Source organism: Nicotiana tomentosiformis, chromosome 5 (assembly GCF_000390325.3).
Source record: "Nicotiana tomentosiformis chromosome 5, ASM39032v3, whole genome shotgun sequence".
Classification (NCBI taxonomy): domain Eukaryota; kingdom Viridiplantae; phylum Streptophyta; class Magnoliopsida; order Solanales; family Solanaceae; genus Nicotiana; species Nicotiana tomentosiformis.
The window spans coordinates 52071472-52143560 of record NC_090816.1 but is presented as its reverse complement, the minus strand read 5'-3'; the positions used below and the strand labels follow the sequence as shown (position 1 = coordinate 52143560).

The 72089-nt window shown below is 38.4% G+C and overlaps 2 protein-coding genes across 2 annotated transcripts; both read left to right on the top strand.

Annotated features, from left to right (window-relative positions):
- Positions 1-43855: 43855 nt before the first annotated feature.
- Positions 43856-44386, top strand: LOC138892352 (uncharacterized). The gene has a single exon (XM_070176059.1). The coding sequence runs from the start codon at positions 43856-43858 to the stop codon at positions 44384-44386; it is 531 nt and encodes a 176-aa protein (XP_070032160.1).
- A 135-nt stretch (positions 44387-44521) lies between these two features.
- On the top strand, positions 44522-47885 carry LOC138892351 (uncharacterized). Its single transcript, XM_070176058.1, has 4 exons — positions 44522-44941; positions 45698-45833; positions 46951-47419; positions 47516-47885. Exons 1-4 carry the CDS (start codon positions 44522-44524, stop codon positions 47883-47885), a joined length of 1395 nt encoding a protein of 464 aa, XP_070032159.1.
- Positions 47886-72089: the final 24204 nt, after the last annotated feature.

The following is a 72089-nucleotide window of genomic DNA, read 5'->3' as shown; positions in this document are numbered from 1 at the left end:
TAATTATTATCTCAAGTTACTCGGAAAGAGGTCAAGATCCAAATATATTATTTTTATTTATTTTTAATTAAAGGCATTTGATTTCTCCAGTAAATCAAAACGTTGTTGCTTGGATCTTGTCAAGGCTATAGACTTTGCATTTTTGAAAGTTCTTGGAATTCTTTTCTTGAATTTTTCCATATCCTTTATTTTTGGCACCTTCAATCTAGTTGTTCAATTCCTCATTGTTATTGCTTCCGCATTTACTTCTCAAATTCTTACTCTAGTTTGGATTCCCGACCTTGTTGTTATCAGATGTTGGTTGAATAAAATAGTGAATGCACTCAAGCCTGAGTGTGTGTTATATTTTTTTTGATGACTAGGCGACCTATCAATGTGGGTGAGATGATGCTAGGGGAGATGGCTCGCACATGCTTTGGGCAAAAAATCAAAAGATTCTTTTTTGGCAACCTGTTGACGCAGTACATGCTTTCACGGGAGGTGCAGGAGTACCCCGGCTATGATGAGATAGTGGAGGAAGCAAAAGGATTGCTCGACATTACATCCTTATTGGAGTCTACATCAAAGTTAAACCTGGCGGCGAGAAATGAGAGGGATGAAAACTTCAACATGTATCTCTATAGCTCTCTAAATGTAATCATGAGCAGGCTAGGGGAGTCAGATGAGGAGTGTATGCATCTACACAATAATCTCTCCAGTTCTTCCAAGGAGATGTTGGGAATTGCACTTGAGAGTCCCATTCACCCGTCTGAGGATGAGAACACCCACAAAGGATCCGATGATGAGGATGAGATTGATGATGAAGTCTCGGGGCCCATGGCTTTAGTGCCGCTATGAGCGGATGATGATGATGAGCTTGGAGCTGCTGCTGGTGGGCATTCTGAGAAGGAGGAATCCGAGTAGCAGGGAGTTCTTTCTTTTCACCTTACTTTGTTTTGAATTTGTTTATGCATCGGGGACTATGCATTATCTTAGTGTGGGGTGGGGGAAATACTTTCTGACTTTTAATTGTATAAAACAGTTTTAATTTTTTTTGCTTAGTTTAGAACTCACATAGTCTAATTAATTAGTAGTAAATGTAAAACAAAACACACAAAAAAAATCAGAAAAAGTTCGATCTTTTCCCGACGATGGATCTTTTGGATAGTTTTCTTGAGGGAATAAAGTCCGATTAAAAATACAAAAAAGATTTTCTTTCATTTTTGTTAGGATAGTTAGTTAGTATCCCTTGGTTTTTCTTAGGATGCCATTTCTTTTCCAAGGGTGTAGCTCGAACCTGATGTTTTATTTTTTTATTTTGTTTAGGAGTAGGATAGGAAGAAAACTAAGGTGCTCGGAGATACCCGTTGACATGTTTGGTGCCGGCACATTAAGATATGGCATGCGCTATGTCTTCCTTAATACTTGATTTAAATTGTAATGCCTACTCTATGATGCCTTTTTCTCAGTTGTTTGACTTGTATGTCACCTAGTGTAGTATTGCTTAAATTTTCTCATCTATCTGTGCTTGATTGACTTGAGAGTTGAGCATAACTGTCTTGATTGAGTCATGTGAAATATGTGAGTAAGGATTCGTGGTATTATGTGCTATCCTGTGTAGGCTAGAACTTGCCCCGTGTGTTAATCGAAGCGAAATCATTAAGTTATGCTAGTCTAGGAGATGACGTAGGCATTTCTTGCTTGATCATAGAGGTGCTTGTCACTCAAGAATAAAAAATTTCCATTTCTAGACCCTTTGAGCCTATAGACCTTTTCTTTGGTACCCACATTTCAAGTCATATCCCTATTTTGTTCTTAATTTGAGCTTGCTGAACCTTTACTTCCGAAGGTACTTAGGCGCTAAAAGAAGTAAGTTGAGAGATTTGGGAAGTAGCCTTCGAGTGAAACCATAGAAAGGCCCATAAGGTGCACTAAAATCATGAAAAATACTACTAGCCGATGAGCCTTAATGTATGGAGTGTGTGTAAAATAGAAGAAAGAGAGAAAAGAAAATTTAAAAAAAGTGACAAATAATGTTGATATCAGGAAAAAAAAAAAGAATAAAAAAACACTTCCTAATCTCAATAATGCATGCTAGTGGGGATGTAAAGTGCTTAATGGAAGAAAGGGCTAGATTGAGTATGGTTTGTGGGCAGTGAATTGGTTGAGAAGAAAAGTGCTCGATTCTTGAGTTTAGTATCTTAAAGTGCTTAGGAGGGTTAATCAATCTTCCTAAATTTATCCTACCCGTCCCTTATCCTACATTACAACCTTAAAGTCCTAATTTATCTTAGATTTGGCTAGCTTAGATTAGTAGAGATGTATACTATGAGCAAGCTTATGGTACGACCACGGGATGCACATGAACTTCTTTGTGAGATTGAGTGAATTTTGTTCTATTGTGTGATGTCCTTAATTTATGTTCAATGGCATATTTGAATGTGTGGACCATTTCTATATTCACTCTTTTGTTTGTGGTGAGGGCACTTGATCTCATGACGGATTGGTAATGTTGTAAATTTCTTTTGTTGGTGAGTGCACAAGTTGGGGGTGGTTAGTGGTAACAAGCCGACTCTTGAGGTAGGGTGGTTGTGGATAGGTTGTTTGAGTTGGTTGAATCGCATTGTGTATACTTGGGCATGTTTAAAAACAGGAAGAATGTGAAATTTGTATGTTCATGCTTGATTGCCGGTATTGACCATAGTCAAAAGGTAGAGTGTGTGATTCAATTAAATTTGAATTTCTCTTCCCTAGTGAGATGTAAATTTTGGGGTATAGTTAAATTTCAATTGCTCGAGGACAAGCAAGAGTCTAAGTGTGGGGAGTTGATATTCGGCTTAAAGTATGTATATTTTTATTCTTATTGCCTTGTATTTTACTCATGTCGCATAGATTTTGGATGTGTAATTTAATGATTTATACTAATTTGTGATATTACTATGTGTAGGAATCATCCGGAGGCAATTTGGGACGAAGGTGCGTGAATTGAAGCGAAAATGGGAAGAAAAGGAAAAATGCACAATGTAGCGCAACCGGCAGCATGGGGCGCTACCTGTTGGCGCTGGTGATATAAATTTATCCTAGTTTGCCCGGGACTCAGTTATTTTGACCCCAAGATGCACCAACTCATATAAAAGCAAACCTAAACCTATTTTGGCAGGGGGAGACGTGGAGGGGCTACGTTTGAGAGAGGAACACAAGTACGAAATGCTCGGGAGACAAAATTCATCAATTCTTCCATTCTTCTTCTAGTATTCATAGTTTTTATGTTTGAAAATATTATTTTTATGATTTTTATGAACATAAGTAGCTAGGAACCTTATTATTCTAGGGTCATAGGTGCTACATGAATGTGGACGTTTGATGTTTAAATTGACGGGTTTGATTTTATCATATTGGGTTGTTTATTTAATTTTGTTCTTAATTATTTTGCTGCGTAGCTAACAGTAAAATACTACCTACGAATCTAGAGTTGAACTCGTAAGTTAGAATTCTAGATTGCATATAGAATTAAATAGAGGAAGTTCTTGAACCCGGTCATCGGGAAATGGATTCGCAATTCAGATAGAAATATACCTAATTGTCTTGCTTGGTTGAAATACAGGAAGTGTAAATGCGTTTTTGTTAGTCTTAATTCCATAGACTTATAGGCATTAAGTTAGCTTGTATATGTATGTAAGAACTCAAAATTTCTTACTAGTAATATTAACCCTGTCAATCAACGAACCAGATAAATCAATTAGTCAGTTTAAGACAAGAACGCAACAAGATTGTTAGCTAGCCTATGACCCTGGAATATCATCTCCTATTGGTTTTTACCTGAAATTGCCTACGTGTCTTAGTAGATCTATAGTTTATTTAACTGCTTAATAGTTTCGTTGGTTGTTAATTAATTACCTACATATTTTGTAAAAAATCAAATCTCTTGAATAGATAAGTTGTTTGATCATGAATTAGTCAAAAGTTAATCATAAGTCTCTGTGTTAACGATACTCTACTCACTACTTTATTACTTGACGACCACGCATACTTTCGGGTGTGTTTGCTCATAACAACCACTCGATCAGAATCCACCATAGGTGGCAGCATATGATGAACTGATCATGGGACAACTAGCCGATGCATGGCGGTAGTTACGAGATAATGAGGCAAAATCTTGTGATAGATTTGTAAGGCTGCTATTGCATCTTCTAGCCAGGCCACTCCTTTTTTGCTTGGTCGGGCTAACTAATGCTCTTCATTGATGCAGACAAAGTATTATGGGTACACCATTAATTTGGACCCATCGGCATCATGATTATGTCACTACACTTGTCCTGAAGATTCCTCACCCTTTGGATCGAGATCTTCCCATTATACTTATCTTCAAACAGAGCCATTCTCGACCAGAGGGGTACATTCTGGATCATACCTAGCTGCCTAAGAACTCGTAGAAGTGCATATGGTTTAATTCCTTCGAGTCCTATAAACTCTATGAAATACTTCCTGGGGGTCCTCAGAATTTCCCTGCCGCTCAACCATGAAAGCTTCCAGTTTACCCACTCTCCACTCAAATTCGTTAGCATTTCTCTCCATTCTTCCTGCCCGTGCAGTGAGACCCGGTGCCTCATTCTCTCATTGTGACTCCTGATCATATTGTTGACACCCAAGAAAATAGTCGACATTGGCCTCTCTTGGAAAGAAGTGTTATGTGGCCCATATTTGGAGTAACAGATTGCAGCCTTTGAAGGAATCAGACCCTCGGGAACATACAGAATAGTGCTATGAGAGTTTTTTCCTATATCATAGGCACCAAACTGATTTGGAGATTTCCCTAAAATGTTGCCAAGACTAAGGGTAGTAAGTTGATGTTGATTCGCCCTCTTCTCTGTGGGAAAACGAGTAACCCTAGCAATGCCAAAGAGAATGTCAAAGGATGGAGACCTTCCCAGGTCGCCTGATCACATTGGGACTCCCCCGTGTACCACTTGTAGTTCTCTCAATGTCCAAATATATCAAACAATTGGTCTATGCTCACCCATCCATCTTCAATATTCCTCAGACTCCGGATACATGTCAAACCCAAAAAGTCGAGAAACTTATGGCCGGGCATAGTAACGGGCAGTACCGGCTTTCTCCCAGCAAACGACAGCTCTATCAAACTAGTGACCTATTCCAGCATTGGCACCAATTCATAGTCAACGAACTTGAAAACTACTTTGGTTGGATCCCAAAATTCTATCAGAAACCTGGTAAGAACCTTATCGGCCGGGATATTTAATAAGGCAGTCAATGCTCCTAGGTGCGTTCTGATCTCATCTCCATGGTCTCGGCGGATGTTCCTCCACCATTATTTCATCTTATGCGGTGCTCCGATGACCATATTGATTTTGGGGATGTTGTGGTTGATTCCATTCTGAAGAGGTGGGGAAAGAGGTTTGATAAGTGTTTTACTCCGGATATTTAGCGTCTTCTCGGGATTGGTTCATCGTTCCATAAAAGTCATATCATTAGATAAATATCCCGTTGGCATTAGGGTAGCTTTTCTATATGTGTGTCGGTGTCAAGGACCGACTCACCTAAGGTTTATGCAGTATGCTCATGTTTCCTAGAGTAGATTGTTTCCTAATTCTTGGAGTTGGAGTGATTATTGCGAGATGTTATGTAAGTTGACCTGACAAAGCCATTCTCTGAGAATAGAATAATTTTGGAAGAAGGTTAGGAGGGGTGGAAAAGACATCCCTCGCGTGCCATTGTCTGTGATAGTGTACAGACAAGACTCGATAGGAAAGAGTGTGAGAATAGTATGTATATAAAGTGGTAACATATAATGGGATAACAATATTAAAGCAGGTAGATAAGTACATTCTAAAGAAGTGAGACAAGTAAGCACATATTGGCAACATGAAGCACAGTTAAAGTAGCATATAAAAAAACATTCCTAAATTCTAGATCTAGTGTAAGTCTGCTAAGGTTAGAACCTAAGTGTTAATCTCCAGCAGAGTCACCATACTGTTGCACCCTATTTTGCACGAGTCAAAACAAGATTCAACTAGTGGTTTCCTTGTTGATGATGAAAGAGAGTCGCCACTTAATATTTAAAGGTATACTAGGGTACCTATTCAATTATTAAATTATTGACCTATTACTCTGCTAATAAGTGAGATTTGGGTAAGGGTTCTTGTTCTTCTAAGGGGAAGATATTATGCACCCCCTAGAATCTACCTAAGGTCGCTCCATAGGACATAGACTAGGTTTAGGGAATCAAAGGTCTATATTTTACTTAGTTAGTGCTTAAAAGTGTATAGCTTACCCCATGTCATATTTAAAACTTATAATTTTGAAAGAAATATATTATATGCATTTTGAATAGAGAGTATAGGTTTCACTTGTAAAAGCCTTGTAAATTGTTTATATTTATGTGATTGAAAGAACTTTTGAAAGTAAATTTATAATGTTTTATTTATAAATTTTGTTAGTATGGCTGGGTTTAAAATACTTCACTTTTAATAATAAAATGGCTATTTGTGTAACCTTAGTAAAATGGGGGCTTTTGGAGAAATGGGTTTAGATATACCTTGAAGACTGATTTTCGAATCGTGTATCAAATTAGAACAAAAAAATTATTGAAGTGCTCCTTGATTGCAACTGTGTCTATTTTGTTTGTAGAAACCATGACTTCGAAATCGTTTTCTGATTTTTGGCTTTTAAGAAAGAAAGTGCTTGCTGTCAAATCCGTCTTAATTTTCAAAAAGCTCCATGAAAATATTTAGTATGAGTAAAAAGTGAAAACTTTATAGTATAAGTAACTAAGTATGTTGAAGTTATTTAACTACTGAAGAGATAGTACCTCTTTTAATTTTACCTATGGTTTTTAGCTTGCCTAGGTTTCTAAAGAATCAATGAATAATAAAGGAGAAAACATTCACTCAATATCGTTAATGTTATATACACATAGATAAAATAGCATATGTATGTAAAGTAATGAAGGACATGGAATTGGACTCATGGTTTCAGCCTGAAGAATGTTAGGCCCAGCGGACACGAATATCAACAACAACTTCAATGACTTCAGACTCGAGGGTTGGAAGTTGGGCCCGAGTTCTTGAGAACTCAGCAGGCCTAATTTGATTACATGTATAAAAGAGAAAGGAAGACATTAGTGACAAGGCCCAGCATGACATTTAAATACAGATAAGATCAATGTAAGGCCCAAATAAAACCGTAACAAATGCTTGCGATCAAGAATACAATAGAATTAATATAATGTCAAAATAGAGTAAAGAAATTTATAGTGAAGCCTTTATTTCATTTAACACTAACTTTACAGAGATTAATAAATGTCAATGACTAAGAGCTTAAGGTAAAATTCTGTTCATGGCCAAGATACCCTTTGGATCCCTCGCACTTCAGAGTTCATCGGGGTCTCAGGGACCCCGAGCAGTGCTTGTGTCAGGGAAGCTATCTCAACCACAAACTAAATCTTACTCCTAAATACCCTTAACCACTCACACTTACTCTTCTCTATATGTTTAAATGCCAATGAGGCGTACACTATAATTTTCTATGTATCGGTAACCATAACACAGAGGTTCAAGCATGCACACTTCTCACCGAAACTATACTATTGTGAGATAACAAATTTCATCATTGATACCACAATCCAAACACAAGTATGTGGTTCCCTGCTAACACTTTCAACATGCACAAAAACACTCAGAGATACCAATTACAGGTACAAACAAAGGAAGAGAGCACCAACAGGTTATTTTAGAAGACCAAACAATTAAGTCTTGTAACTTAAGGAGTAGAGTAGATACATGTACATTAGCCTTACTGATCCTACTAATAGATTCAGACTTACAGAAGTTCTTATCTGCAGTCACAATACCTTAGCTATGTTTAAACTTAGTAAAGGTCCACACATAGATTGAACCTTCATTTATTACTAGGTATATGAATTAACAACTTTATTCGGAAGCCCTGAAGAGTATTGACAAGGAGTATCTATGCGAGTAGATTGAGTTTAACTTAAGCAGGTGATCACTTACTCCTTAAAGGGTTCATAATCTCGTGTTCAAACTAGGTTCATTAAGAGTTAAGGCACAATATTACACTCAAGGCAGGACAAGTAAATATCAGAGGTTTTTATTAAGTACAAAAATGAGTCACAGTTGACTTATGCAAGCTTAGCAAGGTGCAGTTCCCCTTACGTAACCATACAACATGAGAGCACAAGCATAAGCATGGAAGACAAGAAAAAGTTTGTTTCAAAACAAGAATAAGTGCAGAACCCTTAGAAGATATACAAACACACACATGAGACATTCCTAAAGAGTGCAAGACTACCACATGGTTGAGTATCAAATATCATAGGATCAGACCAATATGCTAATTACATGAGTTCAGAATAATGGATTGTTTCACATTAAGTATGCACATTTCTAGTAGCAGGATAGTGAGTCCACTTAAACAGGTTCAGTAGATCAGTCCAAACAAGATGAAGTTCTAGTTTCAGATGTGTTAGCAGTATGGCGCAAATAAAAGAGGATGCACAGATATAGCGGCTATCAATCTCTTAAAGACAATCGATGTCACAACTTAGGCTAGGCTGACATAACACAAAAGACCAATTTTAGAGATTCATTAGAGTTTAATTTAGTTATTTTCAAGATATATTTATATAGTGAAACTCACATATATGATCAAACAATCATGAAGTTGAGAGAAAACCTTTACTCTTATCTTTCAAGAGTTACAGAGCCATAGAAGCACATTAGAAGGAAGAAGCCAACTCAAATAACATAAGTTGATATGCTTCTATAATGACAGCCTTATACCTAACCTTAATTGTGCATATCTATTTTAGTTTTATTTTATCAGACAAATAATCTCAAGTGCATGATATAAATCAATAAGTAATACTAGGGTAAAAATCAGTAGAGCAAGTATGAGGGCCATAGCAAAATCATCAGGAAAGTTTAAGGTCAAAAAAAGGGTATAGAATCATTAAGGTTCTTTGTTAATCATAGAAGTTCATAAGCACATAGATTATTCAACTCAGAGACATATTCATTAGGATTACAAAAGTGATCGATTAGTATTGATTTAATTTAGATCATTAAAGAGAACAATTGGTTCTTACACGAAGCATGATTATCAACATACACCAATAAAAACACATCACAAACAGAAACAATCAACATAGAATAACTGAGTAGACATGATTTTAGATCAAACAAATAAAAGAGAGGAAGGGTCAAAGTACACTGACCTTCCTTTGAACACCAAACCAAACGAAAACACTTTTTTCAGCCGTTTATGAATCAAATACTTAAACAATGACCAGTGGATAGAACGTAGAAATGGAAAGAGGGAAAAGATGAGAATCAATTAGAACCTAGGTTTTTTTAATTGTGAATTGAATCTGTAAGCTATTGTGTACTCGTATTAGGTTATGTTAGGTCTGTTAAGTGAGAACTTTAAAGCTTCTATTTATAGTAGCATTCAATGCCTAAGGGTTTTCAGCAGATTTAAACTTGGTAGTGGAGAGTGACGACTACCAGATAATGCGAGAAAAATCGAGTGAAAATTAGAGAAATTGAGGGAAATTAGTGACAGTTTTTACCTGAGAGGAGAGAAGTTGACCGTTGAAGGAAAAACTTATCGGACAAAGCTTTTGTGTCCAGAGGTCATTTTATTTGACTTCTAGACCTCGAATGATCATAATGAGGCATTGATATTCGCTCACGCATGCTAAAATTTGATTGAGCATAAGGGAAATCTGGAGACTCGAAGTTTCATATTTGAGTCTAGGGTTTCAGATTAGGGATTTTTGAATTTGTGTGATAAAACGAGAAGAAACCGGTGAGATTCGTGGAGTTAGAGGACAAAAGATATGATTTCCTAGACGATTTGAGACCTTTCCCGAATTTGTGCAAGGTGTTTTTATTGATTAGGATGATGGGAATTGAGATAATAAAGAGGAAAGGGGAAAGGGGGAGGCTGGGTCAAGAGACAAATGATTTAGGATTTAGGATAGGTTAGGTCATCTCTAGGGTTAAGAGCGGTGGAAGAGATCTGGGCCGTTGGATCTTTTGATCAAAAACATTGATAATTCAAGGGTTAAGGTTTCAAAATGATGAAATATGCGGGCCGTTGGATAACCGTTTTTCAACGACGGAGATTAGACCTGGCTAGCATTAAAATTAAAGGAAAAAATAAGATAATGTGTGGGTCGTTTATCAAATGAATTAACGGCTCAGATATATGTGTGTTTTTTGTGTGAGTGGTGGAGACGGGTGGCGTAGCACGATTTGATTGGTTCAGGGAGGGTGGCACGGATTGCCATCGTGGATTAGGGAGTTGGACCTGGACTGGGTCTGATGTGGATTGGGTTATGTATTGGGATGGTTTTGATTTAAGAGATAGCCATTTTGTATTTAATTGTGCAATTGCAATTGTAGCCATTTAGTCTTGAACCTCTTTAAAATTAATTTAATTTAACCTAATTAATTTCAATAAAATGTAAATAATCAGCAAATACATTACTAGTTACTATAATTAATTATTAAAATATCTTATTTCCCAATTTATGACACTAATTTTGGATTATTTTGAAATAGTAGGCTAATTTACTAATATTAAGGAATAACATTTAAAATTAATTATAAGACCTATGTAATGAATATAAAGGTTATTTCAATAGCCTAACAATAGTAAAAATAATATATTTATAATAATGTAATACTAAATTATTGATTTTAACATTATTAATTTATATACGAATAGGTGTTATTCATTAGAAAATATTTTCAACATATTTATCAATAAGTATAAGTAAATTAATTTTTATAAAGGAGGGTCAAAATTAGTCGTCAATAGCAACCTTGCCCATGCAGATCTCAATGTCGCATGGCTCACTGCAACTATCAATACCAACTAATGGAAATACGAAAATCTCATAATCAACTCTGAACTACCAGTAGGATAGACACCCTATCGACTAGAAACTTCCTACTTAACCTAATCGGGGAGAACATCACAACACAACAGACCTCCTATACCCGCAGAAGACATAAAATCCTAAATCGCGTCCATAACCATCATGAATTATTCGAAACCCATTAACACAAAATCAAATCATCAGGACTGATTTCCTCTAACTCAACTGAATCACGCAGACTGCCAAACCCAAAAGTAACTCAACCCGAAATTCTTACTCTGAAGGGATCTTCTGTGAACACGAAGTCATTTCTTGCACCTCTCCACTACTTACATGTAGAGTCAATATTAATTCGGATGTCCGTAGGGCATTTTTTATATGAATGGGCGAAAGTTGGAAAGTTGAAGGTTTGAAAAGTTGAAAAGTTTGACTGAGAGTTGACTTTGCTGTTACCAGGCTCAAAATTTTGTTTTGAAAGTTGGAATATGTCTGTTGTGTCATTTATGACTTGTGTACAAAATTTGAGGTTAATCAAAGTTGATTTGGTGTGATTCGGCATTGGTTTTTGAAGTTGGAAGATCAATAGTTCATTAGGCTTGAATTAGGGTGCGATTTGTGTTTTTGATGTTATGTGATATGATTTGAGGCCTCGACTAAGTTTGTATGATATTTTAGGATGTGTTGGTATGTTAGGATGGGGTCTCGTCGACCTCGGGTGAGATTCGAATTGATTCAGATAAAGTTTTGGCCTTTTAGGACTGCTGATCTAGTGTCTGGTGCAGCCTTCATCGCGTTCGCGATGAAGGGATCACGTTCACGATGAAGGGATCACGTTCGCGTAGTGTTGCTTAGGGGAAGGAGGATTTTTTTCTTCGCTTTCGCGAATAAGGTCACGCGTTCGCAAAGGTCTAGTGAGTTTGTGCATCGTAATTGTGAGAGGGGACTCGCGTTCGCGAAGAAGGATGAGGTCGGTTGGGCACCAGGCATTTAAGCCTTCACGTTCACGGGAGAGGGGTCGCATTCGCATTTGCGTACGCATAGGTCTTGTCGTCTTCACGTTCGTAAGGGAGGTCTCACGTTCGTGTAAGAGGAAATTTCGCAACTGAGATTTTTGTGCTTCGCGAATGCGATGTAATTTCTGCTTTCGCGAAGAAGGGCAACTAGGCAGTAGTACATTATTTCCAAATCGAGGGTTTTGTTTCATTTTTCATCTTTTGAGCTAGAGACTTCGATTTAGGGCGATTATTGAAGAGATTTTCAAGGAATTGATTGGGGTAAGTGATTCTAACTCGGATTTGCTTACTATACATGAATCCATCATTGTATATACCATTTAATTAGTGTTTTGGGTTGGAAAAATTGGGGGAAATTTGTGAAAACTTCATAAGCTATATTTTGAGGATTTGAAAGGCAATTTGAGGTCAGAATTGTATAATTTTAGTATTGTTTGGACTCATTATTGAATGGGTGTTCGGATTTTGTAAGTTTGGTCGTGTTCCGAGATGCGAGCCTGGGGTTGACTTTGAATTTGTTTAAAAAAACTTAGCTTTATCGTATGGAAATGATTCCTATAGCTAGTATTGATTGTATTAAGTTGTTTGTGGTTAGATTCGATTTGTTTGGAGGCCGATTAATGAGGCAAGGGCTTGTTGGAGTTGTGATTTGCACGGTTTGAGGTAAGCAACAATTTTAAACTCGTTACTGAGGGTATGAATTCCTGAAATATGTGTTATGTGGTTGGTGTTGAGGTGGTACACATGCTAGGTGACGGGCATGTGTGCGTGCACCGTGATAATTATGACTCGGTTGATTCCGCGGAACTATGTAGTTATTAAATCTTGTAGCTATTCATTTAATCCCTACGTGTTAGAGTAATTGAGTTGTGATCCATGTTAGAAATCATGCTTAGGCTATATTCTTATTCTTTTGGGACCCACTGAGGCCATTTCTGCTATTGAGTTATTTGCTTAAATTACAATTATGTACTCAGTCACATTCATTATTTGCATATCATATCTCAGTTTGTTATCATTTATTATTACATCATGTTATCATTGTTTGGGCTGATTGGCATGAGATTTGTGAGCCTGAGAGACTGGAGAGATTGATGATTGAGTTGAGGTCTGATGGCCGGATTATGAGTGATATTTAAGGGATCAGGCTGCATGCCGCAGCATGCCATTTTGGCTTATGTTAGTGCTTGGGGAGGATCTACCCCTCCAGAGTCAGACATACCAGTAGTGAGCGCAAGTACCGTTGAGTGCTGAGTGAGAGTGCTGAGTGATTGAGTGTGCTGAGCGATTGAGTGTGCTGAGTGATTGAGCATGCTCAACAAGACTGAGTACTCTGAGGGTGTGAGTACATGAGTCTATTACTGTGATGCATTACATGTGACATGCATATTTGACATGTAGACATAGAGACGTGACATTTCTCATGTATACTTGGCATATTTTATCCGTATTGAGCTTAAATTGTTGAACTTGAAAGTACGTCTACATTTCTATACTGTGTACGAATTTATTATATGATTTTTCCGAGTTATTACTGTTATTTCCCCGTTATATCGATACTGTTATTATCGAGATTTGGACTATACCTTTCTGAGCTCGTCACTACTTTCAGCCCAAAGTTATTCCTGTTACTTATTGAGTACATTGGGTCGGTTGTACTCATACTACACTCTGTACTTCGTGTGCAGATCTAGGTACATTTGGACCCGGTGGTTGCTAGACTTGGATGAATAGCTGCTATGATACCCGCAAACCTCGACTCTCTTTCCTTTCAGTTTTATTATGTACTGTTCTATTTTTTTAGATAGTTGTATTTGAAATTTAGACTGTGTTGACACTAAGTAGCTCATGTACTCGGTGGAACCCGAATTTTGTAGTTAAGTTGCATTTATTCTTATCTGTTATTTATGAGATTTTTCATTGCTAAACTTATTACATCATGTTTTTAATTTAAAATGCGTAGTTATTTTGTGATTGGCAGCTTGCCTAGTACTGTGATAGACGCCATCACAACATGTTGATATTTGGGTCATGACAAGTTGGTATCAGAGCCTAGGTTTCTTAGGTTTCACGAGTCATGAGCAGGTTTAGTAGAGTCATGCAGATCGGTACAGAGACGTCTGTACTTATATTCGAGAGGCTATTGAGCCATTAGAAAAGTTCACTTTCTTATATTCTTGTCATGGCAAATTTTTTGATTCCGAAAACTAAACTTCTATTATTCTATTCTCTCACAGATGGTGAGGACATGCCTAACCGGATCGGGCAGACGGCCACCAGTACAACCAGCTAGGGTCGCGAGAGGCCGGGGTCATGGTAGAGGCCAAGGTGCAGCTTGTACAGCAGCTAGTGCAGCACATGTGAAGCCACCAGTTGCTCCAGCTCAGGAGCAGATATTGGATGTGGCTGAGCCGGTGGGATCAGCTCAAGCACCAGTTATGCCTATTGTGATTTCAGGCCTTCGGGAGGCTTTGGCCCAGATATTGACTGTGTGCACTATCCTTGATTAGGCGGTTTCAGTTCAGGCCATACCAGCCACTTCTCAGACCGGGAGAAGTTCTTAGAGCCCCACCGCTTGTACTCTAGAGTAGGTGGTTTAGGTACTTCAGACATCGAGGGTACTACAAGCCCACCCGGTTGTAGTTGCTCAGGCCCAAGTGGGTCCACCTATGAGTTATGGGGAGAAAACGAGGCTAGAGCGGTTTGGGAGGCCTTCACTGGGGTTGAGTCAGAGGATGCTTAGGATCTCTTGGACAGGTGCTAGTGGATCCTTCACACGATGGGTATTCTGGAGACTAGTGGAGTCTCATTTACTACTTTTCAGCTATCAGAGGCATCTTTCAGATGGTGGGAGGCCTATGTGTTGAGTAGTCCAGTCGGCGGTGCACTACTTACGTATCATGAGTTCTCAGTTCTTTTCATAGAGATGTTTGTTCCATAGACCCGCAGAGAGGAGTTGCGTAGGCAGTTTGAGCAGTTACGCTAAGAGGATATGTCAGTGACTCAGAATGAGATGAGATTTTTAGAGTTGGCTCGTCACGGGATTTGGTTGGTTCCCACAGAGAGGGAGAGGATTAAGAGGTTCATTGATGGCCTCATATATGGACTGCACTTCGTCATGACTCGGGAGATTGCATCTGGTGCTAGGTTCGATGAGGTGGTTGGTATTGCTAGTCAGTTAGAGCAGGTTCGTAGTCAGGAGCGTGAGGAGAGAGAGGCCAAGAGGCCTCATGGTTCAGGTAGTTTCAGTAGTGCCTCATCTGGAAGACAGTCCCACCACAGCAGGGGTCGTCCTTATAGGCACACTCAGATGGCTCATCCGATTCATCATGGTGCATCAGCTAGCCATGGTTCATACAGTTCTCTTCCGGGTCAGTCATCTCTCAGTGCCCTCACAGCTCCGAGTTCATCCCGTGCTCCATAAATTTAGGGTTCATCTTTACCAGGTCTTTCTAGTAGCTATTTTGGTTTTCCGATTTAGTCTCCACCACCATTGACGGATCAGAGTTGCTTCGAGTGCGGGGAGTTTGGACATGTGTGGAGGCAGTGTCCCCGTCATTTTGGAGGTCCAGTTCAGCAGAGGGGTCAGGTTACGTCTTTTGCACCAGTTACTTCACCACCCGCTCAGCCAGCTCGGGGTGAGGCTCAGGCAGTTAGAGGTCACCCTACAGGGGGAGGCCGGTCAGGTGGTGGTCAGGCTCGATGCTATGATTTTCCCACCAGACTGAAGGCCGTTGCTTCAGACGCAGTGATCACAGGTATTGTTTCAGTGTGCCACAAGATGCTTCCATATTATTTGACCTTGGCTCTAGTTATTCATATGTATCATCATATTTTGCTTGTTATTTGGATATGACCCATGAGTCCTTAGTTTCTCTTGTTCATGTATCTACCCGGCGGGTGGTTCTATTGTTGTGGACCATGTGTATCGGTCGTGTGTGGTGACCATTGGGGGTTTGAGATGAGAGATGATATTTTATTGCTTGTATGGTTGATTTTGACGTGATTCTAGGCATGGATTGGTTGTCCCTATGTCATGTTATTCTAGAATGTCACACTAAGACCGTGACATTGGTGATGTCGGGGTTACCTAGGATCGAGTGGAAAGGTTCTCTGGACTATGTTCCTAATAGGTTGATTTCATATCTGAAGGCCCAACGGATGGTTGGGAAGGAATGTTTGTCATATTTTGCTTTTGTGAAGGATATTGTTGCTGATACTCATACAATTGATTCTATTCTGGTAGTGCGAGACTTTGTAGGTAGAACCTATGAACCTGGTACTCTGATACCAACTTGTCACGACCCATATATCCACCTAGTTGTGATGGAACCTAACCTTGTGATAGGTAAGCCTAACATAGGATAAGTAACTCAAGTGAAATATCAATAACAACAAGAATGAAATAACTGAATTATGTACAATTTCTCAAGGACTGGCAGTACAAGTCACGAGCGACTACGAATAAGATTACAATTTCAGTTTGAGGAAAGATATAACATATGTTTGAAATTAATATAAACAGAAATATAAATCCTAAACTACAGCGAACAAATGGTAGCTTGTATTTGGAGTGATGATACGTCTTCAATGTTAGGCCTACGAACTCCATAGATATCCCTCGCCGAATATCTGTAGTGTGAGTACAACCGACCCCATGTACTCAATAAGTATCTTGACTAACCTTGGTGACGTAGTGGCGAGGTATATTTAATCAGGAGATACTCAATAATATAACGCGTTCAGTTAGATTTGCAATAGAAACAATACTAGAAATAACAGAGAAGAGTACAAGAATAAATATGTGAAGTAGTAAATGATTACTAAAAGAAATCATAATAAGTTTTCTCAATATCACAACCCATCCTTTTCTTAAAACGATAACCACCAAATAACAAAGTAACTCCACAAATCTTCATAGTATGAGGAATGTGTTCAAGATATCAAGTCAAATGGCACAACAACACCCTTCGTGCATTTATCTCACCCTCACCAAATATATTAATGTATGTCAAATTAAGTGGCACGGAAACACCCTTCGTGCATTTATCTCATCCTCACTAAGCATATGTATAACCGTACCAAAAAGGTAAAAGCAATTCCAATAACAGTAACAACAAAGTGGGAATACACATATAGCAATATCGAACAAGGCAGAGCAAACAGACAACTATAACAGACAGAGTGGGAAGCACAGAAGTAATGATAGCAATTAAGGTAGGAGAACATAAATTTCACTATCTAGCAAAGGAGAAGGTTTAAATGAGAGCGCAACAAATTAGGAAAGGCATAGGTGTAAATATAACAAATAAGACAGAAAGCATAATTTTGACCAGATAAACAGATAGAAATCATGGATAGAACAATAACAATTAAGGTAGCAGGCAAAGACATGACAACAACAACAACTCACATAGAAAGCATAGGTGTAGCAATGACAACTTGGAATGAAGACATAAATGTATATGCAATGGCACGACATAACCCTTCATGCTTTACACTCTTCCTCACATGATAATGTATATGCAATGGCACGACATCACCCTTCGAGCTTTGTACTCTCCCTCACCAACCACATGTATATCAATGAAAATCAAGGTAGGAAGCATGGATAGCATCAAAAAGAGTGGTTAAGGAAATACACCACGTGAACATCAATCACAGCTCTCGAACCAATAAATAATTCAAAAAACCTCAAGAAACCTATTGTTCAAGTATCTCGACAAAGCTCAAATATGCAGTTAAACATAAGTATGGAACCGAAGTACCTCAGAATTATGGTCATAAACATGTATTTTGTGATTAAGTATAGTGATGACCGAATTTAGCACATTAACAGTTTCACAAAAAGGCTGTCAAATTTAATCTGGTTATGACAACTTCAATCATGGTATCTAGCATTAAAATTCATATTCATATTATTATAGAAGTCAAGTAAAACACGAGGCAAGAAAATCACATAGTCCTACAAGGCACAAAGAATCTTATAATCCACCTCGAGCATGGATAACCCTGGGACATGCGTATACGCTCGTCACATCGCATATACATCGCCCCTGCATGTAGCAAATAATATTATTTTATTAGAAAAAATTCTCCCAACAAATCTAGGCAAGACACTTATCTCAAGTAAGCTAAATCAATACTTTAAAAATTCCTTCCCATGCAAATCAACCTCCGGACGACTCGAATCTAGCCAAAATAACTTAATATCATAAATAAAAGCCATAGGAAACGATTCCAAATAATAAAGCTTCGATATATAACTAAAATAAAAAAGTCAACCTCGGGCCCGCATCCTAAAACCCGATAAAACTCACAAATTCCGAACACTCATTCTGATACGAGTCCAATCATACCAACCTCATCCAATTCTGACCTCAAATCGGCCTTTAAACCATCAATTTATGCTTTAGAAAAGTTTTTACTAAAATTCCCAATTTCTTCAATTCAATTCATCAATGAATTGCTGAAGGAATCATGTAATTTAGACAAATCCGAGTAAAAAATATTTAACCCAATCCAATTAGTGAAAATTCCCTCCAAAATTGCCTAAAACCGAGCTCCAAAATTACGTGAGAAAAAGTAACTAAATTTCGAAATAAGTAAAAATGCAGTGGCCGCCCGAGCCCGAATCAGATCCTAGATAATCTCAAAACTCATGTTTGATAAGCCTAACATGATTCTTGCGTGATTACACCCAAGATAGGCATTTGAATCACCCAATTTTCCAAAATGAGGGAGAATTTATGTTTTGAAGTTTTAAAGGATGTCTGAAACTTTCAGGGACATAAATGGTATTTTTGTAATTATTTACATTAGAAAGAAACCATAAATAAGAAAATCTTCGTCTTGGCACCCAAAACTCATTCGGAAACGCCCAGACACTAACCTAGGCATTTCAATCATAAAACATGCTACGAACCTTCTCGCACACTCAAAACATCGAAAAGAGGTCATCTTGACCAGATATTGACCATGGTCAAACTCCAAATTGTTAACGTAACTAGTTTCTGCATCAATGAACCAATACACACTCGAGCCCCTCGGGACCTCAACCAATTATACCAAAAACTACAAATAAATTATCCTAAATTATCCAAAGCCTCAAAATACCCACGGGAATATCACAAAAAAGAATCGAGGCTTAAACCGAATAGAATTTCTCTTAAGTTATTAAATCTTCATTCTTTCAAAAGAGTATCTAAATAACACTTAAACACGTCGGATTACTTTCAAACTTTGCACACAAGTGCAATTCAACTATATAGACCTATCCAAAGTCTCGAAACGCCAATTGGAGTCCAATAACATCAAAGTCAACTCTTCGTGAAACTAATTAACTCTTAAGTTCTTTAAATTGCCAACTTTCAAGAAATAGAGTCAAATTCTTCTAGGAACCTCCAAAATCAAATCTGAATATACGTACAAGTTTAAAATCATCATACGAACCTATCAGAACAATCAAAACCCGATTCCGTATCCATTTACCTAAAAGTCAAACCTTAGTCAACTCTTCCAACTTAAATCTTTCAAATCACGAGTCATTCTTCCAAATCAATCCCGAACCACTTGAAAACGAAAGTTGTCGATACACATAAATTATAATACATCATATGAAGCTACTTAATTGTAACGACCCGACCGGTCGTTTTGAGCTCTAGCACGTCGTTCGGTAGTTTGAGGCCATGAGCAGCTTCACTTCAGGTATTATAACTTGTACGTGTAGTCGAAATTTAATTTTGGGAAGTTCGGAGTTGATTTGGAAAGAAAATCTTAATTTCGAAAGCTTTAAGTTGGAGAAATTGACTAAAGTATGATTTTTGAGTAAACGACCTCGGAATAAGGATTTGAAGGTTTCAACAGGTTTGTATGATAATTTTTGACTTAGGCGTATGTTCGGATCGGGTTTTGGATGACCTGGGAGCGTTTCAGCGCCTATTATGGAAGGTTGGCGTTAGGAAGAATTCCATAAATTTGGGTTGAAGGGCATTTCAATGATATCGATGTCCTCTTATGATTCCGAGTTTGGGAATAGCTCCGTATGGTGATTCTGGTTTTGGGAGCGCGTCCAGATGTGAATTTGGAGGTCCGTAGGTCATTTTGGGGTCATTTGGCAAAAGTTAGAAATTTGAAGGTTTTTGAGAAGATTGATCGGGAGTGGACTTTTTGATATCAGGGTCGTATTATGATTCCGGAAGTTGGAGTAGGTCCGCAATGTCGAATGTGACTTGTGTGCAAAATTTGAGGTCAATCGTACGTGATTTGACAGGTTCCGGCATCGAATGTAGAAGTTTGAAGTTCTAAAGTTCTTTAAGCTTGAATTGGGGTACGATTCGTGATTTCGATGTTGTTCGATGCGATTTGAGGCCTCGAGTAAGTTCGTAATGTGTTATGGGACTGGTTGTTCGATGCGAAGGAAGTCCCGTGTTCGCAGAGAAGAAATTTTGGGGTGCTGGAATTGACCTTAGCAAACGTGAAGCAGTGAATGCGAATGCCAGGCAAGGTCTGGTCAAGCTTACGCGAACGCGAAGAAGGAAGGGGAGCCGGGACCCTGAGCCATTAAGTCTTCGCAAACGCGAAGCTTAGACTGCAAACTCGAAGAAGGAGGGCAGTCGGCTACCGCGAACACGAGAGCTTGAACGTGAACGTGATGCTGTATATGATCAGGCCTTCGCGAACGTGACACTGGTCAAGCGAACGCGAAGAAGAACGGGTCTGGGCAGATTGGATTTAATACGGGATTTGGCCCATTCTCTCTCATTTTTCACTAGGATGGACAATTTTTGGAGAGCTTCAAGGAGATATTTTCGTCATCTATGTCAAGGTAAGTGATTGCCACCTATTGCAAGTTAAATACTTGGATTATATACAGATTTAAACATGAAAATTTATAGAAATTTGGGAGTTTGAAGGAAAACCTAGAAATTGGTATTCTTGTATTTTGATCACGAATATGGGCATGAAATTGAGAATAAATTGTATATTTGAGTTAGTGAGACTATGGGTAATGGTTATCTTTGAAAATTTTTGGAATTCGGGCACGTGGGCCGAGGGTGCTTTTATCGACTTTTCGAGCGGAGTTGGATATTATTGTAAATTGATTAATTATGAGTATTAGAGCATATTTTGATTGGGTTGCATCTTATTTGACTAGTTTTGGAGCGACGGAAATTGGTTTGAGTTGTTGGAGCAGCTTGGAGCCGGTTATAAAATTGCGGAGCGAGGTAAGTCTCCTTTCTAACCTTGTAAGAGGGAATTTACCCCATAGGTGAACTAAATCAATATGTGCTCCTATTTGTGGGGTCTACGTATGTATGAGGTAACGAGAGTCTGTGCGTAGCAACTATTATGATTAAGTGTGGGTAGTTTAGGACCCCAAAAGTATGCCATACGTGTGATAATTGTAACCTCATTGCCAATTTAAATTGCTTAAATTATATCGAACTTGGTAAATAAATTTCTAAAAGGATTAAACTTGTTTTCTTGACAGTTAAAAGAAGAGTGACATTTCCTTTGGGTAATTTCTCCTTAATGAAATTCTCGAGTGATTGTTTGATTGTGTTTACTTTTATGGAACGGGCCGAACGCCTCAACAAATTAAATAGATGTATCTATGGTTCACGCCGTTCGACCCTTCGGCAGTGCACAATTTAATATTATGTTGTATCGGGCCGTACGACCACGACATAATTTGCTCGTGACTTAATTGATTGATTTGGAATTATTGATAATTGATATGGCCTCATTGGCCGGAGATATAAATTGCTAAAAGATGAAAATAAATTTGAAAATCCCCTATTAACAAGAGAATTATTTACCCGCCTCATGTTATTGTATTTACCATTGACTCATAAAATCCATAATTCATCATATCATTGGTATATTAATTATAGCCCATAGTAAGTGTCCGAGTCGACTCCTCGTCACTACTTCTTCGAGGTTAGGAGGGATACTTACTGGGTACGCATTGATTTACGTACTCATGCTACACTTGCTGCATATTTTTGTGCAGGTACACATATGTTTAGTGGCCTTGTGGTCCCTGAGGCGCCATTATGGCGGGGACTTAGGTGAGCTGCATTCTATACGACGCTCCGCAGCCAACAGAATCTCCTTCAGAGTACTTACATTTATTTCTATCCAATTTGTATTTCGGACAGCTATTGTATTTTATTTTATATTCCTAGTTAATGCTCATGCACTTGTGACATCGGATTTTGGGATGATTATGAGTTGCACCGTATTGAAATTTTTAAAGATAATATTATGTATTTTGTAAACTCCATCTTCTACTAATTAATTGAGGGGAAAAACTATGATTTTTAAAATATTAAAATAAGAATTTACTAATTATTGGTGTTGGCTTGCCTGATAGTAGTGTCCGACGCCATCATGACCTTTAAGGAATTTTGGGTCATGACATCATGTCTCAAACCACTTAACGGAATGTTAAATCTCAAAACGACCGGTCGGGTCGATATAGAATCTCGCCTTTTAATAAATTAAAACAATAAATAACATACACAACTAATAATAATTATATCAAGATTAACAATATAAGTACATTGAATGGGTTAGAGAATTATTTTATTAAGTCGGTATAAAATGTTTATCTCTACTTGATCTGTTCAATACATACAAAATGTACTAGCATAAAAAGTCAGAATTAAAACATTTTCATAATCAAGATAAATTATATTTAATATTATGCTACACCAATTATGATGGGTTGTCCAATCGTTCATTAGATTGTGAACATATGTGTTATGACTTATAAGAACCGATGATTTAATGTCTTATGTATAAGTTAAACTCTATATACTAAATCATCTACATATAATCAAAGGACACACAAACGAATACATGATCTATTTAAAATAAATTTTATTGAATTGAATTAATAATTAATTATTCCATAAATAATACTATAACAAAATACATGGTTTATAGTATATTCTAATAATTTTTCACTTAGACTCATAACCATGCGTCTAAAATATTAACACCCATTCCATCTACACTCCTATCAAAAGTCTTCTGCGACAAGCGCTGAGTAAACGGATCCTACAAGTTATTCTCTGACGCAATCTTAGTGACTACTACATCCCTTCTCTACACTATGTCGCGAATTAAATATTTATGCTCAATATGCTTTGCTCTTTTATGACTCAATGGTTCCTTCAAATTTGCAGCCGCAGCACTATTATCACATTAAAGTGTAATTTGTGCTTCAATCGAGGGAACTACACCCAACGTTCTTAGAAAATTTGCAAGCCAAACTGCCTCTTTGGCTGCCTCAAATGCTGCCACATACTCGTCTACCATGGAGGAATCAGCAATACAATATTACTTGATGCTCTTCCAACTTATGGCTTTATCCGGCTGAAAATCTGAATTTATGTATCTATTGAACACAAGATCATCCAAATGGTAGACTAACATATAATCCTTAGTCCTTTTCAGGTACTTGATTATATGCTTAACCGCAGTCCAGTGTTCTCGCCTAGGATTAGAATGAAATCTGCTAATTTTGCCAACGACAAATCAGATGTCAAGTCTAGTGTATAGAATAACATACATCAGACTCCCTAAAGCAGATGCATAATGGACCATCTTCGTCTTTTGTATCTCTTCAGCGGTCTTGGGAGACTAATCTTTAGATAGAGTGATTCCATACTTGAAATGAAGCAATCCTTTCTTGAAAATATTGCATGCAAAACCTGGTGAGTATTGTATCAATATAAAAAGCATGAGATAAGTCTAATATCCTTTTTGTGTGATTTCGCATGAGCTTGATCCCAAAAATATGAACCGCTTCTCCCAAATCTTTCATGTTGAAATGCGTGGACAACCATCCTTAACTGAACCCAACATGCCCACATTATTTCTTATGAGCAAGATGTCATCTATATACAAAATAAAAAATTTCACTTTGTCTCCATCCTATTTCATGTCTATGCAAGACTCATTAAGACATTGATCAAAATCAAAAGTTTTAATCAACTTTTCAAACCAAGTGTTCCATGCCCTAGATGCTTATTTAAGTCCATAAATAGACCTTTTAAGCCTACACATTATGTGTTCCTTGTATTTTTCACGAAACCATCTAGTTGTATCATGTGGATGCACTCAACATGATTTCCATTAAAGAAAGTTGTCTTAGACATCTATTTGCCAAATCTCATAATCATAATGAGTAGCTATGGATAAGAGAATTTTAATAGATTTAAGCATAGCTACGAGTGGAAAGGTTTCTTCATAATCGACCCCTTCTTTCAAAGTAAACCCTTTCGCTAAAAGCCTTGCTTTAAAAATTTGTATTTTACCATCTACACTTCTCTTTTTTTATAGATCCACTTACCTCCATTGGGTTTAACACATCAGGTGGTTCTACAAGATCCCAAATATGATTAGAGTATATAGACCCTATCTTCGATTTTGTAGCAGCAACCCATTTATCAGTATCTTTATCTTGTAGTGCTTGGTCGTAATTGACAGGTTCAATACTAGGATCCTCAAGGATCATATCATATGATTCTCCCAAGAGCGTATACCAAACTAGCTATCTTATTTCTCTCCCACTATGACTCTGCACTACACAATTTGAAACTATATTATTATGATCATGTGATTGAACATCATTTTGAGGAACCTAGTCTTCTATGCTATCCATATGGATATCAATAACTTTATCCTATTGTATAGTTTGCTTAATATTACTCCTACTACTTTCTGGTAGTGGAACTTCGGGCACTTGTCCTTGTGGGACTTCAAGTCTATTGACGTTTTTCCCACTACCAAAATGAAATGGTATGTCAACTTCGTCTTTTGGGGTTTGTACTTGGTCATTTTATTTTTTGGATGAGTGAGTTTCCATTCTTTTGCTTAGTTTCTATAAAACAAGTTTATTTCTAGAAACATGATTCATCAAATAGTTTTCTTCAAGAAACTTGGCAGTTATGCTAATAATTACCTTATTTTCTTTTGGACAATAGAATAAATCACCTTTCATTTCCTTTGGATAACCAACAAAAACACATACATCCATTCTCGCCTCCAATTTATTTGTTTTCCCTTTTCGCAGATGTGTTGGACAACCCCAAACCCCAATATCCCGTAGACTAGGCTTGCGCCCAGTCCACAATTCTGTAGGCTTTAAAGATATTGACTTTAAAGGAACTAAATTCAGAATGTAATTTTTTTTTTCTACGGCATATCCCCAGAAGTACGAATACAAACTAGAATAAATGATCATTGATTTAGCCATTTTCATAAGAATCCTATTTCTTCTTTCGGCTATGCCATTATGTTATGGTGTTCCAGGTGCAACTACTTAGGTTATACCTGATGGTTGAGGCTCCTAGCCCACCATCTCAATTTTGTTCCTTTTTGACCTTTTTTGTATATTTCTCACTTGGCAAATAAAATTTTTACCTACCAAAAAATATTTGGAATATAAAATATTTTTTGAATAAATAATTCTTATCAAATGGCTAATCAATTAGTATCTCAATTGGTTGGCTACCTGAATATTCATCTTATTGGTGAGAGTTCGATTCACCACATTGTAATCCCCTTCCCCCATTTTCCCTTCCCCTAAACCCAATTAAAAAAGAATTTCTATCAAATGGCTAGGAGTTAGAGTATTACGCGATATTTCTATAAATTCAATGGAAATCTTGTGTTCTTTCTTTTTATCATTTTTTACCAAACTCGATATACAAATGCAAACCCTTCAGAAAGTAATTCTCTTTTGTTTTGTTTCCTTTTTCAAATTCATTATACAATTATTTGCCCTTAAAAATGTTTTCCTTTTATTTTCTTTTTTTTTTTTCGAAATTTATTCGAATGTTAATTTTAATTTCTATTTATTACAACAGGGAGGGGGAGTGGGGATCAGAGGGAAGGGTCTACTACGCTGGTAGTGGGCTTGAACACTCCACCTCAATTGTCGAAGGCAAGGAGTTCACTAAGTGAGTTAGCCCTCAACCCCTATTTATTTAAATATTGTCTTTCCAACAGTCAGCACGTATAGTTAAAAAACTACTTCACCTTCGTGGTTACATATTTTCTAAACTAAAACTTCTCTTAGCATCCTATTTGACTCATAGCAACATTGCAGATTTTCTTCCTATGTATAACTACAAGAACAAAGCTATAATCATGGATTTGTCACGACCCAAAATCACTACCAGTCGTGATGACGCGTAAACCACTTACTAGGCAAGCCAATCATAAAATATAGTGAAATAATAATAATAATAATTTTAGAATAATTAAGTCTAAAAGTCGAATAAGCATAGATAAATACCCAACCAATACAACATATTCTCAGAAACTAGTAACACTGAGTCATGAGCTCTAACATATGAATACAAGTCTGATAATACAGTACACCATCTGAATCAATAGCAGTAATGAAAATATAGAAGGAGATGCTAGGGATTACGATCAGGATGCAGCTCTACCTTGGGTCTGCATAGAAACAACTACGAATCCCAATGCTTAGCTAAGTCCAACTCCTGGATCTGCACAATTAAGTGAAAAGTATAGTATAAGTATAATCGATCATATGTACTTCGTAAGTATCATTACTAACATCGATGAGGTAGTAGCAAGAGTGGTAAATGATACTCACTAGTCAAACATGTATAGTGCATGAATATATGTGTGCGCAATAATAGTATCAAAGTATAGGCATAGCGTATAGGTAAGGCCAATAGAGCACAGAGAGAAGACATACACAAGCATTGTAAACATCTAACTGTTCAGTACATAGAGAAGATATGCATGTATAAAAAGTCAAGATACACAGTTCGACATGTAGAGAAAATATGTATCGTATATCAATCCACCAAGTAAAATAACATATAGAGATGATATACATAGAAAGGCATGCATATATTCTGAAAGTAGCATATAGAGAAGATATGTGATAAAATCATGTGTACATCCAAAGAATTTTCATATAGAGAAAATACGCTAAACCCAAGTACTAATCATTTCCTATAATCCGCGTGTATATCATCAAAAGAGAAACATGAGAGGACAACACTAGGGGGTGGATCCTTATCCACAAGCTACATGGACAACTCACGTGCTAAAATCATAACAACCATACAGACAAGTCACGTGCCAGGGAAACTCCACCTGCACGAACCACTCACGTGCTGTCATACCAGTCCATATCAGAGAAATAATATATAAGAATACATGTATACAAATAACGACTATCAAACCAAATACTCATGGACTGTAGCAAATAGCATGCTAAAGTGTATGTGTGTGCAAAATACACAACTACAACTCATATTAAGCGGGTACTCCATTTAACAATAAGTATCGTGCTCAAATAAGATATCGATACCTATACATGGTCTCTAATATGATTCAAGGAGTTCATGTATTCATAAAAATGATCAAAACAGGAATCATATGAAGCACGTAAACAAAAAAAACATAATACAAGCCTAAGTCTAATCCGGTCGAAATCATACATAGCACTCGCATATATACTCGTCACCTCACATATACGTCACTTTTCACACATTCCAATTAGCCAAATAAGGTCACATCCTTAGGGATATTCCTTCACAATAAGATTAGTTAAGATACTTACCTCATACAAGAAAAAATCAATACTCCAATAATGCCTTCACCTTAGAAATCACCTCCGACCAACTCGAATCGAGCCAAAACAACTCAATAACATCAAATAAAGCCATAAGAATCGATTCCAAACAATAAAGTTTCAATATTTATTCAATTCCTAAAAAGTTAACAAAAGTCAATCCAGGACTAGATGGTCAAAATCCATGTCAAGGGGTAGATCACGACTACCCATACCCTTATGAGTCCAAATATGTGATTAGATTCCAAATCCAAGTCCAAGTCGACCCTCAAATCCCCAAAATTCATTCTCTTAAGTAGCAGACAAAACTTCTAATTTTTCCTTCAAAATTCCAAGTATAACGTGTACATTTCCATAGAGATTCATGATATATAGCTTAATCCAAGTGAAAATTACTTACCCACAAAGTAGTGATGAAACTCTCCTCAAACATCGCCTCTTACCAAGCCCCAAATATAAAAATAATAAAAAATGAGCTAACCCTCGAAAATATAAGATCTGCTAGTGATTTTGCATCTGCGAACAAAAACGCCACATCTACAACACAGCTTCTGCAGTCTAAGGCTCGCATCTGCGAGCTCCACTAATCTTCCAGCCCTTCGCTTCTGTGGCACATGTGTCACATTTGCAACTTCGCAGATGCGCCCAACCCCTTCGCATGTGTGCACATTTCCCAGCCCTGCCAACCCTCGCAGACGCGCTCACAATCTCCGCAGGTATGCGTTCATACCTGCAATCCCCTCTCCGCATAAAAGAAAACTCTCCAATTACCTCAACTCCATAGATGTGACAGGCTAGTTCTCACTTGCGCCCAAGTTTCTGCAGGTGCGATGCACCAGAACCAGAACTACCCAAACCATTCCTAATGGTCCGAAACCAAGCCAAAATGCACACGAGCCTCCCCGGACCCGATACCAATCATACCAAAAATCCCTAATACCTTACCCAAACCTATCCCAAAGCTCAAAGCACCACACTTAACATAAAAACCAAGAATCAGTGGTCAAGATCAATCTCTTAAGTTTCAAAATTTCTAACTTCACCAAACACGTCTGAATCATTCCTAACAATTTTGGCCTCCAACCAAACATTGGAAATAAGTGCCAATCAACTAAATGAATATACCCAAAGTCCCGGTACTCCAATCGGAACTCGATAACCCAGTGTCAACTCCCTATCAAACATATGAACTCTCCAAATCTGCAAATTGCCAACTTTCAACAATTAGAGCCAAAACCCTCTAGGAACCTCAAAATCCAAATCTGAGCATATTTCTAAGTCCAAATTTACGATAATAACCTACCAGAACCATCTAATCCCGACCCCGAGGTCGTTTACTCAAAAGTCAAACCTTGGTCAACTCTAGCATCTTAAGCTTCCAAAATGAGACTAAGTGACTCCAATTACTCTCAAACATTCTCGAAGCCAAAGTAATCAATCCCGCAGTAACAAAACAACAACCATACATACGGAAAGCATCAAATAGGGAAATGGGCTCAAATACGCAAAATGACTGGCTGGGTCGTTACATTCTCCCTTTCTTAAATAAATATTCATCCTCGAATGGGTTTAGAATCATAGACGGAATGCCAAAAAGATAAGGATATCTGATCCGCATATTATGCTCGTTATCCCAAGTTGCTTCCTTGACCGGTTGACCTCTTCACTGAACTTTCACTGATGCAATATCTTTCAAACTCAACTTCTAAAACTTGCCTATCAAAAATAGCCACTGACTCTTCTTTATAAGCCAAATTCTCATCCAAGTGCATCGAACTAAAATCTAATACATGTGATTGATCTTCATGATACTTCTGAAGCATAAATACATGAACCACCAGATGAACTTCTGACAAGCTGGGTGGTAAAGTAAATTTGTAAGCCATCTCACCCTCTTTATCCAACCTCAAATTGACCAATGTACCAAGGACTCAACCTTACCTTCTTCTCAAATATCATCACGCCTCTCATAGCCGAAACTAAAAGAAGAACCTTCTCACCCTCCATGAAAGCCATATCACGAACCATCCTATCAGCATAATGCTTCTGCCAGGACTGTGTTCTACGAAGCCGCTCCTAGATCAACATCATCTTCTCCAAAGCGTCACACACCAAATCTGTGCCCAATAACCTCGCCTCACTAAGCTCAAACCAACCAATCGGAGAACAACACCGCCTCTCATATAATGCCTTATATGGATCCATCTGGATACTAGATTGGTACCTATTATTGTAGGCAAAGTCCGCTAAGGGTAGAAACTGGTCCCACTTACCCCCGAAATCAATAACATAGTCTCTTAACATAACCTCCAAATCTGAATGGTCTAGTCAGACTGCCTATCCGTCTAAGGGTGAAATATAGTACTCAACTCCACATGTGTGCCCAACTCATGTTGAACAACTCTCCAAAAGTGTGATATAAACTGAGTACCACAATCCGAGATGATATAAATAGGTACACCATACAAGCGAACAATCTCCCTCATGTAGATCTGAGCCAACTTCTATTAAGTGTAGGAAGTCATAACCGGAATGAAATGCACCGACTTGGTCAATCTATCCACAATGACCCAAATGGCATAAAACATCCTCAAAATACGTGGCAAACCTACCACGAACTCCATAGTAATACGCTCCCACTTCCACTCAAGTATATCAATCTTCTGGAGCAAACCACCCAAACTCCGATGCTCATACTTGACGTAATGACAATTCAAACACTGTGAAACATGCCCAAAAAAGTTCTTCTTCATCTTTCTCCACCAATAATGCTGCTTCAAATGACGATACATCTTTGTAGAACCTGGTTGAATAGAATATCAAGAACTATTATCCTCCTCAATAATCAACTCCCTCAAACCATCCACATTAGGACACAAACCCGACCCTGAATTTGCAATACCCCATCATCACCAATAGTCACCTCCTTAGCACTACCTTGCTGTACCTTGTCCTTAAGGACAAGAAAATGGGGATCGTTATACTGGCGAGCCTTAATATGCGCAAACAAAGACGGTTGTGAAACAACACAAGCAAGGACTCTTCCAGGCTTAGAAATATCCAATCTCACAAACCTATTGGCTAATGCCTGCACTTCCATAGCTAAAGTCCTCTCCATAGCTAGAATAAATTCCAAACTCCCCATATTCTCCGCCTTTTTACTCAAGGCATTTGTAACCATATTAGCCTTCCCTAGATGATATAGGATAGTGATATCATAATCCTTTAACAACTCCAACCACATCAGCTGCTTCAAATCCAAATCCTTCTTCTTGAACAAATGCTGATGACTTTGACCATCCGTGTAAAACCCACAAGTCTTAAGCGCGTGCGCGATAGCTAATTGTATTCTGAACACCATACAATTAGTGCATCCAAATCATGAGCTTGTGCGCGATAGCTACTAACTCCAAATCATGTGCCAGATATTTCTTCTCATGGGACTTCAACTGGCGCGATGCATAGGCAATCACCCTACCATCCTACATTAACACACAACCAAGGCCATTGCCCGAAGCATCACAATAGATAGTATACAACCCTGATGCTATGGGAAATACCAAAACTAGAGCTACAGTCAAAGCAGTATTGAGCTTCTGAAGGCACTCCTCGCACTCATCAGACCATCTGATGGAGCGTCTTTTTGAGTTAACTTGGTCAATAGAGCTACAATAGATGAAAACCCCTCCACAAAACTATGATAGTAACCAGCCAAACCTAAGAAACTCCTGATCTCTGTAGCAGTAAAAGGTCTCGACCAATTTTGAATTTCCTTAATCTTCTTTAGATCCACCTTGATCCCATCACTAGACACCACGTGGCCCAAGAATGCCACTGAATCCACCCAGAACTCATATTTGGAGAACTTGGCATACAACTTCTTCTTCCTTAGAATCTCAAGTACAATCCTCATATGTATCTCATGCTCCTACCTACTACGGGAACATACCAACATATCATCAATGAACACAATAACAAAAGAACCCAAATAAAGCTGGAATAAATTGTTCATCAAATGCATGAAAGCTGCTAGGACATTAGTCAAATCAAAATGCATGACCAAGAACTCATACTACTCGTAGTGAGTCCCAAAAGCCATCTTAGGAAAGTCCGAAGCCCTAATCTTAATTGATAGTTACCTGACCTCAAGTCAATCTTCGAGAACACCCTAGCACCCTGAAGATGGTCAAATAAATCATCAATGAAAGACAGTGGATTCTTAAAATTGATGGTAACCTTGTTCAACTTTTGGTAATCAGTACACATCATTATGAAACCATCATTTTTCTTCACAAACAACATTGATGTACTCAAGGAGAAACACTCGGCCTCAAGAAACCGTCATCCAACAACTCCTGCAAATGCTCCTTCAACTTAGCAGGAGCCATACAATACATTGGAATGTATATGGGTTAAGTGGCCGACACCAAATCAATACCAATGTCGATATCCCTATCAGGTGGCATGCCCGGTAAGTCTATAGGGAGCACATCTGGAAACTTTCCCACTACTGGGACTGAATCAACAGTAGGAGTGTCACAACTAACATGTCTCACAAAATTTAGATACGCCAAACACCCCTTCTCACCCATTCATTAAGCCTATAGAAATGAAATCACTCTACTAGGAATGTGACCCAAAGAACCCTTCCATTCTAACCTTGGCAACCCCGTCATAGCCAACGTCATGGTGTTAGCATAACAATCAAGAATAACATAATACATAGATAACCAATCCATACCCAAAATAAGATCAAAATACACAATATTAAGAAATAAAAGATGAACCATTGTCTCATAACCTTCAGTGGTAACCACACAAGACCAATACACACAATCTACCATCATAAAATCATCAACCGGTATAGACACATGAACGGGGATATCAAGGGAACCATAAGAAATATTCAAATAAGGAGAAAAATATGATGACACATAAGAATAAGTGGAACTAGGGTCAAATAGTACTGAAGCGTCCATGTGGCACACTAAAATCATACCTATGATCGCATCATCTGAAGCAACTACTTTTGGCTTCCCAGGAATGCCTAACAACGGGAATGTCCTCCACCTAACTAACCTCCCCTTCTAGGATAGCCTCGAACATATTGGGCTCCGCCTATAGATGGTTGTAACTACGGGAGTCGGAATCATCGTCTGATTCCCTGGTGTGGTGCAATGCTCAAAATCTTGGGACAAACTCTCTTGAGATGATTTAAGTCTCCATGCTCAAAGAAATACCTCCTTTGGCGAGGCTGTTGGATTTGTCAATACCATGAGAACCTGAATATCCACCCAAATAACCCTAAAAAGAGGGAGCATGATATGAACTCTATGTTGGCAGTGCACTGAAAGATGACTATCCTAGGCGAGCAATGTATGATCCATGGCTGACTAAAGAACTATATTGAACCCAATTGGCTGACTGAACATGATTGAAAGAACGACCTCTATTGTGATCACCCTGGCCTCCAGATGACGCATCCCCAAAACCATATGAACCACGGGGCTTCTTGGCATCCCGCTCCTCTCTATACTGCATAGAAATATGCTCTAAGTGCCTAGCGATCTCCACAGCCTGATGAAAAGTAGTATCAACCTCGACCTATGAGGCCATCCCATACCGGATACCAAAGTTAAGGCCTTTAATGAACCTCCTGACCATGTCTCTCCCAGTAGGGACCAAGAACACAACATATTGTTCCAGCTCGATGAACCTTATCTCATACTGAGTCCCGTTCATAACCTCTTGATGTAAGAACTCACTATACAGCTCATCCTTGCGAGTATATGCAATAAACTTCTCCAAAAAAGAGTACCGAGACCATGTGAGTAATGCTACGCCATTTAGTCTGCTTAACTCATAAGTCTGCCACCATCTATATGCTGGCCCTAATAGCTAGAAGGCAGTAAACTCAACCCCATCCAGGACTAGACCCAAAGTGCACAGAATCTGATGACACTAATCAAGGAAACCATGTGCGTCCTAAGTAGGCTCTCCACTAAACTAGGGTTGATGAAGTCTCTGAAATCTCTCAATCCTCTCATGCTCCTCAACAGTCAAGGCTTGCCTAAACTCGGGTTGAACTGCAATGACTGGCTGCACCGGCAGAACCCCCGGTGTCTTATAACTATAAGCCAGGTGCCCTAGTGTGCGTGTGGCAGGAGTTTGTGCTCCTCCCAAGACTGTGAGGTAGCGGGTGCAACTGGGATCATACCCGCTTGAGTCAAACTCTCATACATGCTCAAGATATGAGCCAAAGTCTTCTGGAGTTCAGGTGTAGCAATCGGTCCCTCATGTGCCTGCGCTGGTCCCACTGGCTCAACATGAGTAGGAATCTACTTCTCAAAGGGAGCTACTGGTGGCTCCACAGTGGCTGCTCTAATAGCGCCTCTAACTGCAGTGAGTGCTCCACCCCTAACCTTGCCTCGACCTTGACTTCTCCCGGCTCTAGCCTAGGGTACTGGATCCTGCTCTATCGTTCCAAAAGAATGTTTCCTCGCCATATGTGAGAGAATAGAAGAGAAAAGATCATGCTTCGAGATAAGAAAATCTACACAATATAGAGTAAAAGAACGGGAAGTTTTTCCCTAACAGTCTTGTAGCCTCTGGAGGAAACTACAAACGTCTCCATACTGATCGTCAAGACTCTACTAGACTTGTTGAAACCTCGTGAAACGTAGGCAACATAGGTCTCTAATACTAAGATGTCACGATCCAAAACCACCACCGATCATGATGGTTCCTAAACCACTTACTAGGCTAGCCAATCATAAAATAATAACGGAAGAATAATAACAATTTCAGAATAATTAAGTGTAAAAGTCGAATAAGCATTGATAAATACACAACTAATACAATAAATTCCAAGAGACTATTACATTGAGTCTTGAGCTCTAACATATGAATACAAGTCTAATAATACAATACGTTATCTAAATCAATAACAGTAATGAAAGGATACAAAGAGACACCAGGGACTGCAATCAGGATGCAGCTTTACCTCTGGCCTCCAGAATAACATCTAAGAATCCTAATGCTCAAGTGGGTCCAACTCCTGGACCTGCATAATTAAGTGCAGAGTGTAGTATGAGTACAACTAACCCCATGTACTGAGTAAGTATTATGACTATACTCGGTGAGATGGTGACGAGAGTGGCCAATGATACTCACTAATCAAACCTGTACAATTCATGAATATATGTGTACACAACAACAATATTGAAGTCTAGGTAGAGAGTTCAGGTAAAGCCAATAGTGCACGTAGAGAAGAAATGCGCAAGCATTATGACTAGCTAACGACTCAGCATATAGAGAAGATATGAATGTATAACAAGTCAAGATATACAATTCGACATACAGAAAAGATATGTATCGTGTTGCAATCTACCAAGTAAAACAACACCTAGAGAAGATATACATAGAAAAGCATGTATACATTCTAACACTAGCATATAAAGAAGATATGCGATAAAAACATGTATACATCCAATGACATTGCATATAGAGAAGATAGGCAAAACCCAAACATTAATCAATTTCCATATTTTGTGTGTGCGTCATCACGAGAGAAACATGATAGGATTACCCTAGGTGGATGGACCCTTATCCACACACTACACAGAAAACTCACGTGCCATGAAAACTCCACCCACACGGACCGCTCACATGTTGTCATATCAGTACATATAACATAAGGTATATAGAAGAATATATGTATACGAACAACGGATATCAAATCACATATTCATGTACTGTGGCAAATAGAATGCTAAAGTGTATGCATGTATGCAACGTACAACTACAACTCAGATTAGGCAGGTATGCTATACAAGAACAAGTATCAAGCTCAAACATGATATCAAAACCTATACATGGCCTCTAACATGATTCAAAGAGATCAAGTAGTCAAACACATGATCAAAATAGGAATCATAGGAAGCACGTAATCAAAACAAGGCATAATAGAAGTCTAAGTCTAAGCCGATCGAAATCATGCATAGAACCCGCACATAAGCTCATCACCTCATATATACGTCGCTTTTCACACATTCCAATTAGCCAAATAAGGTCACGTCCTTAGGGGGTATTCCCTCACAACAAGATTAGGCAAGATACTTACCTCTAACGAGAACAAATCAATACTCCAAGAACTACTTCCCCTTAGAAATCACCTACACCTAGCTCGAATCTAGCCAAAAATAATTCAATAACGTCAAACAAAATTAGAGGAATCAATTCCAAATAATAAAGCTTCAATCTATATTCAATTCCTAAAATATTAATAAAAGTCAACCCAGGTCCACATGGTCAAAACCCGAGTCAAGGGACCATAACATCACGAGTCCAAATATGTGATTAGATTCGAAACCCAAGTCCAAATCGACCCTCAAAAATCCCCAAAATTCATCCTCTTAAGTAGCAAACCAAACCCCCCAAGTTTTTCTTAAAAATTCCATATAAAAAGTGTACAATTCCACGAGGATTCAAGATTTATAGCCAAATCTAAGTGAAAATTACTTACCCACAAAGTAGTGATGAAAATCACCTCAAAAGTCACCTCTAACCGAGCTCCAAATCTCAGAATAATGAAAAAAATGAGCTAACCCTTGAAAATATAAGATCTGTCGGGAATTCCACATCTACAAACAAAAGCGTCGCATCTGTGACACTGCTTTGGAGCCCAAGGGTTGAATCTACGAGCTCCACTAATGCTGCAAGCCCTTCGCTTCTGCAGCGCAGTGCATTGAATCTGCGACTCTACAGATGCGTCCAACCCCATCGCTGGTGCGCATATTTCATAGCCTGCGAATCCTCGCAGGCATGTGCAGAATCTCCACAGGTGCGTCTTCACACCTATGATCCCCTCTCCGCAGAAGTAAAAACTCCCCAATCATATCAACTTCACAGATGCGACATGTCAGTCACACCTGAGACCTCGCACCTGCAGTTAAGATTCCGCAAGTGTGATGCACTAGAACCAGAACTGCCCAAACCATTCCTAATGGTCCAAAACCAATCTGACACACACTCGAGTCTCCTGGGACCCGGTCCAATCATACCAAGATGTCCTAATACCTTACTCAAACCTATCAAAAATCTCAAAACACCACAATTAACATCAAAACCAAGAATCGACAATCAAGATCAATCTATTATGTTTCAAACTTTCTAGCTTGACCAAATACATCTGAATCATGCCTAACCATTCTGGAACCCAACCAAACACTGTACAAAAGTTACAATCAGCGAAATGAATCTACCCAAAGGCCCAAAACACCAATCGGAACCCGGTAACCCCAAAGTCAATTCCCGATCAAACCTATGAACTCTCCAAACCTTCAAATTGCCAACTTCTGATAATTAGAGAAAAACCCATTTAGGAGCCTCTGAATCTAAATTCGAGCACACGTCTAAGTTCAAATTCACCATACAAACCTACCGGAACCATCAAATCTCGATTACGAGGACATTTACTTAAAAGTCAAACCTTAACCGACTCTAGCAATTTAAGCTTCCAAAATGAGACTAAGTGACTCCAGTCACTCTTAAACCTCCTGAAGACAAACTAACAAATTTTGCAAGTCATAAAATAACAAACACACATACATGAAGCATCAAATAGGAAAATGGGCTCAAATGCACAAAACGACCGTCGGGTTCATTACACAATTATTAGAATTCAAGAGGTTTGAGAAGTAGACCACTTTCTTGAGAAATTTATGCACTTGGTGGCCCAAATAAAATACATAAATATTTTGGCCTAACTCTCAACTTATTACCCGCTTTAGTCTTATCCCCTCCATTTTTATAAGTTAGTTGCTGCACAAAATTTCAATACAATCTGGATATCTCCATTTTCTATCTAAAGTTCTAGGGCCACTCTCGAAAATCATCATATGGAATTTTCTGTGCCAGAGGCGGAAGAATATATTTAAATCGAAGTTGAAGGACTTTTTCAATGGATCTCGAATTTCAATCTTGATGCTTCCGGATAATTAGATTAGATCTTTTCGGTGGCTCTGTTTGGGATTTTTTTAATGAAAATAAAGACCACCGGAAATGCTCTCGCTGATGCTAATCTCCGGCTCTCCAGCTACCCTAGATTTCTCACTAATAAGCCTAGGGTTTACACTTAATGTTTTGTTAGTTGCTGCTATTTGGAGTCCATTTTCTATCTAAAAATAGTGATATAATACTATTTGGATGCTTGAAACTTTGTTACTCTTTTTTTATTTGTTATTATTGATTGGAATGGAGTTTGATTTAATTATGGTAAAATGGTTGGTTGTTAATGTGTTTTGTGAAGGTGGTGCGGCAGAGGTTGTGTCAAAATGACGAAAATGGATTTTTGAGGTGGTATATATTTGTGTATGATAATATGTATATTTGTGTACTTCTCTCTGTATATGTATATATCACTCAAGTATATTTGCTTATTCCTATGTATCACTTATATATCTGTGTAAATGTATGTACACTTATGTGTGATATATTGTCACGATCAAAATTTTTACCAAGTCGTGATGACACCTAACCCAATCCGCTAAGTGATCCAACTAACACATGCTACTACTCAACTAAGAAAAAAAAATAAGAATGCGGAAATTAACTCAACTAATCCCAAGAATGGGTGGTACAATCCTGAGCGACTAAGATTTGAATTACAGTATTGTCACGACCCAAAATTCAACTAGTCGTCATAGCAACTAACTCATCGCTATGTAAATCAATTAGCAATAATCCAATTCAAATGAGATTTACTGAGAAAATAAATGATGAGATAACTAGACTTTTATACAACAACCTAAGGACTAGGTGTACAAATCATGAGCTTCTAAGACTTATAGTTTACAAAGCTAGTACAAAATAATATATCATTTTTTCGAAATATACATAAACATATTTATAAATCTAAAGCTACCAAGAATAAGAGGCAACTATAACCGAAACACAGGTACATCTTCAGTGCCAGCTCCCGGCATACACAACAACATCAGCTCCAAAATCTGCACGCAAGGTGCAGAAGTGCAGTATGAGTAAACTGACCCCATGTACTCAATATATAACAAACCTACCCTTAGGTGGATAGCAGCAACGAGCTCAGAAAATGGTCAGAGTCCAACTCCAATAGCCAAAAACAACTCATAATAATATAATGAAAACAATATAAATAATAACTCAAAAGATATTATGCTCAACTCGTTCACGGTTACGGAAAAATAGACATGCTTTTTAGGTGTAACAGTAAAACCCAAATCTTTCACCGAAATCACCAAAATATGAGTATATCAGAAAATAATGATTTTTCCCAAACTTTCAACAACAAATAAGATATTTCATTATCGGATAGCATGAGAAAGTACATCTCTATGTTATCTCTACGTGTCAATATGCATGTCAAGTCATCAACTATCATATACCGTCTAGCATGAGGATATACATCTCGATGTCTACATGTCAAATGTATATGTTAAATCATGAATGTCACAATATTGTATAACATGAGGAAAAATGCATCTCTATGCCTACATGCCAAGTATGTATGTCAAATGGATGCTTTCACGGTGATATTCCAAGGAACTCTCACCCTCAACATACTCAAGCTGTCTATCTCATTTGCCCACTTCATCACACGCACACAATCACTCAGCACTGTACGTGTGCCTGGCTAATAAGCCCCTCACAAAAGCATGTGTATACATATCATTATGCCTGCGCTCACTGCTGGTATGTCAGACTCTGGAGGGGCGGATCTTGCCCAGATGCTAATATAAAGCCTCTAAGGCCTGCTGCGGCATGCAACCCGATCCACAATTATAATTAAGCAAATAAGGCCTGTTGTGACATACAACCCGATCCATAATGATAATAATAATAATAAAGCCAATATGACCTGCTGCGGCGTGCATCCCAATCCACAACAACACTCACAACACGGCTCTCAGGCCCACCTCAGTCATCAATCTCTCATGTCCTAAGGGCTCACAATCTCGTGCCACTCAGCCCAAACTGACATGTGATGTAACAGTGAATGATAAATAGAAACTGAGATATGATACGCAAATGATGAACCATGACTAAGTATATAATTGCAGTTAAAGAAGATAACTCAAAATAACAAAAATAACCTCATTAGGTCGTAACCGAATAAGCACATAGCCTGAACATGCTTTCAAACATGAAACACAACTCAATTACTTTAACAAATAGGAATTTCACAGATTAAACAAGACTGGATAGCAACTCAATACAAAAATCAACCCGGAACATGTTTACCATGGTGCACGCTCATACGCCCATCACCTAGCATTTGTGTCACCCCAACACAACACAAACAACATGTTTCATACGGATAAATACCCTCAATTCCAAGTTTAGAAGTGTTACTTACCTCGAACAAGCCAAATCAAACACCGAGCAAGCCAAACAATACTCTAGAAATGCCATCCCGCACGACCTCTGAACGGCTCAAAACTAGCCAAAAGCAAATCTAAGACATCAAATAATGCCTAACGAAACAATTTCAAATGATAAAGGTCGAATATTTACACATTTACTCAAAATCAGCCAAAACGTCAAACTCGGGCTCGTACCTCGGAATGGGGAAAAACTCTCAAAATTCGACAACCCATTCAATTACGAGTCCAACCATACTAATTTCTCTCAAATCCGACTCTGAATCAATGATCAAACATTAAAGATTTACTTTAGGAAAGTTTTGACAAAACCCCCAAATTTCACTTTGAAATCATTAATCAAATGCCAAAATTGTAGATAGATTCATGAAATATAATCAAAACCGAGTAGAAAATACTTACCCCAATCTATGTTGTAAAAATTGCCTCCAAAATCTCCCAAATCCGAGGTCCCTAACTCAAAATATGTTAAAATGAACAAAACCCTCGATTTATAACTTTTGCCCAGCTATTTTTGCATTTGCAAACAAAAGGGCTGCTTCTGCGGCGTCGCTTTTGCGACAAAACTCTATTTCTGTGGAAAACACTGAAAGTTTGATCTTCTGCACCTGCGCAACAGGCTCCGCTTTTGCGCGAGTGCAGGTGCGATACAAACCGCGCTTATGCACATAACTTCGCTTCTGCGATCACATCTTCCGCTTCTACGCTACTGCAGGTGCGGTCCACTTCCCGCTTCTGCAAAAATCTTTCTTCCAGCCGTAATTCGCTTCTATGCCCACATGACCGCATTTGTGGCTCTGCACTTGCGCCCAATATTCTAAAGGTTCGGTCACACCATGTCTAGTAAAGACCAGCCATCACACACGACTGAAAGATGATCTGAAACACGTCCACAACTCACCTAAGCCACTCGGGACCCTATCCGAACGTACCAACAAGTTTCAAAACTTAACACGGACCTGCTCGAAGCTTCAAATCACACATAACAATATCAAAATCACGAATCCCACCTCAAATCAATCTTTATGATCTTTTGAACTTTCAACCTCTAAAACTCATGCCGAACCATATCACATCAACCCGGAATGACCTCAAATTTTGCACACAAATCCCAAATGACATAACGAAGTTATCACAATTCCTGAAACCATAATGCTAACCCGATATCATCAAGGTCAACTCCCAGTTAAAACCTTTGATCTTTCCCAAGCTCTAAATTACCAAATTTCACCAAATAGCGCTGAAACCTTCTAGGACATCCAAACGCAAATTTAGGCATACCCCTAAGTCCAAAATCACCATCCGGACCTAACGGAACCATCAAAACTTCGATCTGAGCTCAAATATATAAAAGTCAAACTTGGTCAACTCTTCTAACTTAAAGTTTCTTAGTTGAGAATCATTCTTCCAAATCAATCCTGAATTACTTAAAAATCAAAACTGACAATTTACATAAGTCATAATACATCATATGAAGCAACTCAAGACTTTAAACAGCTAAACAGAATGCAAAAGCTCAAAATGGTTGGTTGGGTCGTTACATTCTCCCCCACTTAAACATACGTTCATCCTCGAATGTGCCTAGAGTCATTCTAAAGCCATCAATTCACTGGGTAACCTTACCATGCACATACTCGGGGGTATCCCATGTAAACTCAATCCATATAAGTCTGTCAACTCAACATAACCGAAGATTCTTCCTTCAACCTTAGCCCATAAAACTTGGAACCCAATTTCCAAAATTCGAAATTCCTTACAAGACATAAATCTTGCATCTACATACTCTATAAGTCTGAAAAAGCTGTATCAAGCCATAACAATAACCCAGAATATAATGAGATGATATATCACATAACTCGTATACTCGTAGCAATAATTTCTGATCACAGTAGCTGCTAAAAAATAAACCCGGTACCGGTAATAAACCTCATATTAAATAAAATCTGAATCAAAATATTTGTACATTGCGGATGATGAAAGAAACACGCAGAACTCATAACCACTCATCAGATTAACAAGTCACGGAGCTCTCTCTCGTCCGACAAGAACCAAAGCCAAATTCTAAGTCGACTTCTGATATTATTCTTCTAAACATACCGTAATCAAATCCGATAGCACCCATTCTAGGTCCAATGACCTCATCTCATCAAACAAATCTATTCTACTGACATGCCATACCAATACAACCTAAAGCCACAAACTCTGAAATCTGTGCACCAATAAGCAACAATTCAAATGTACTCAAACATGGAAAATGACTCAAATAAGAGAATCATCCCGCAAGTTCAATGAGTACCACCGCAAACGCAATGTTATGAACCCGTCACACATAGTAGAACCAAGACATATGAATCTATCACAAGGATTATATCCCAACATAACCCCGGTGCAATGTGTGACCCCATCCAAACACCGATCCATATGAAAATATCTCAAGCCACAAAACTCAAAATCAACAACCATACGCAATTCGACATCAAGTACATGAAGTGTATGGCAATAAACATGGAGAAGAGAATAACACAATATACCACAACCCGTAAAGACCATAAGCAATGCGTAGTTAACCATTCAACATCCCAATGACTATCTCGCTCGAATGTCGTCGCAAGGCCCAAACAGAAACACATCTAGTGTATAATTAGCCAACTGATCTCCACCCATCGTAGCATAGAAGAGTAATGCATAGAACATATCAGAATAAGAACAAGATCAACTCTAACTGAATGAATCACTCCTCAACACTAATCGTGCTAAGTCACAAATCCAGCTCGGTGTATAATACACATCGTAATTGGGCCTACCAATGGACCACTAAATCAACTCCGGTCATCCACAAATAGATAAATAACCCTAACAAAATCCACATAACCTAACCATAAAACATACTATTGGTTGTCTAGCTTTGTTGTTGGCCTAAGTGAAGGTTAGTTTTGAAGATTGACAAAGGAAGCTCAGGCATGAACCAGGTTCATCCATTGTGTGCATAGACAAAAGCAGATTCAAGCATGTGGGATACACGTGAAGGAGATAAGCTTAACTTGGTCTAATTAATATCTCCTGATCGAAAAGGGTTGCATAATTGATAAGGAGAAGGACTCCTTAATCAAAGAGAACACTATCCAAGATAAAGGAAAGAGTTAGAGGTTGAGATCAACTAGAAATCTTTCACCAAGGAAGAGTAGAATTAGAACTTTAGTTATTTTCTACTCTACTAACTCTATAAATCGCAGGATGTTCTCATTCTACAGGTGACGTACAAAAGAAGATGTTAAACATGAATTGAGAGCAAAATAGCAAGGCATTTTGCAAGCAGTTCGTGTGTGATTCAAGTGTGCGAACCTGAAGCTACATGAACCAGATAGAAGAACCAGTTCTAAGTGTCTATCTTTTATTCTAGTTCAGTTATAGTAGGTGATTTTATAGTGTACCTTTCAGCTTTATTTAGAGGCAATTATAATAGGTACTCAGAGTATCCAAGTTAGAGTTAACTTGAAGTTGTTGCAACAGTTAGAGGATGTGTGCCAAAACAGGATTAGAGTTAATCCTAGGTTTACAAAAGTGCTTTGTAAATGCAGTTTTTGGCTCAGCGATTTAGTGAAGAGTTTTGGGAAAATCCTACTGGGAAGTAGGTCGTGGTTTTTTCACCTTTTGAGCCAGGTGTTTTCCACGTAAAAATCCTTGTGTTCTTTAATTTCTACATTTATTATTCCGCAATAGTAGTATAAGCAACATGTAGAAGAACCGGGTCCTTCTATAATCTATGCATGCGAAAAATTGGATGCCACACAAATCACCCCCCTCTTGTGTGGTATTGAAGTTAAAACATCAATTGTATCAGAGAAGGTTATCCTTGAAGAGGCTAACACCTTAGGAGAAGATCAAGATGAGTACACCACATGGAAACTGGGAAGGGCAATCCACTGCAAGGCCACCACTTTTCAACGGCCAGTATTACTCTTGGTGGAAAAATAGGATGAGAGATCACATCATAGGAGGAGACTATGAGCTATGGGACATTGTCACAGATGGTCGACTGGCTACTATGAAGATAAATGCCGAAGGAGAAGAGGTGCCAAAAATAAGAGTTGACTGCACTGCTGACGACTTGATGAAATGGGAGAAGAATGCTAAAGACAAGAAATGGCTTGTTTATGGACTCTGTCCAGATGAGTACAGTAGAATCCAAAGTTGTACCACTGCTAAGGAAATCTGGGACACTTTCCAAGCGGCCCATGAAGGAAAACCTAAAGTGAAGATGTTCAAAGGAACACTACTATATTCTCAATATAAGAATTTCACCATGAAGGAAGGGGAAACCATCCAAGAGATGTATACAAGGTTCATCACACTGACAAATGAACTTAAGTCTCTTGGAAGATTATTTCTAAAGAAGACAGAGTTGAAAAGATTCTAACAAGGGTTCTGCCAGTTACTTGGGAGAGAAAAATCACTGCCATTCAGGAATCAAAGAGCATTGCCACTCTTAGGTTGGATGAGCCAATTGGAAATCTCACTGCTTATTAACTTAGAAGGCAAACCATGAAGATGGATGTACCCAATAAGGAAAGGAGTGGCACTCAGAATCATTGAAGGTTCAGATCTAGAGGAAGATGAAATGGCTATGATCACAAAGGACTTCAAGAAGTACCTAATGAGAGGAAAGGATTCTTCAAGAAGTGGAGGCTACAGCGAACCAAGGGTTACTGAAAAACAGACAAATGAGGGCTGTTACAAGTGTGGGAAAACTGATCACCACATCAAAAACTGCCCTCAATGGGAAATTGAATGGAAGAAGGAAAGAGCTGAACGAAGAAACGGAAAGAAGGAACATGTTCATCCTAAGAAGAACAAAGGATCAACAAAGGCTATGATTGCTGCTTGGGGAGGAAGATCAGATGAGGACTCAGATGATGAAGATGGAGATGAACAAGCACTTATGGCAATTGGAGAATCCGATGAGGAATTTGAAGTAAGTATAATCTATCTAAAAGACAAGATTAAGTTTTTGTCTAAAGAAAGGCTATCTGAGTTACTTCTAGATTTCATTGATGAATCGGAGGATATAAACAATGAAAAGGAATAGCTGTCTAAGGAATGTGTGATTTTAAAAGCAAAGTGTAAGAACCTAGAACTTAGAGTTAGTGAGACTGTAAGTGAAAATACTGCTCTAAAGAACTAGGTTCATGCATTTGAATCAAATGTCCTAGAACTTAGATCTGAAAACTTAAAACTGAAATTAGGAACAAGTAAGAAGACAACTGATTGCACACAACTCTAGAAGAAAATATAGGTAAACTAAAAGATTAGTTGTATAAGAAGGATGAGCATGTAAGAATTCTAACAGAGGATCTAGGCAAGGTCAAGCATGAACTAGATAGAACTTGTAAATGGAACAGGTCCTCCGATGTACTGTCATGGCTACAGGAACATCATAGTAGCAATAGAAGAGGAATTGGCTTTGGGAATCTGCCACCTAAATGGGATCCCAAAAGCAAGTATCTCACACTTCCTGAGAACAAAATTTGCACACATTGTGGTAAGACTGGTCACTATAAAAGTGAATGCACTGCAAAAGAAAAGGCTAGTCAAAAGAATAAAAAGTTTGCTTAAGGGAAAAATAGGCTGCCAGGTTGGGCTAAAAAGAATTTGATTCAGCCTCTTGCCTATAGAAAGGGACCCAAACTAGTTTGGGTTCCTAAGACTAACCCCTGATTTTCTTTTGTAGGTCCAAGTGAAGGGGAGCATCCATATATGGTACATGGATAGTGGCTTCTCAAAGCGCATGATAGGAAGCAAGAGCCAGTTCCTTTCACTTGAGGACCTCAAAGGAGGTAATGTCTCCTTTGGAAATAGGAAGAAAGGTGAGATCATTGGGGTTGGTAAGGTAGGTAAGGCTAACTCTCACTCGATTGAGAATGTCTATTTGATAGACAGCCTAAAATACAGTCTAATTAGTGTATCACAACTGTGTGATAGAGGTAACTTGGTAGCATTCACCTCTACTAAATGCTTTTTGATTAATCTTACCACTGACAAGATTGTTTTGCAGGGAAAAAGAGTGAACAATATATATATTGTAGATTGTCCACACTGTCAGAAAATGAACTCACTTGCTTAAGTGTGTTGGACAATGATCCCCTCCTTTGGCACAAGAGACTTAGACATGCAAGTCTGAGTCAACTCAACAAATTAGTCTCCAAGGACTTGGTGATAGGACTGCCTAACATCAAGTTCAAGGAAGACAAAATTTGTGAGGCTTGTGCAAGGGGGAAACAGGTAAGATCCTCCTTTAAATGCAAGAAAGTGGTACGTACCACCAGAACGATGGAATTGGTCCATATGGATCTCTGTAGTCCAATGAGAACATTAAGCAGAGGTGGTAAAAGATATGTGATGGTGCTTATTGATGATTACTCTAGGTTTACTTGGACATTGTTTTTAACATCAAAAAATGAAGCATTTGACATGTTCACTTCTTTTGTTAGAAAAACTCAGAAACAACTAGGTAATCAACTTGCATCAATTAGGTCTGATCATGGCACTGAATTTGAAAATGCTAATTTGCTGAATTTTGTGATGAGCACGACATAGATCATAATTTTTCTGCTGCTAGAACTCCACAACAAAATAGAGTAGTTAAATGAAAGAATAGTACACTTGAAGATATGGCTAGGACTATGCTTCTTTCTAGTAAACTGCCCCATAGCTTCTAGGCAGAAGCTGTAACTACTGCATGCTACATCATAAATAGATGCATGACTAGACCTTTTGTTGAGAAGACTCCCTATGAGTTACTTAAAGGGAGAAAATCAAATATATCCCATCTTAGGGCATTCTGATACAAGTGCTTTGTGCACAATAATGGTAAAGACTCCCTAGGCAAGTTTGATCCCAGAAGTGATGAGGGGGTATTCTTGGGATATTCTTCACATAGCAAAGCTTATTAAGTCTATAACAAAAGAACTATGTGTGTTGAAGAAAGTGTTCATGTAGATTTTGATGAAACTAATATTCTTTCTGAGAGACGGGAACATAATGATGAAGCAATTAGACTGGTAAGAAACTTAAATGAAACCACAGCCCAGACTGAAGCTGCACTGAAAGAGGGAATATGTGATGGAACAGGTTCTTCCACCCAGAGCAACATGACAGGGGGGACAATACAAAGAGGAAATGATCCCCAAACCTCAATGGAACATGTCCATGAATTTGTTCCACATCAACAAAACACTGAAGGAACATCAAGGGGAAACCAGTTGGTTGTGAAACCTTACAAGTATCAAAGTTCTCATCCCATTGAGAACATAATTACTGATCTAACCCCTGAAATCAAAACCAGATATTCATTAAAGAATATTTGTGCTTTTGATACTTTCTTATCTCTTATTGAACCTAAAATGTTGCTGAGGCTTTGCAGGATGCAGGATGCAGGCTGGGTAAATGCAATGCAAGATTAACTCAACCAATTTGAAAGGAGTCAAGTTTGGCATCCGGTACCAAGACCCTTGGACAGATCAGTAATTGGGACAAAATGGATCTTCAGAAATAAACTTGATAAAGATGGAGCAGTTACAAGAAACAAGGCAAGATTAGTGGTTCAAGGATATAGCCAAGAGGAGGGCATATGCTACGATGGAACCTTTACTCCAGTTGCAAGGTTGGAAGCAATAAGACTCCTTATAGCCTTTCCTGCTTACATGGAATTCACCCTCCACCAGATGGATATCAAGAGTGCCTTTCTCAATGGCTATCTAAAGGAAGAAGTGTTTGTCAGGCAACCTCCAGGGTTTGAAAACAAGGAGAGTCCTGATCATGTGTACAAACTTGACAAAGCACTTTATGGGCTCAAGCAGGCGCCAAGAGCATGTTATGAAAGATTATCAAAGTTTTTGCTTGAGTATGACTACAAGTGAGGTAAAATTGACAATACTTTGTTCTTGAAAGAAAAAGCTAAAGATCTCTTGGTAGTTCAGATATATGCTGATGATATAATCTTTGGAGCAACTACTGATAAGTTAAGTAAAGAATTTGCTAAACTAATGGGGAGTGAATTTGAAATGAGCATGATGGGTGAGCTTAATTTCTTTTTAGGATTACAAATTAAACAAAATTCAAATGGAACTATGATCCATCAGCATGTAAAAGAGTTGCTTAAAAGGTTTAAAAGGGAAGACTCTAAAGAAATTGACACTCCTATTGCAACAACTACAAAGTTGGATATAGATAAACCTAGTTCATCTGTTGATCAGAAGTTGTATAGGGGAATGATTGGCTCATTGTTTTATCTCACTGATAGTAGACCTAACATTGTTTTCAGTGTAGGCCTTTGTGCAAGATTTCAGGCAAATCCGAAGGAGTCTCACTTGACGGATGTCAAGAGAATTTTGAGATATCTAAAAGGCACCACTAATCTTTGTCTTTGGTATACAAAAGGTAGTAATTTCAATCTTGTGGGATATGCTGATGCTGATTATGCAGGTTTTCTTGTGGATAGAAATCGCACCTCAGGTATGGCACACTTTCTTGGCTCATGTCTTGTGCCTTGGGCCACCAAAAAGCAAAATTCAGTGGCCTTATCTACTACTGAAGCTGAGTATGTTGTTGCTGCTTCATGTTATGCTCAATTGTTATGGATTAAACAACAATAAATGGATTTTAGAATTGATGTTGGTTGTATCCCCATTTTTTGTGATAACACTAGTGCAATTAGTATGACCAAGAACCCGGTTTATCACAAGAGAACTAAGTACATAGATGTTAGGCATCACTTTTGTGCTACTGACAAGCAAATAGCTGACATCTTCACAAAATCCCTAAGTAGAGATCAATTTGAAAGGAATATGTTAGAATTACGGATGATTAAGATCACCTGACAGGACCAGTTCAGAATTCACAACGAAAAAAATATTGAAAAAAAAATTTGTTAGAAAATCTGTAAATTTTGTGTAATTAGATTAAATTTTGCTCTGTCCCATACTTTCAATAGTATACTCTTGTGCCATGTGCAAAAATGACTCATTAATCTCTAATGATATTTTCTCTATTTTGGCAATATTAGACTTACACAAAAGAATTCTCAGTGAAGAACCTGGTTCATCAAGATTACTCGATATGTTTTCTACACTCTGCATAATTTGAAATAATAATATTTGGATCATGAGCTGCCATTAAATACTCTCCATCTTCTCTCATCTTCCAAACACAATCCAATTCTCTTCTCTCCCATACCCAAGCACAAAAATGGCTGACACTCCTGAAAATCCTTCATCCCCACCAAAGGAAATCGCACCCTCACCATCTATTACCCCTTCACCCACACCTCTGTCTAATAAAGAATGAACTAAGATGCTTACTCACAAGACTATAACAGGGAGTGCATTATCCAAGAAATTAGATAAACAATTGAAGGATGGCCAGGTCCAAGAACCTCAGAAATCTGAAAACTAATTTAAATCTACTACTGAGGGGGAAGAAACGGTTTCTTTTAAAACTGAACAGGTATCTTCTGGTCCTAAAGTTACTCCTGATACAATTTCTGATGTTGATACAAAATTGGACAATAGGTTTGTGCTGGTAGGGTCTATAGCAGGTGTTGAAACTTTAGAGCCTAGAGGAATTGGTGGTAAAAATAAAAAAGAAAAAGAAAAAGAGAGCAAGGGTGATCGAAGTGCTGTAAGGGGAAAGGGTAAAAGAGTGGCTGATTCTTCACCCACTCATGTGAGTTTAACCAAAGACGCAGGTGCAATGGTTCAACTTGGGAAAAATATAGATGAAATTATTTCATCTGAACAAGAAATCCTCGCTGACCTACTGAAGAGAGTGACCGAAAGTTATAATCCTAAGAAGAAAGGGAGGTTGGTACACGCAAGGATTATTTTGGGGCAAATACACTGCTTGCTTGTGACTATGAAGTCCATGCCACTCCTAAAGAACCTGGTTCATCTAAGAAGGTATCGGTGAATATCAAGGTGCGAGCCTTGGTGCAAGAATGTGGGGCTAAGGATGCTGAGATTGAGAGGTTGAAGAAGAGGTTGGCAGAGGTGGAGACTGAGAGAAATACTCTCAAAACTGAGCTGGCAAGAGAAAAGAAGAAGAATGATGGCATTCTTCAGGATATGCTGAAACTCCTCCAAGCCAATAAACCAAGCACCTAGTTCTTCCTAGTCTTAAGCCTCCTATCCTAGTGTAGATCAACCAGTGACCCAGTTCGGGATTTCTTTTGCACATGTTTCCAATGTTTTTATTTCTTCTTATGCTTTGTGGTAGAATCTTATCAATCATCAATGAAATTCACTGTCTTTTGCTCTAACTGTTTGTTTATATTGCTTTGATGGTTAAAATTCTTATCTTGATCTATGATGATTAATCCATGATTGCATTTGAAGTAGCCCCAGTGGCCATGAGTAAGTTTTAAAATCTGGTTATCTCACATTTGTTTATGTAACTTTTTGATGATGACAAAAAGAGGAAAAAGGTATAGGTACAGGTTGTGCTTGAAATTGATGTTTATAATCTAATGAACCTGGTCCTTGATGATAAGTGATAAAAGGAAAAATGTCTCTAACATTGTGTTGATGTTGAGCTAAGTTGAAGTAGGGCCAGTGTTTATGAAAAGCACAGAGTTTGTCATCATCAGAAAGGGGGAATTTGTTGGCCTAAGTGAAGGTTAGTTTTCAAGATTGACAAACGAAGCTCAGGCATAACCAGGTACCATTGTGTGTATAGACACGGGCAATTCGAGCATGTGGGATGCACGTGAAAGAGATAAGCTTAACTTGGTCTAATTAATATCTCCTGATCGAAAAGGGTTGCATAATTGAGAATGAGAATGACTCCTTAATTAATATCTCCTGATCGAAAAGGGTTGCATAATTGATAAGGAGAAGGACTACTTAATCAAAGAGAACACTATCCAAGATAAAGGAAAGAGTTAGAGGTTGAGATCAACTATAACTTTTCCACCAAGGAAGAGTAGCATTAGAACTCTAGTTATTTTCTACTCTACTAACTCTATAAATTGCTGGATGTTCTCATTCTATAGGTGACGCACAAAAGCAGAAGTTAAACGTGAATTGAGAACAAAATAGCAAGGCATTTTGCAAGCAGTTCGTGTGTGATTCAAGTGTGCGAACCTGAAGCTACATGAACCAGATAGAAGAATCAGTTCCAAGTGTTTGTCTTTTATTCTAATTCAATTGTAGTAGGTGATTTCATAGTGTACCTTTCAGCTTTATTTAGAGGCAATTGTAATAGGTACTCAGACTATTCAAGTTAGAGTTAACTTGAAGTTGTCGCAATAGTTATAGGTTGTGTGCCACAACGGGATTAGAGTTAATCCTAGGTTTATAAAAGCATTTTGTAAATGCAGTTTTTGGCTGAGTGATTTAGTGAAGAGTTTTGGGAAAATCCTACTGGGAAGTAGGTCATGGGCTTTTCACCTTTTGAGCCAGGTGTTTTCCACATAAAAATCCTTGTGTTCTTTAATTTCTGCATTTATTATTCCGCAACAGTAGTATAAGGAACACATAGAAGAACCATGTCTTTCTATAATCTGTGCACGCAAAAAATTGGACGCCACACAAATCACCCCCCCCCTCTTGTGTGATATTAAAGTTAAAATATCATTTGTCCATATTTACACAGTCCGCAACCAAGAAACAATCTGCCTCAGAGATTTCCAGTCTCCAAACCACAAGAACACATGAATCACCGTAGTCGATCCCAACTCCCCCACTCGAATGACTAGCACATCACTCATACACAATCATCCCACGAGAAATACTTCTATAATTCTCCCGCTCCACAAAACAAAATCTGAACATAAGCAGTCAATCAACCAGGCGAGTACCGCAATACCAATGAAACATCCGTAAGTTAAAACACAATGCGCCTTCAGAAATGTACACTCTTCTCAGGTATACCAAATAGTGCCAACATTTTTCTCACTAGCTGAAATCGTCTATGCTGCATAGAACTCATGACCCTCCTTTCAAAATTGAACCGCAACCTTGTACATGTAAATCTCAATCTTACAAGATGCACCACATCTATCATGCCATCATATGATAAGATGAGAACCCCACTGTTAACTCTGAGTCACAAGTAATATACATACTCAATTAGCCAGGAACCATTCACTTGATCTCATCTAGGAGGAAATCACAATATGCAACATGCTCCTCACGTCGTTAGGAAATATCCATCTCAAACCGTGGTAGAAATCATCGAGAATCTACGAAGCCCATTTTCACATAACCAAGCCATTAGAACTGAATCCCTCTAACTCAACCAAGTCATGCAGGTCGCCTGTCACAGCCCAAAATTCACTATAGGTCGTGATGGCGCCTAACGCCGCCGTCAGGCAAGCCAACGGTGATTTATCCATTTACTTACTCATTTTATTACTTTTGAAATCATGATTTTTAATAAGGAAGGAGATTTAAACTCCTAAATCCACAAGGATGTAGAACATATGTAGTTTATAAAATATTTGAAAGACGTTAATGATGTACGAAACCATAAGCATCAACTAGTATAACCCCAAGACCCGGTGTCACAAGTGCATAAGTATTTTCTAAGGAGTACAATAATAATACAACATCTGTCCAGAATGTAAAGAATATAGGATAAAGTAAATAGTACGATGGAGACTAAGTGGACTGCGATGCGTAGCCTGGAATGCAGCTCACATAAAGTCTCCTCAATATGTGCGCCCACGCGCCAAGATGATCACCAAATAAACTTGTCAGATCCTGCACATTTAGTGCAGAAGTGCAACATGAGTACGTAAATAAATGCGTACCCAGTAAGTATCTAGCCTAACTCCGGAGAAGTAGTGACGAGGGGTCGACATCGACACTTACTAGAGGTCGAATCTAGTAAGTGCACATCGACACTTACTAGATGTCCAATAAAGTATGCATTTCTCAATCTTGTATTCTACCTTAACAACTCAGAAAATGCCAAGTGCCAATGTCAAATAAATAAGGAATACCATATAAAATGCCGGACATCAATGGAAAGATTATCTCGTGAATATTCGGATTACTGGCGATATAATGCACGTTTCTGCCGAGGTCGTTTGGTCCGATCCAGAATAATGTGTACACTGTCGAGGGTTGAGCGGCATGAACAATAGATGCATCTATTATACTGCCGAGGCGTTCGGCCTGCTCCACAAGAAAGGAAGGAAGTTACCAAATTACAAGACACGTGCTTATAATACAGTACATGAGCACAAAGTGAATATAATATTTACCGTTTCTCAAACAACTCGCCCACAACTCAAAGTGATAAGGCTCAGCCTAGTATACATATATTTATTTCTAAATCAATTTCAATTTTAACTTCACTTAATTAAGCCAGCATAATGAGTTCAAATAATTCAAATATTACATGATAAGGTGCTAAGTCTACTCGGGCATAAATATGCTTTAGCTACGTATGGACTCTCGTAACCTCGTGCGTACGTAGCACCCACAACTAGTTGAACATAGCAATAGATATCACCTATGGGTAGTTTTTCCCTCACAAGGTTAGACAGGAAACTTACCTCGCTCCGAAGTTCCAAACCCGGCTCCAACTCCTCTCTAACTCTTCAATTCAAGCCAAATGATCCGAAACTAGTAAAATAATGTGCAAACCAATAAAAATATACTCCAATACTCGTAATAAATCGATTTAAACAAATTCCCTACTCTTCTAAAAAAAGTCGATAAAGTTAACCCTCGGGCCCACGTGCCCGGATTCCGAAACTTTTCGATGATAAACATTACCCATAACAATACGAACTCAATTATATGATTTATTCACAATTCCATATCCAATTTCATTGTCAAAATCCAAAATACCAAATTTTAGGTTTTCTACCCAACTCCCATAATTTCTACGAATTTGCATATCCAAATCCTTACAGAATCCATGTATATAACTTACAATAGGTGGGAAGGACTTACCTTGCCATAGATGACGAATGTCTCCCCTTGAAGCTCTCCAACAATCGCCCAAACCAAGAGAGAAATGAGTGAAATCAGCAAAAATCCCGATTGAGCAGCATATATTCTGCCCAGGTGTGTTCGCACATGCGGATACCCCAGCCGCATCAGCGGCTCCGCTTCTGCGGAAAAATGTTCGCTCCTGCGGAAGTCACTTAGGCCCCGACCAGCCGCACCGGCGGCCCAAAGCTCGCACCTGCGAGGGTGCTTCTACGGCCCTCCTCTCGCTTCTGCGCCTGCGTAACCCCTTCTGCTTCTGCGGGGCCAGCCACACCTCTTCAACTTCGCATCTGCGGAGCCTCATCGCATTTGCGGGCTCGGAGATGCGAAAATCCTTCTCGCACCTGCGACCACTGCCCAACTCTCTCAGGACCGCTTCTCTGACCCCTTGGCCGCTTTTGCAGTCTCGTACCTGTGACCAAATACTTCGCACCTGCCACCAAATCTTTTGCAGGTGCGTTCGCACCAGACCTGATGCACTTCAGCAGTTTTCCTAGTCCAAACTCGATTCGTTCCAATCCGATTCGCACCCGAGGTCCCGAGGACCCCGTCCAAAACACGACACGGACTTAGTCGAAGTATCGAACCACATCAAACAACATCAAAATTATGAATTGATGATCGAAACCTTCTTTAAACTTTCAAACATTCAAACTTCGCCGAACGCGCCCGATTTACACTTAAACTTTCTGGAATGACGCCAAACTTTACGCACAAGTCATAAATCATGACAGAAACCTATTCCAAGGCTCGGAATCCCAAACGGACATCCATAACACCAAAGTCCACCTCAAACCAAACTTAGGAAATTGTATAACCTTCAAAATGCCAACTTTCCATAATAAGCGCCGAAATGCTCTCGGGTGATCCAATACTCAACCCGAACGTACGCCCAAGTGCGAAATCATCATACGAACCTATTGGAATCTTAAAAATCCCGATTCCGAGATCATTTACTCAAAAGTCAGACCTTAGTTAATTCTTCCCACTTAAAGCTTCTGAAATTAGAATTTTTTTTCCAAATCAACTCCGAACTTCCCAAAATTCAATTCCGACCACACGTACAAGTGTTAAAACATGAAGTGCAGCTACCCAAGGACTCAAACCGCAAGACGACCCGTTAGAGCTCAAAATGACCGATCGGGTCTTTACATTCTCCCCCACTAAAACAAACGTTCGTCCCCGAACGTGCCAAGAACTGCTCCGGAGTTGTCCAAAATCACTGTTCAACATCTTGTGCACCTACCCGTGCCACCACAACCCAGCTGAGCATATTAGCTCGTGTAAGACTGAAGATCCTCCTCTTTATTTAGTGAATAAGCCTTAGAACCAAATTCTAAGTTCCAAATTTCTTTACAAGACCTGATTCTAACTTACGAACACTGTATCAATCACTACACACTACACCAAAACATGAACATGCACATATGGTGAAGTCACACTATGCACCGCATAAGTCGGTTGCCCATAATAACATCCTCTGACCACAACATCCTCATGACGCATATAAGTCCTGTTCCAACTCTCGAAATACTACCACAATGGAAGATATGTATAGGAACTAATAACCACTTGCCGACTCAACAAATCATAGAGTCTCTCCTCCTGACAATGACCATTACCTCATTCTGAATCGAATGACGGTATTTACTCTTTAATATACCCTACATAACTCTGATCGCACTGATCCCAGGTCCAATAACTTCGTCTCACCCAGTACAAGCTAATCAAGCAATGAGCCATTTCAGACACTGCCAAAAATCCCATATGACGCCCATAATGTTCCAACAAGCTACAAACTCGAATGTGATACATAAGGAAAAACAAACTCTGGAAAAGGACTACCCTACCCGCGTAACGAACAAAATGGTCGAATAGATTCTATGAACCTACATCCGGGATGAAAAACAAGGCACACAAAATAAGTGTAAGGAACTATGCTCAACATCTCACTGTTGCGGCATGTAACCCGATCTAACATGACACTGTTGCGGCGTGCAACCCGTTCCATGCAACATGCCCGTGGCAGCGTGCCACCCGATCTCAACAATATACCTGTGGCAGTGTGCCGCCCGATCTGCACATAACAATCAGGAAGAAAACACACATTAAGCCGTAATGCTTATACTTATGAAATGCCCGAATTTTGACCACAAGCACGCCAAGTGCAAAATACAAATCCCTGGGGAGACGGATAGTGTCATACATTACAAAACTCAAGCAATACTAAGGTGCAATAAATGACCTGCATCTCGAGAGCCATCTTGCTCATGTAACACCACAAACAACATAGGATCAGAACACATGTGCAAATAATCAGGCCGTCTCACAACCCACCTGGCACAATAGAGTATTACATGGAATAGTTGACGACGGGAATAACATCTAATGCCCGACGACTCCTCCGTAAGCAATGCTATGACTAATGAACTCATCCGACCTGGCGTAGAGCACACATTCACGTTAGACCCACTAACAGACCTCAAGCTGATTCTGATCATACCATACTAGCCAATAACCTTCCATGGATCCACGATTGCCCCATTCATGACACATACGAGCAGCCATCCACTCCGGACTAAACTCCCACAGTTCACAACCAAAGGAATAGAGAGCCTTCCAGGCGTAAACTCTCACCTTAACGATAGTACCAAAAATCTCTGTACTTGGTTTCAATCTTTACCAATCCAAGGACTAACATGTCACACTTATACAAATCTCCCTATGGGGTACGCTCCCACGACCTTTCGCACCAGATAACAAAGTCTACACCTCCATACCACCAACCGTACTGATTCTGTAAAGCAATTCAAGAACCCGCAAATCAATACATAATGCTCCTTCCACAGAACACCATTCCCAGGCGGTACAAGGATAATGCCAACTTACTCTGAACATCTAACTCTTCCTGGCTCATCCGAGCTCGTGACATTCTTGTCAACACCGAACCGCAACCTTGATCCTCAACTTTCAAATTCGCATGTCACTCATTGCACCTATCACGCTGCTACACGAGAATACAAGAATTCATCATAACCCCTGAACTACTAGTCAAATAAACACTCCATTGGCTATAAACCTTTCACTTAGCTCATTTCATTAGAACCAGTGCAACACGCAACTAAATTATCAAACCACAGAAAATACAAACCTCAAGTCGTGATCTAAATTGCCATGACTCTTCTGGAATCCATTTAAAGCACAAGGCCATTTGAATCAAATACCTCCCAACTGCACGTACAACCATAAATCACATTATAACTTCACACGCTGAGGGAACTAATCACTGCCACAATCATGTTGATTCAATCATTACTAACCGACCCAACTTCCTCTAGTTTACTCTCGACTTGACTTAGAAATGGTAATAGCTCCATTCAAAAATGTAACGAACCAAATCCGCACTCATCATGAGTGACCCGCATCACGAGACCACATCGTCTCAATACTCATGAACCATCTCATACCCGCTTAATGTGCATAACAGCATCTCCAACTGGTACACCCATTCTGCAAGACCTTCCGTGAATCTGAAGCTATTTCTTCCTTTCCTCCCAATACTGCACCACATACCCGATGATAATATAGAACATTCCAAGTCGTGTTCGTAATCCACTGCAAAAACTCGATCCTTAGCCACATAACGGACCCGAAATCTTTAGGCATTGCACTTTAATTCTTAAACCCACTAAGACTGTTGTCGAGAGTCACCCACTCTGACCTGGTCCCAAATATATCCAAACTCCAACGCTCTACTAGCACATGAATGCCCTCTCGAAGAAGCAACCGACTGAACTCTTTTCCTTGTACATCATATCCACAAAAAGCATAAACTCTGAGTCTTCCCAAAAACCTGAACATGAATCGATAAAACCGAATATAGCACACACCCATCAAGTTCTTGAATTACCCCCGATATTTCATTTTAATAGTCATAAATAATCCACCAATGCACCGATAACCAGAAGCTGCACAAGCAAGCAACCACGCGATCCAATCATAGACGGTGGGGCTCCCCCACTTAGCTTTAAGCTGCAATTATATGAACCTAGAACCCACAAAGATTTATATTTCTCAATTACCATGATCTCGTACCATCAACTCACCAAATTTCTTGTAGTTTCTTACTAAATTTTTCATGAACATTCTGAATTATCAGCCATAATCGTATACTCGACTTTCCACTTTTTAGTAAGTAGAACTTTTCGTAGAAACTTCATCAAAATCACACAACTGCTAACCTGTCCACAAGAGATAGCCCACCTGTGGAATTCCATACCGACATTTCCTAGTGACGCTGCACTGGGTACAACTACCACGAAATCAGTAAACCCTCCTGAGCCCGTGCTCATCCACCAGCTGTACAAGTCCGTTCATTCCCCATTGACATCAACTAAAAGTGCGACAATGCATTCCAAACTCGAAGTCATGGTGCATACCAACGATAATCAAGTTTTCACACCCCTCTTTATTTCAAGCGAACTCCTTTCTGCCATATTCAATGTTCCTCAGTACAGTAGCCACATCCCAAATACAAACAAGTGCATGGGCATTTTCTAAGGAGTACAATAATAATACAATATTTGTCGAGAATGTAAATAAAGCAGGTTAAAGTAAATAGGACTATGGAGACTTAGTGGACTGCGATGCGTAGCCTGGAATGCAACTCACATAAAGTTTCCTCAACAGGTGCGCCCACGCGCCAAGATGATCACCAAATAAACCTGTCAGATCATGCTCATTTAGTGCAGATGTGCATCATGAGTACGTAAATCAACGTGTACCCAGTAAGTATCTAGCCTAACCCTAAAAAATTAGTGACGAGGGGTCAACATAGACACTTTCTAGAGGTCCAATAAAATAATATAATAATTCATAACAGATATGAAGTGCATAGCGATAGTGGGGTAAATCTATAAATTACATAATCTTCCAAATATTTCTTTTAAAGTATGAATTTCTCGATCTTGTATTCTACCTTAACAACTCAGAAAATTCCAAGTGCCAATATCAAATAAATAAGGAATATCATATAAAATGTCGAGCATCAGTGGAAAGATTATCTCGTGAATATTTGGACTATTAGCGATATATCGAACGATTCTGCCGAGGTCGATCAGTCCGATCCAGAATAATGTGTACAAAGTGAGCACAAAGTGAATATAATCTTTATCGTTTCTCAAATAACTCGCCCACAACTAAAAGTGATAAGGCTCGGCCTAGTATACTTATATTTATTTCTAAATCAAATTAAATTATAACTTCAATTAATTAAGCCAATAGAATGAGTTCAAATAATTCAAATATTACATGATAAGGTCCTAAGTCTACCCGGACATAAACATGCTTTAGCTACGTACGGACTCTCGTCACCTCGTGCGTACTAAGCACCCACAACTAGTTGCACATAACAATAGATATCACCTAGGGGTAATTTTTCCCTCACAAGGTTAGACATGAGACTTACCTCGCTCCGAAGTTCCAAAACCAACTCCAATGCCTCTCTATCTCTTCAATTCAAGCCAAACGATCCGAAACTAGTCAAACAATGTGCAAACCAATAAAAATATACTCCAATACTCGTAATAAATCGATTAAAACAAATTCTCAACTCCGCTCGAAAAGTCAATAAAGTCAACCCTCAATTATATGATTTATTCCCAATTCCATATCCAATTTCGTTATCAAAATCCAAAAATACCAAATTCTAGGTTTTCTACCCAACTCCCACAATTTCCACTAATTTTCTTGTCCAAATCCTTATAGAATCCATGTAATTAACTTACAATAAGTGGGAATAACTTACCTTATCATAGATAATGAAAGTCTCCCCTTGAAGCTCTCCAAAAATCGCCCAAACCAAGAGAGAAAAGAGTGAAATGAGAAAAAATCTAGGTTGAGCAACATATATTCTGCTCAGACGTGTTTGCACCTGTAGGCACCCCAGCTGCACATGCGGCTTTGCTTCTGCGGAAAAATGTCCGCTCCTGCGGAAGTCATAGGCCCCGACCAGCCACATCTGTGGCCCAAAGCTCGTACCTACGAGGGCACTTCTGCGGCCCTCCTGTCATTTTTGTGCTTTCGCGCCTGCGTAACCCCTTCCACTTCTGCGGGGCCGGCCACACCTTTCAAACTCCGCATCTGCGGAGCCTCATCGCATTTGTGGGCTCGTAGATGCAAAAATCCTTCTCGCACCTACGACAACTTACTAGCTCTCTCAAGACCGCTTCTGCGACCCCTTGGCTGCTTTTGCGGTCTCGCACCTGCGACCAAATCCTTCGCAGGTGCGGTCGCACCAGATCTGGTGCACCTCAGTGGTTTCCCTTGTCCAAACTCGATCGGTTCCAATCCGATTCGCACCCGAGGCCCCCGGGACCCCGTCCAAACATACCAACACATCCCAAAACACAATACGAACTTAGTCAAAGCCTCGAACCACGTCAAACAACATCAAAATTATGAATGGACGATCGAAACCTTCTTTAAACTTTCAAACATCCAAACTTTGCCGAACGCATCCGAATTACACGTAAACTTTCCGGAATGATGCCAAATTTTACGCACAAGTCATAAATCACGACATGAACTATTCCAAGGCTCGGAATATCAAACGGACATCAATAACACCAAAGTCCACCTTAAACCAAACTTAGGAAATTCTAAAACCTTCAAAATGCCAACTTTCCACAATGAGCGCCGAAATGCTCCCAGGTGATCTAATACTCAACCTGAACGTACGCTCAAGAAATCATCATACGAACCTATTGGAACCTTCAAATCTCGATTCCAGGGTCATTTACTCAAAAGTCAGATCTTAGTCAAATCTTCTAACTTAAATCTTCCAAAATTAGAATTTTCTTTCCAAATCAACTCCGAACTTCCCGAAATTCAATTCCAACCACACGTACAAGTCATAAAACATGAAATGAAGCTACCTAAGGCCTCAAACCACCAGACAATACGCTAGAGCTCAAAACGACCGATCGGGTCGTTACATCGCCAAACCCAAGAGTATTACCACAAAATACCTGTAAAGACTCACCACATCATAAGAACCTAAAGAATCAATTATACCCATTACCATGCTAATCCGATCTTCCAGCAAGCTGTCCTATTTCTCCGAGTCCCTTCTGAATTGCCCTCAAGTTAATACTTCTCCTTGCTCGCACACTATGATCGTTAACTCAACACTCACCAAGAGAGATCCTAGCATAAAACCACACCGCCCTAGGCCCATAAGTCGGTGTATTCCCTCTTAAGCACCCCAAAGGTACCACATCCGAGACACACACTATGAAGAGGCATTATGTGAATTTAAAGTTGTTTCTTTTACCTTTCTGATACAAAATGTAGAATCCCTAATAATACAGAAATATCATAAGCCTCGGCACCATCCAATGCAACTCTCAGATTCTAGCCATATACAAATCCAAAAAATTCTCATTGCCACATATAAATCTTGAATCCATTAGAACCTTCTCGAGAGTCATCCACTCTGCTCAAATATTGAATACACCGCCTAAACAGACCGAACGACATGTGCCCCATTAGCACAAAAATACCCAAAGAAGTAACCTCTCCTTAACACAACCGAGTAAATTCTTACTCCATGCGCACTATATCTATCACGAATAATAACTCAAATTATTCCATGATTTCGATATACTCATAAAGTGTAATATAACCCACATCTACAAATTTCTTTACTCGAGTCATCCTCGATCTCAACCTCTGAATGTCATAACTGATTCATAATTATGCCTCAAACCGAAACTAGTACAACACATAACCATGCAATCAAATCGTCGATATCAGACTCCCCCACTTGGCTCAAAGCCATAGAATAAAATATTCGATAACTCACAATACCCATACTCTATTCAATAACTCACAATACTCATGCAACACAAAACCATAAAATACCTCAAATCACCCGCTAAGCTCGCATTCATCCTCGTGATAGTCAACTTTGTCAACCGATCCAAACTCAAATCGCACCACATCTTACCCATTAGTAGAAAGAAACTCTACATACATCATAAGGATCACACATCCGTTGACCACCCCGCAAGAGATAACCCACATGATTAGCCTCAAATTGACTTTTCATTACGCCTTACCATGACCACAACTACCCTGTAATCACTTAATCTTCCCGAGTTTAACTCGTCAACAAGATATAAGACTCTACTTCACCCCATAACTGGACAACATGAAAGATCCCTCAACACGATCATAAACTCGAGACTTTACAACACATCAAGATAGAAATCAAGCACACAATACCCTTTTTCACATCTCAAGATAACTCTTCTCGTCAAATTCAAATCATTTGAACACATCCCACGGTCACATCATACTCATCATATAGCCATCCAACTACTCACCGAGCCATAAATTCCACTCACAGGGATGCTACGAGATATATAAGTCCAAAAGCACACGCTCACACAATTGAAACTACCGAGCCTAAGCTGCTGTCTAAACCTAGCCTCAAGTCCTCCAAACTGGCCCATCACCAAAACACAGAAAACAGATCTCGCACCTTATCCATGGAATCGCAAGTCGTCGATGCACAACTACTACCGTACGATCACATATGCGTACGAGTGAGTGGGAGCAATTCAAAGAGATACGCTTCAAGCTAAGTCAATGCCGCACAATAAGGAAATAACAATGGGAAGTTTATCCTAAATGCCTTGTAGCCTCTCGAAGATAGGTATGATCATCATTATGCCGATCCACAAGGCTCTAATAGACACTTTCTCATGGCTTGTAGAACCTATGAACCTAGAGCTCTGATACCAATTTGTCACGAACCAAAATCCAACTAGTCGTGATGGCACCTAACCCATCCTGCTAAGTAAGCCAATTAGGAATAATCCAACTCAAATGAGATTTACTGAGAAAACAAATTATGAGATAAGTGAACTTTTATACAACAATCTAAGGACTAGTAGTACAAATCATGAGCTTCTAAGACATAGAGTTTACAAAGCCAGTATGAAATAAATACATATTCTGATCGAAATATACATAAATAGATTTATAAATCTAAAGATACCAAGAACAAGAGACAGTTATAACCTAAATGCAAGTACATCTTAAGTGCCAGCTCCCACCATACACAGCAACATCATCTCCAAAATATGCACGCAAGGTGCAGAAGTGTCGTATGAGAACAACTGAGCCCATGTACTAAATAAGTAACAAACCTAACCTTAGGTTGAAAGCAATGACGAGCTCAAAAAATGGTCAGAGTCTAACTCGTAACAATATAATGAAAATAGTACAAGAAATAACTCAAAAGATATTATGCTCAGCTCGTTCAAAGTTACGGAAAAATAGACATGCTTTTCAGGTATAACAGTAAAATCTAAATCTTTCACCGAAATCACCAAAATATAAGTATATCAGAAAGCTATAATATTTACCAAACATTCAACAACAGATATGATAGTTCATTATCAGATAGCATGAGGAAGTACATCTTTATGCCTATATGTCAATATGCATGTCAAGTCATCAATTATCGCATACGTCTAGCATGAGAAATATATATATCTCAATGCCTACATGTCAAATCATGAATATCACAATACCGTATAGCATGAGGAAAAATGCATCTTTATGCCTACATGCAGAGTATGCCCGCAAATGAATGATTCCACAGTGATATTCCCAGCTAATCTCACCCTCAACATACTCAAGTTATTTGTCTCATTTGCCCACTTCATCATACACGCACACAATAATTCAGCACTGTATGGTGCCTGGCTCATAAGCCCCTCACTAAAGCACGCGTTTACATATCACTGTGTCTGCGCTCACTATCGGTATGTCAGACTCCGGAGGTGCGGATCCTACCCAAGCGCTAATATAAAGCTTATAAGTCCTACTACGGCGTGCAGCCCGATCCACAATAATAAATAAGCCAATAAGGCCTGCTGCAGCGTGCAAATCGATCCATAATAATAATAATAGTAATAACGCCAATATGGTCTGCTACAGCGTGCAGCCCGATCCACAATAACACTCATAACATGGCTCCCAAGCTCACATCAGTCATCAATCTCTCAAGTCTCAATGGCTCACAATCTCATACCACTAAGCCCAAACAATGATAGCATGTGATGTAATAGTGAGTGATAAATAGAGACTAAGATATAATATTCAAATGATGAACTATGACTGAGTATATAATTGCAGTTAAAGTAGATAACTCAAAACAACAAAAATAACCTCATTAGGTCTCAACTGAATATGCACAAAGCCTAAACATGATTTCTAACATTAATCACAGCTGAATTACTCTAACAAATAGGAATTTCACAGATAAAACTAGACTGGATAGCAACTCAGTACAAAAATCAACTCGGTTCATGTTTACCATGGTACACGCCCACATGCCCGTCACCTAACATGTGTGTCACCCCAACACAGCGCAAACAACACGTCTCATAGGGATATATACATTTAATTCCAAGTATAGAAGTGTTACTTACCTCGAACAAGCCAAATCCATTACCGAACAAGCCAACAAATTCTCTAGAAATGCCATCCCACACGTAACAACCTCTGAACGACTCAAAACTAGCCAAAATCAACTTTAATACATCAAATAATAACTAAGGAAACCATACCAAATGATAAAGGTCGAATCTTTACAGATTTACTCAAAGTCAACCAAACATTCAAACTCGGGCTCACACCTCGAAACCCGACAAAACTCACAAAATCTGACAACCCATTTAATTATGAGTCCAACCATACTAATTTCACTCACTTCCGACTCCGAATAGATGTTCAAACCTCAAAAATTCAGCTTTAAGAAAGTTTAGACAAAAAAACCCAATGTCTCTTTGAAATCATTAATCAAATGCCAAAAATAAAGATAGATTCCTGAAAGATAATCAAAACCGAGTAGAAAACACTTACCCCAATTCATGTGGTGAAAATCGCCTACAAAATCGCCCAAATTTGAGCTCCCCAACTCAAAATGTGTTAAAATGAACAAAATCCTCGATTTATATCTTCTGTCCAGTTATTTTTGCATATACAACAAAAGGGCCGCTTCTCCGGCGTCTCTTTTGCGACAAAACTCCGATTCTGCGAAAAACACTAGAAGTCTGATCTTCCGCACATGCGATACAAACCGCGCCTCTGCGCACATCTCACTTTTGCAATCACAACTTCCACATCTACGCTACTGCAAGTGCGGTCCACTTCCTGCTTCTGTGGAAATCCTTCTTCCTGACTTATTTCTCTTCTGCTCCCACATGACCGCATTTGCGGCTCCGCACTTGCGTCCCATATTGTGCAGGTGCGGTCACACCAGGTCCAGCAAAGACCAGTCATCACACACGAATGAAAGATGATCTGAAACAAGTCCGTAACTCACCCGAGCCACTCGGGACCCCGTCCAAACATACCAACAAGTTCCAAAATATAACACGGACCTACTCAAGGTCACAAATCAACATGACAACATCAAAATCACAAATCATACCTCAAATAAATGTTTATGAACTTTTCAACTTTCAACTTTCAAAACCCGTGCCGAACAATATCAAATCAACCCGAAATGACCTAAAGTTTTGCACAAAAGTCCCAAATAACATAACGAATCTATCCCAATTTATAGAACCGCAATCCGAACACGATATCATCAAAGTCAACTCCCGTTCAAGCCTATGAATTTTCTAAAGCTCTAAATTGCCAACTTTCGCCAAATAGCGACAATACCTTCTAGGAACACCCAAACGCAAAACTGGGCATACACCTTAGTGCAAAATCACCATACGCACCTAACGAAACCATCAAAACTCCGATTTGAGGTCAAATATATAAAAGTCAAACTTAGTCAATTCTTCCAACTTTAAGCTTCCTAGTTGAGAATTAGTCTTCCAAATCAATTCCGAATTATCTAAAAACCAAAACCAACGATTCACACAAGTCATAAAACATCATATGAAGCTACTCAAGACTTTAAATAACTGAACGGAATGCAAATGGTCAAAATGACCGGTTGAGTAATTATAAATATTATAAAGAAAAATACATAATCTATTTGGAAGTTATCTAAACAGAAATACAAGTCTGATATTACCATGAACAAGATGATAGTAGATGCCTGGAGCGTCATAGCATTGAATGCTCGTCCTCGATCTCCGTAGGTATTTAGCTCCAAATATCTACAAGCAAGGTGCTGAAGTGTAGTATGAGTACAACCGATCATGTGTACTTAGTAAGTATCTTGACTAAACTCAATGAATTAGTGGTGATATTTTTAAGTCAAAAGATACTCACTTTATAAACTTATGCAAGCAATTAATAGAAAAAAAAAGAATATTCGAAAAATGATGAAAGGATCAAATAAGAGAAATGACCAACATGTTTCTAAGATATAACAACCCAAACTTTCTCAATAAATCAAGTCCCTGACGAAGAAAAGATATCAGTAAGACAACATAATGCATATCCACAAATCCGCAAAACACAAGGATTATGTATAAAAAATCAATTCAAAATCACACGACAACACCCTTCGTGCATTTATCACATTCTCACGAAGCATGTCTATGGATGTCAAATCAAATGGCACGAAAATACCCTTCATGCTTTCATCTCATTCTCACCAAGCATATATACAACACTACCAAAACCCGACAGAAGGCACATAGCTAATAGTAACAACAAGGTAGAAGGCATGTAGATAACAATAACAAACAAAGTTGAAGGCATAGATGTATCAATAATATAAAAGATAGAAGGTATAGATATAACAATAGGAAATAAGATAGAATACATAAATGAAACAATAAGATAGAATACATAGATGTTAGAACAATTAGCAAGATAGAAAACATACAATAACAAGCAAGATATGGAACACTAACTAACAAGGTAGAAGGCGCAAATATAACACCAACAAGCAAGATAGAAGGAATAAATGTATGTGAGGGAAAGATAACACAATGTAATGCATGTCTATTGTCCTCTCCTGTACAAAAACACCCTTCATGCCATGAACTCTAATCCTCACTTGCACGGAAACAACCTCCGTGCCAAGCGCGGAAACTCCCTTCGTGCAATAATAATATCAAAAAGAACGAAAACACTATTCATTCACAGATAAATATTTCTTACGACCATGAAAACACTGTGCGATAATAATAATGTCAAAAAGCACGAAAATACCCTTCGTGCATAAATCGCTCTCCCTCAAAGGCACAAAAACACCCTTAGTGAAATTCACTCTTCCTCACCAAGCATATATAAAATAGCACCAAGCAAAGTAGAAAGTATAATTAACATTAAGAAGAGTGATTAAGCATAATACTCTACGTGAGAAATAATTATAAACTTTTTTACCATTAAGCAAGCCAACATTTCAAGAACCATAATGTTCAAACATCTCAAAAAAACTTATGCATGATCCTTGGCATGAATATGGAAACTCAAGTATCACAAGATTAAAGGATATAGATATACATTCATATATAAAGTATAATCTCAACTAAACCAAGTATATTAACAATCTGAAGAGTAGTCCACCATGTTCAGTTAAGATATCATAAACTAAACAAGATCCCTACAATGAATAATTGTGCTCATGTTATCATAGAAATCAAGCAAAGATAACTCAAGTAGAACATACAATTCAACCAAGCATAATGTAACCTAGAATCTACTTCGGGTATGAATAATCCTGGCACATAAATATATACTCGTCACCTCGCATATATATCACCCCCACATGTAGTAAATAGTATTATTTATTAAAAATAATTCCCTCAACCCAAAGTTAAACATGCTCCGGGTAAACTACTTGGACCTATCCAAAGCTTCCAAACACATAAAAGATTATCACATCTATGAATCAAAGGTCAAAACACAAATTAAACTTCTCTTAAGTTCATAAGCTTCTAAACTCCCAACAAAGCATCTGATTCATGGCTAACCACTCCGGATTATAACAAAATTTTGCACACAAGTTCCATTCAATAAACGAACCTAGTCCAAGTCTCGAAACTATAATCGAAATCCAATATCAGCAAAGTCAACTACAAACCTTCAAATTGCTAACTTTCATCAAATAGAGCCAAAACCCTCTAGGAACCCCCAAATCTAAATTCGAATATACGTCCAAGTCCAAAATCACCATACGAACCTATTAGAATCATGAATTCATCAATCCGAAGTCGTCTACTCAAAAGTCAAACATCGATCAACTATTACAATTTAAGCTTCCAACAAAGGAACTAAGTGTTCTAATTTACTCCCCAACCTACCCGAAATCAAGCCAACAATCCCTATAAGTTACAAAACAACAAACAAACATATGAAAAGCATCAAATAAAAAAAATAGGGCTCATATACATAAGACAACTAGTCGGGTCAGGTCATCACATCCTCATATTGAAAAGAATTGGAGAGAAAGAATGCAACTTAGAGTGTGTTTGGTTTGATAGAAAATATTTTTCGAAAAATATTTTCTAATTTTTTCATGTTTGGTTGGATTAAATGTTTTGAAAAATATTTTCCTCATGAACTCATTTTCCTCCAATTGGAGGAAAATATTTTCCCTATCAAGAGAAGGAAAAATATTTTTCAATACTCTTTTCCAACCTTCCCCCCATTCCCCATCCCCACCAACCCCTACCTACCCACCCTCATATCCCAACCCACCCTACTCCACCCACCCCAACCCCAACCTTACCCTCGCCTCACCTTACCCCGCCCCACCCTCACACCACCCTAAATAAAAATATTATTAATAATACATTCTTTTCATGTTATAGGTTGAGTATTTTTTTATTTATTTCAACAAATGGGTATTTTCTTTTCACGCTATTAAAAAAAAATCATTTTAACAAAAAAAATACTTCATTTTCATGATGTAGAAAAAAAGTATTTTCTTTTATTTCAACAAAATGAGTATTTTCTTTTCAAGATATAGAAAAGTAGTTTCTTTCATTTCAACAAAATGATTACTTTATTTTCATGTTATAGAAATAGTAGTTTCTTTTTCAACCAAAAAAGAGTTATATTTTTAGTTTTGGAGCACAAATTTTAACGTTGTTTATGCGTAAAAAAGTAAAGCAACACATTAGTTCCTTTGGGTTCGTGTGAATTTTTAGAAGAATAATTAAATTATTGAAAAAAATAGAGTCGTGAAAATATTAGGTATTTTGGAGGGGGGAACATAGGGACTTGGGGGGGAGGGGGGTTGAGAAAAGTAGCATAAAAAATTATTTTCCTAAAAACTATTTTTCACTCTCTAACCAAACACTAAAAAATATTTTCCTGAAAAAGGTTTTCATTCAACAACCAAACAAGGGAAAATAAGTGATAAAGCCACTTATTTTTCCTTAAAATATTTTCTAGCCTTCGTACCAAAATTTCCTTAGTCTGCTAAACTAGTGAGATTCTAAGTAAAAGTTAACTTCAATCTAGAAGGAAGATATTAGGCATCCTCTCAAATATATCCGAAGACAGTTCCTTGCAACTTAGTCGAATTGTGTAAAGGATTATGTGTACCTATAAACTGAGAAAGGAGTATAAGTGTGTGTTTTAGTATTGAGAAAATATATAACTCATAAGAATTATTTTATCCTTTAAGAACTTTGTAAAATAAGGTTTGTGAGTAAAATGTATATGTATACATGCTGGTTAACTACAAAAAATGATTTCTTTTGTCATAAGTTAAACTGATGATTGGAACAAAAGGTGAGTGTAGTCCTTTGCATGTTGAAGTTTAAAACAATTCCGATCCGAACTAAAAAAAAATGAATATCTGATATTTAGTTTTGATTTCAATCCATTTTAAAACTTGAGTTTGGAATTAAACCTTGGTAAGAAGGGTCACGTTTCCTGTATCATAAGCATAGAGAAATTCCTTTCCTAAAGGTGAGTCAAGGTTTGCAAAAAAAAAAAAAAAAAAAAAAAAAAAAAAACAGATCACTTATAGTCCGTTCGTGGACTTTTTTTCCGGGAAGAGGGCATGGGGGTATCTTTTATGGCTAACTTTGTCTTCTTTTTTTTAGGAGAAAATATTGTGGACATCAAAGTGTGGTATTAGCACTTGGTGCTCAATCTCTTGATGGAAGGCCAAAAGAGGGCACAAGTATGTCGTGGAGTTGCAATACCTGACAGTTGTATCATATGTGTATAAAACTAGATGCTCTACCCAGTTATCTGCCAATGACACTGTCCAGTTTTGAGCTTCATTCAAGTTGGTATTTGTCCAGTTTTGAGCTACATTCAAGTTAGTATTTATTTTCCACTTATTGTCCAGTGCAAGTTATTAGATCTATATTTTAATGAGAAAAATAACTTACTCCTTTTGCAGGGAGTCAAGGATCTGGAAGTTATCCGAAGAAGGAAGGCTAAAATAGAAGAAGGAAATAAGCACCAATAAAGGATCCATAAGCTATCCGAAGAAGGAAGGCTAACAATCAATCCTACTCTTGATTATCAATCACGGGTATCAAGGAAGATCAATATCTAGCCTCGATCCTCAATCACGGAAGTTAAGGGTAATTTGTAACACGCCGAAAAATTTCGAAGTAATTAAGCGCTATTAAGAAAGTTAATGTGCGCTAATTATATTATTTTGTGTGTAGACAAGGACTATTATATGAATGATAATAATTGATCATGATAACATATGTATGAGGTGCATTAAGAATGGTTTATGGTCTAAGAAGAGCCCTAAGTCCAAGTCAAGTTAGAAATTTCATGATAGACTAAAGTTTCAAATAGGTACGCACAAGACCCAACTTTGAACACGAATATCTACATATATATATATATATATATATATATCTACCTATGAAATGAAAGATCTTCGAGTCTAGTTTCTAACTCTTCAAACCATTCATCATTTGGACATTCCTACAAGAAGTTATGACCAAATTACCAAAGGCTGGAAAAATGCGATTGTGCGATCCCAGAACCATTATGTGATGGCAGAAGTAGTTATGTGACCGCAAAATGGTCGCAAACCTGTCCAGTGAAGCCCATTTCTGGTAATCGATTTTGTGGTGCATTTTGCGTCCCGCATACCCATTCTGCGGTCCATTATACGACCGCAGACTTGCTTTCGGAGAGTTAATTTTTTTATTTTTATATCCCGACCCCATTTTGATAAATAGCCTTTGGGGCTTATTTTGGGGCAATTATCTTGTCCAAGCTTGGAATCCAATAAGGAAATCTCACAAGATCTTCATCTAAGAGGTAAGATTCAAACCCCTAGTCTTAAATTTCGAGTTAGGGGTAAAAGATGGGTGATTGGGAGTATGATTCTTAGGTGTAAGAGTATTATTTATACATGCTTGTAATAATAAAGTTTGTGGGAAGATTGTTGAGCTCAAATAAGTAAAGGTTGGGTTGTGGAGTGAAAGAAATCTTGTAGAAGATCCTTGTAGTTAAATTTGCACACCTAGTATTTGATAAAATACTCAAATGAGCTGAGACCATGAATATCTTCCTAATTATGGTTCAAAGCGATTGGGATTGCTAGAATTTTCGGGACGTTGTAGTAATTTAAGGAAAGCTCAAAGCGAGGTATGTTGGCTAAACTTTCTCTCTTAGAATTGAATTCTATGATATTCCCGTAAGTTCCAAGTAGGGTTGTCTTAAGTTCCTTAGTCTATGTTTCGAGTTGTGCCCAATAAATACGATTATGCCGAATAAGCAGAGTGATGAGAATTGTTTAATCAAAACTTGTTTCGAATGTTCCTATCACATTATATTATCCTTTGGGAATGTGTTCAAGAATGACATGTGTATTAAAATACTATGTCTTTGAGTCGTGTTCCAAATGAAGGTTATGATGCCAAATTGTGTGAGAAAATCTCAATGATCTTAAGACTCTTAATTGCTCATATGTGTACCTAAAGTCTTGATTGGAAATGTCTTATTGTTGATAATCTATAAAGATGGTTGGAATGAAATAAGTGAATTGGGGTATTAGAGTGCGGCCAACGTGCCAAGAATTTAAGTTATGATTATGGCTGGTAGTGCAAATGATTTGAGAGGATACGATAAAGAATATGAAATGAGCCTCGACTCAATTGTTTTAAATGACTTCGAAAATAAAATTGCCTAAGTGCTTTT

Coding starts and splice junctions, on each gene's coding strand:
- LOC138892352 (XM_070176059.1), top strand. CDS start 43,856: ATGAGTACACCACATGGAAACTGGGAAGGGCAATCCACTGCAAGGCCA.
- LOC138892351 (XM_070176058.1), top strand. CDS start 44,522: ATGTACCCAATAAGGAAAGGAGTGGCACTCAGAATCATTGAAGGTTCA. Junction 44,942..45,697: donor AATCCGATGAGGAATTTGAA/GTAAGTATAATC, acceptor TTTCTTTTGTAG/GTCCAAGTGAAGGGGAGCAT. Junction 47,420..47,515: donor GCAGGCTGGGTAAATGCAAT/GCAAGATTAACT, acceptor ATGGATCTTCAG/AAATAAACTTGATAAAGATG.